The sequence below is a fragment of the Pristis pectinata genome, chromosome 17 (genome assembly GCF_009764475.1).
Source record: "Pristis pectinata isolate sPriPec2 chromosome 17, sPriPec2.1.pri, whole genome shotgun sequence".
Lineage (NCBI taxonomy): Eukaryota > Metazoa > Chordata > Chondrichthyes > Rhinopristiformes > Pristidae > Pristis > Pristis pectinata.
Window position 1 is genome coordinate 9,341,915 of NC_067421.1, and position 72,089 is coordinate 9,414,003.

A 72,089-nucleotide genomic window follows, 5' to 3' on the forward strand; every position below is an offset into this window, starting at 1 on the left:
GCTGGTGCTGGTGTATCCAGGTGCTGCTGGATTAGTCCAGGCAAGTAACAGTAGTGCATTTTACAGACCGTACACACCATACACCAATGGTGGAGTGAATGAATAGTAACAAACAATCTGCTGAAGGTACCCAGTGAGTCAAGCAGCATCTGTGGAAGGAAAGGAATTCTCAATGTTTCAGGTCAAAGCCCTGCATCAGGACATCTGGAATGAATGAATATTTAGCCTGGAAGAAATCAAGCAGTTGTCTTGGCTTGGATAGTGTTGACCTTCTTCAGTGTTGTCAGAACTGCACTCATTCAATCGAGTGTAAAGTATGCCACAAAATTCTTGACCGGTGCCTCGTGGATGGTGGAAGCCACTCACCACAAGAATATTGCCTCACACTTACTTTAGTAGCCACAGTAGTGTATACTTCAGTTGGGTTTCTGGTCAGTAGTAACCCCTGGGATATTGGTAGTGGGGACTGGCAATGGAAATGCCAATAAAGGGCAAGGTAGTAAACGTAAATAGAACAAAGGCTAAAAATACCCGATAAGTCAGGCAACATCTGTGGGGAAACGTAACGGACGTTTCAAATCAATTACCTTCCCATAAGAACGTATAAAAGAAATTGGTTGCAGTGACGTCCACTTCCAACCGCCTTATCCCACTGAATCCAAACGCCTCGCTGATGCTGCACCTCTCGGGGGAGGGGAGGGGGCTGACGTTTTTTTTGGCGCCGCAGACCACGTGCCCCTCACCCCCCCCCCCCCGCCGGTGTGCCACGTGTGTGTGCGCGCGCTGTTGTTATTGTTTGCATCCAGAGATTGCCGAGCGCGCGGATAGGGCGCGCGGCCGCGTGAGGAACGGGTCGAGTCGCCGCGGGCGCGCGCGCCAAGTGCGCGCGTGTTTGTTCTCTCAGGGAGGGTCGCGCGACGCTGCCGTTTCTTTATGAATTAAAAAAAAATCGCCCGCTGGTGGCTAACGGCCGCGCGAGGTGGCGCGGCGCGCTCCCACCCTCCCTCCCCACGTGCTCTCGCTCCCGCTTCAAACACAAACCGTCCGTGCCGCTCGTTTCCCATTGGCCGCGCGGGGACGCAAAACCGTGCGCGAGGCAGAATAATAACAGACACCGAGAGGGAGCCGAGCCGAGCCGGGCCTGGTCGGCCGCGGGCTGAGGAACAAAACCCAAGCCGGGATTCGGGGGGAGGGTTTGAGGAACAGGTCCGGATCCCGAGCCGACCCGGGGTGAGGATCACATCACGTCCCGTTCAATCCGAACCGGGGCAAGTGCTGAGCCGGGACGAGGAACCAAACAGGAGCCCGGTCGGGGGACGGTCTGAGAAGCCGAGCCGGGACACCGATCCCGGGGCGGGCGCAGGAGGATCTGCTGGAGCGAGTAGAGGGAGCGGGAAAGGGATTCGGCCCGCTCGACTTAAATTTTGTCCCGGACCGTACGGTTAGGGAGCCCGCGACCACAGTGCCAAACACCACGGAAGAGAAACTGGCTCAAACCGCCCTTCCTCGCCGCCCAGACAAACGGCAAAGCTGGGAAGAGGCGGGCTGAGCCCGGGGGGCGGGGGACACCGAGTGGGGGGCCCCGAGCAGAGAGCAACGGCCGGGGGCATTGCACCGGGAAGTGAGCGGGCGAGGGAAGCCGAGCTGTCCAGAGTCCCAGCCAGCCAGCCCACAGCCGGCACAAACTGTGAGTCCACGGTAAGGACACGACTGCACTGGGACAAGTGGAGAGGGACGAGGGATCTGCACTGGCGTCCAGTCCTTGCCCTTCACAGCGGGAGTTGTGATCAGAGGGGGAGGCGATTGTTCCTCCCGCTTAGTACTGCGGGGACATACTGGTAAATCCTGTCAACAGTCATCTGCAGGAACAGCTGGGCTCCCAGCACCTACTACATTTATTTAAGTAGTAAATCTAAAGATTTAATTAGGCTTTAAAAGTTAACGTTGGCCAGTTGGGAATAACCCGTAACCCAGATTTACTTGTATCGGTGGAAGTGTGCATCCTGGGAGAGTTGTGTTGCAACTGTTTTGAAACCACTGTACGGTACGTGCCGCGATGCGGGATACCAATATAATGCGTTGCTGCTGCACGTACTCTTGCACACGTCAAAAAACCTTGCGTTTGTAAACAAGTCAGGTTGATTAAACTTTTTTTTCAGAGAAAAAAATCAATTTCGTTACCATCTGTCCCGAGGCAGTAAATATATTGAAGGCATTTTTTGTAGTTATCGCAGATTATGAGTGAAACTTTAAAAAAATGATTTCTCGGTATATTTCAACGACGTCTTTTGGCCTATTTAAGATTGTTTTTAAAATGCAATCCATGTGTAAACCTCCTTGGCGAGACTTGCTGTCACAAGTAAATACGGCATTATGTAATTAGTTTATTATATTATGGGTTAGTTGCCGTATTTACAATAGGATGTATTAGCTTGGGATGTACTTCCCTTTTCGAGAAATATCATAGCGAGGTACTATGACGGGCTGGGTTTCATTTATGGACGTATACAAGCCGTATATAGGGAAAATGTTGCCTTTGATTGTTTAATTACACCTTTTGGTATGTACAAATAAAAGTGTACCTTGGCATTCTGAGTAGAATACTGTTGACTGTATGTAGATCGCACTGATGGTAAATTAGCAAGAACAAAATAGACATAATTCTAGTTGCAGAGGCTGTAATGTAATTTTCGATCAGTGGTGAATGTCGAGTATGTTAGATGAGGGTGCTTTGTATATACCGGAGGTAAATTAGATTCGATTTTATTTCCTGGGTGTTCAAATGTGCAGGCTGTCTGTCGCGAACTTGCGTGATAATGGGTCCGCAGTTCGTTGCGGAAGGTATGTTGCATGCATTTTTTGAAATCTGTAATATTTTTCTTCCATTTCCATGGCCCTCCCCCCATTCCCCCGTTTTCAGCTGTTTATACGGAAGTGATGTCCCAGTCTTGGGAACAGCTGTGGCGGTGATTGATTTCGTGTTTTCTGCGCTTATTGGTCCCTCTGCTTTAATTGACGTGGGAAGTTCCGTGTCACCTCATGGTAATTGGTTTCTGGTCAACTCTGTAGAGAAAACATTTAAAGGCTGGTTGAGTGTGCTCAAGGCACTTAGCGACCATGGTATTTGATGATTTGCAGCCCAGGTTCCGCGAAGAACTCCATGAATGCTTTAATGCTGCTTTGCAGAGCAAACGGCTCTGCTTTCACTAGCTGTCGATCACTCGGCAGTGTGACGTCATTGGCTTCCTGGTTGGATAATTCGGATTTGGAGGAGGCTGCGTAAGAGTCATTACCAGCCAGCTTGAGGCGTCTGTCTGTGTATCGTTTTATATTTGCATTTTCATGCAAACATTTATGGTTAGAGGAAGACTTGCAAGTTATTTATTCGAGGCAGGCAGCTGCATCTTAATTGGGGATGTGCCTGGGGAACCAAACTAATTGTTTTGACAGGAATCGTCATCGTTGCCATCTGGCTCTCTGCACTCTGGACGTTGTTGCTGCTTTTTTTTTCAAAAAATATATTTTATTCATGAAGCTCTCAACTAATACAATGCATTCATATGTCACCATTAACAGCATAAATAAAACTTTGATAGTAAATGGAATGATATCCAGTTTTCTTTCACACACATTCCTTGTGTAAAAAGTCCAAATAGTTTTTTATGGATTGCAGTGTGCAATGGCAAGAGGGCCTTGAACCAAGGTCTTTCCTTATAGAACCTTTCGTTAGACCCTCATCCAGCTTTGTCCCTCAGCACCAGTCCTAGATCTTGGAATGTGTGGAGAGTTGTGGACAGCTCCTTGCACTGGAAGATCAGCAAGTTTCAGGCAGACCAAAGTAATGTCCTTCACTGAATTATGTTTACTCAGGTGATTATTTATTTTACTTTGGCGACTGTTAGTGGAATGTCAAGTTTATTGAAGATCCCTTTGTTTACAATCTATTTGGTACTTGTGATGATAGTGAATTCCTGCCCCTGTTCACAAGAGTGTCCTGAAAAACTCCAATCTGTTTGATTCTGAAGTAACATTGAATTAGTCTGCATTTACCAGTTAGTGTATCATTTCAAAAGCCAAGTCGAATGTTGTTGATGGTAATATTTTTTAACCTTGGTTCAAGAGGTAGTGTGGTGCTTTATGATAACTTATAATAGGAATATTGGGTTTTAATTTTTGTTGAAAGATGACCAATAAATGATCCCTACTTAGGATGACAGACTATTCCACTTTAATTGTTGTTTGGCAACATGGTTTCTTCATCTGCCGTTATCAAAAAGTGAAAGTCACAAAACTTAAATATTGCACAAGCTAGTATAATACCTTCAAACTCTAACTGGCAGTAACTATAAAACACTTAAAGAAATGGCAGATTTTTTTTTACTATTTTTCTAGTTGAAGACTGAGTAGCAGATTATACACCCAGTGGCATTTTTCTGTTGGAAATGTATGTGTTCTGGAATCTATGGTAGTTGCAATGATTTCTTTTTAAATTCACCTCTTGTGGTGATTTAAGGATGATTATATATTTTGAGTGGTTTTATTTTGCTTGGAATAAAATGATTAGAGGAGGATATTTTATTGTGCTGGTTACTTTCCCAAATGTTTCAAGACTTGTGGGCATTTGGGTTGAAAATTACAAAATTGGTTAAGAAGGGTTGGGGGGTGGGGGAAGCAAGTGTATGATTCTCTTGTTGGTTAACATCAACTATGAATTTTAAGTAACAAACCATGTCCCAAGAAGATTCACAGAAGTATCAAACAAAATATAATACCAAATTAGATTAAGAGATACTAAAAGAGATGTCAAAGAGATAATCTGAAGATTTTTGTTTAAGATAATTTTGAGGATCAGGGCAATTTTGGACTTTAGAACCTTGTCGCCTGAATTCTTGGCTGCTATTGTTGGACACTTGTGAAGACTGGAGGATGGATGAGCCATGGAGAAATGTGAGAACATGGATGAGAATTTTTGCTGGAAGTCTGGGGGTATTGTGGGAATCAGATTTGGTGTGTTAGATTAGGGACAGCTCTGTTTTGGAGAATTTCAAAGCTTATGGAATGGAAGGCATTGGAATAGTCAAATGGTGATGTGGTCAAGAATGTCAGAAGGTGAGCTGAAGGAGGGTGGATTTGGGTGGTGGTACTAAGATAAAATTGGGTTGTGTTGGTATGGATATCTGATTAGAAGCTTGTCTCCAGTCAGTTATGGCACAGAAATGTCAAACATAATTCAGTCTCTGATAGTTGATAGAGCAAGAGGGATGTAGTTTTTGATGGGGAAACAAAGGATGGACTCTGATGTTCTCCAGTGTGTAGGTGGAGGAAATTCCTGCTCACTCAAATACTGTTAACACTGTGCCAATTTAAACAGTGAAAAGGTTGAAGGGTGTGGTAGAACTGAGTGTGATTGGTGTACTTGTGGAAACCAACACTTTTTTGGAATTGTGCTGTGGAGGGGTAGTGTGCACAAGGAGTAGGGGGTCAATGATAGGTCCTGGTGGACACCGACAATGATGCTGTGGTAGCAGGAAGATAACCTAATAAAATGATTTTTCTGGATGTGACTAGGTAAGAATGGAACCCCCACAAGTGCAGTTGGACCCAACTGGATGGGAGTGGAGTGGTGATGGTGTGGCCAAGTATAGCTGACAGACTAAGAAGGGTGAGGTGAGATAGTTGAACATAGTCACATAGAATAACATTTATGACAATGACGTTGATTGTTAGGATGTTACCAGAATCTACCATTGGACCGAATGAGCATTTGAATGAGTTTCAGCTGATCAAAGAGCATGGATTAGTGAAGAGCAGGTCACGTCTGACTAATCTAATCTAGTTCAATTTGATGTATAAATCAGTATGAATAGATGTTATCCATGTGACATTCTCAATCATCTGGTAAAACCCTACACAAGGTTAACCCCAATTGCTTACCTTTTGACTTTTGTCCTCAATGGATCCAAGGGAAAGTAGTTGATGAAATGTGACAAGTGGAGCAAAAGGATTACCTGCACACTATTGATCCAAATCATTAACATTTTTAGGATGAACCAGTAATGTGTGTTGATACAGGAGATTGGATACTTCACGTAACAATCTAAATAACATATCCAAAAAAAAGTTAGTTAATATTGTAAAGCTGAGTGTGGCAGAGCAATTTGGATGTATACACATTACTGAAAATGCAGTGGTTAAAAATGGGAACTCTGGCATCAATGAAGTATTTCTAAAGTGATATGTTAGTTGGACAGAACATGGTACCACTATCCCTTGTTTAGGTTACTGCATTCAGTTTTGGATACCCAGTAAGAATGTTTTAATCTTGAAGTAGGCATAGATCAGACTGCCCAAAATTATAATTGTTTCTAATGGTTTGAATTACAAAGCATGTATGACATAATTTTCAGATTTTACCTTGAGTTTAAAAGTTAAGTGGCCACGTAAGTGTTTTGAAATGACAGTAATTCTGGTGAGGAAAATCCAGAACAAAATCATGTCATCTTAAAATTGGTGCCAAATCATTTTGGAGTGAAATTGATTGGGAAATACTTTTCTCGCATGGGTTAGTGGAAATGTGGAATTCACTGCCCTAAAAGGCTGTAGTTGCAGCATTAATTGAAATTATCAAGGGAGAAAGGTAATGAGATATGAAACAAATTGATTTTTAGGATAAAGGTCAGCCACTATCTAATTGTATGGATGAAAGACTAGAGGGCTGAATGGCCAACTCCTGTTCCCACTGCACGTGGGACACAGAGTGCTGAGTGAACCCCTGGCTGACATCAGGGAGTCAATTGGTATTATTGATTAACCAGTACCTGCCAACACTAGCATGTTGGTTTTTACTGAAGTTTTTAAAATTTGCTCACTTTGTCCATATTCACAAGGGTATAAAGACCAGTGGATAAATATAATCAAAGATTTAGTGTTACATTTATCTATTTATTTTCATTAATTATTTTTTTTTTATAAACCTACTTCTGGAGCTGTGGCTGAGGGAATGAAAATCCAGATGGCCTATCTGATTTTTGAACTTGATTTTGGTTGGGGCTGGAGGCTGATTTAATGATGCTTTGCAGCTAGGAATGTAAAATAAAAAAAACTGCAAATACTGAAAACCCAAGGTAAAATGTTGGCAAATTGCTTGGACTCCATTCTGCATATTAATTGATATTTAAGAATAGAAAGGTGCAAACAAGCTAAGAAACTTAACTGTAACAAACTAGAATTATATTTAAAAACAAAATCTGACATGGCTTTTGCCAAAGAGAAGAATGACCCAGATCTGGTCTTTATACTTGAAGACTCATGTAATCAAATCTCATGTGAATTTCCAGAGCTAGTTAATCACCACTTGATTTTTATTATTCAAAATTCCCAAGATATTTTTAAAAAGAAAGAGACCAACAATATAGTCGGAAATAATTTTCTGAGCTACATTCTTATCACCTGCCCTTAACTACTTGCTTCTAGTTAGCAACTTGAACTCATTGGATAGTATTCATTTTGGAAGACAAATGTACTTTCATCCATTAGTGGTGATGAATGTCTCAATAAATTGCAGTGGTGAAAACTTCTTTTGGCTTTTGGAGAGAATAACTAAGTGCAAATAATATTTTAGCAATCCTTGTAACTGATAAGACCAATTCTGATGAAGACTAAGCCACTTGCCACTCTTGCTGTATCAAAAAGAGGAGCATCTTGATAGGATGGAATCATCCAGTTGCCTGGTAATAGTAACAAGCATTCAGTATCCTGTAACATGGGTCTGATGCAGAGTACAATATTTCTTTCATTGTCTGTTTTGCTTTGCTTGTATCACTTTTTTTTACTAAGATTGCCTGTTGTAGGACAGCTGCATGCTATGCATTTTTGCCTATTTTTTGTGGACCTTGGGAGTTTTTGTTAGCCCTTTACATTAGGTGTTGAAACAAACCCAAGAGCTGGAGCTGTTTTTTTTAATGTTTTGGGTCTATAGTTTCTTCCCCCATTAAAGGTTTCAGTACCATAGATTTGCTGTTTTGTGTCCAGGTTCCCATTTTAGCAACTGGAGATAATTAAGTGGGGATAGTGTAAAATTTGAGTAGTCTATATATTCATGTATGTAACTTGTATGATTGTAAATCATTGCTTGTGGACAAGAGTGCACGTTACACTTATTCTCCCATTTATGTGTCTACCCTTTGAGACATCTAGATATTTCTTAAACTCTAAACTGCATTATGTGAATTTGGGGGGGAAAAAGGTAGTTGAATAGAAAGTATAAACATTTACATATGAGTCCCTATCCTATCACTGACCCCTTTTCATTCTCTCCTCCTGCTTTCTCTGCAACTTGTCTATCTTTACCCAGTTTTGATGAAAACTCGTTGGCCTGGGTGGGGGGGGGGGGGGGGGTACTTTTCTGTCTGCAGATGCTGCGTCATCTGATTATTTGTGATATTTCGTTTTCATCTGTGTACAGTTAATTTCCCAAGGATCTTTCCAGGTGTTGTATTTTTTTTAATAATAGGCCAGTGAAAGATGCCAGGTCCCAACCTGTTGGGTTGTGTGTAGGAAATAAGCTAAACCCTGTGGTTGGCCACAGGGTTTATGGTAGCTGGCTTTGCATTTGGGTGCTTCTCTAAGCTATTTTAATTGCCTTTATCACTGTTGGAAGACTAACTCAATGTGAAAGACTATTTTTGACTACTTTCAGAAGGGGTAGCTTACTCTTTACCCATGGTGCTTGCACTTACCACAAGTACATTTGAAGTTTGAGAAGCAAATGAATGCAGGTGCTGGAAATATGAAATAAAAACAAAACTTGTTTTAATACTCAACAGATCAGACAAAATCTATGCAGAAAGAGTGTAGAGTAGAGGACTTTTCTGTTTTAATTACGTATGAAGCACAGAGTCCAGTTCTGCCTGATACTGATTTTAATCTGTCAACTCAGCAACCTACTACATTTCAAGTGCCCCAGGTAAAAATTATAAAGTTTCAATAAAATTAGAAATGCTGGAGAAGGAATTTGAGTAATTAGGTTTACCAGAATTTGAATAGCTGCACTTGTTGAATGTGTCACAATTTGACTGTGCACTATTCATGTTTTATGGTCTTCACTTACTAGTGATGTACTAGAGAGTGTATTGGGTATATGAAGTGAAATGGGTAAATTATTCACTGGATCAAATGCTGACATGCAGAATCTTGTCGCATTGCATTTCCTTCCTGCTGTCCCTGTAAGCCCATCTGCATCTTCCTTAAATATTTGTTTTTGTATATGCAGGCCATGCTCAATCACATAGTTCAGTTCCTTCCTAGTCAATAGTATTTAGAGTAAATATTACCAAATGACAGTCAAAATTCTCGTTTCTACTTGTCCCCTACCACACTAAACTTTTCTTTAGTTTCAGGTACATGAATATCAACTGTGATGATCCCATGTGCCATAGCTGAGTTCCACACAGCGTAGACCAGAGATTAAACCTCTATCCACTAAGAATCAGAGGCTGGAATCTCATCACACAGCAGATTTTAAGCTATGGGCAAGAGCTATATGTCAAGAAGGAATGTGAAAACATGCACCAGTTTGTGGTGCAAACCACAACTCCAGTTGAAGGTTAAAATAAATGGCCACTGGCTGAACAGTCATGGAATCGTACAACACGGAAACAGACCATTTGGTCTACCAAGTCTGTTCTGACCAATAAATGCCCATTTATAGTAATCCCATTTTCCCCACAATTCCATCAAATTTCTTCCCTCCACCCCCCCCCCCCCCCCCACCATTCTACCAGTTTAGCAGTTAGAATTGTATAGTTATTGGTTATGCTTTGGAATAAATTGTGTGTGCGTCGGGGGGGGGGGGGGGGAAGGCTGCCTTTTAAGCTAGATTATTTTGTCACTTAGAGTTATGGATGGAGAGAGGAATACGTGCAGTAGTTGTCTGTCATTTCTGCAGCCCAGCTTTTCCATATTCTGCAAGGGCCACTACTTCTGATGTTGGTGTTTCCAGAGCTTGTGTGGTACATTGTAGAGCTAGAGGACATCTCTGGAGTTGATCTGCAATTTGCTTCTCATGGATGTTGAAAGTATTGAAAGATATGACCTGATTTTGTTTATGTGAGTTAGTTTTAAATACTTGGCTGTGTTAACTGCCTGAAGCAACCTTCCTCCCCCCCCCCCCCCCTCTTTGATCACTTATCCCAATACCCCCTTAGTGACAAATTTTGTTTTGTAATTTTCCTGTTAAATGCCTTGGTTTATTTTACTGAAGTGCTGTGGATTATTCTACTGTTATACAGCATGTATAAATAAAATTGTTCTGTTTACAACCGACTGCATTTATACATTGCCTGTAGAGAAATGTCCCACGACATTACATGAAGTATTAGTTAACAAAAATGATAGTGGGTTGCAGAAACAATTGTTTATGAAAAATGGTTTATTTTTAATGTAAATGCTTTATGATGCAGTTAAAGAGTAGTGAATGTTTTTTATTTGTTTCAACATGGGTGCTGATTGCAAAACTGCATTTATGCCCACAGCTAGTTGCATGGATAAGATGGTGGTGAGCTTTCTTGAGTAATTGTTTTACTACTTAGTGGGGCTGCTTTGGAGAGCAGAAAGAATTGATCATCTGAGAGCATCAGGGAGGTTTTTTTTTGGCACTTCTTATTTTCCTTTAGTGGTTCTTGGTTTTTCAGTCAGTTTCAGGTTATTTGATTTTTGGTATAATGGGGGAAGCAAGTGTCTGCGTGCTGTATTCCAGTAGGAAATGGTAAGGTAAATACTGAGGAGTGATGTTTCAATAATGAGTGTAAGCTAGTCTTGTCACGTTCAACCATTTGGGGTGGGATTGCAGGTCATACCAAAGCAGGTCCCTTTTTATTGAAGGACATTAGTGAAACAGTTCTGAACTCTTGTGACAGTTCAGTAGCTTTTGTGGTTATTTCTTTGGTGTTGATCTAAAGGGTATACATAAAGTTTACAAAAATAAGCCATTTGACCCAATTTGTTTTATGCTGCACCAGGTTCCTCCTATGCTATTTCATCCAGCCCTGTCTTTTCATCGTCTTTTTATCCTCACGTGTACTTTATTTGGTCTCCCCTTAAAAGCATCTATACCATTTGCATCAAGTATAAAAAGTGAGTTCCATGTATTTTTTAAAGAAATAGGCAAGAATTTTAACAGTTGACTATAGGTATAGAACGAATTGTGAAGAAATGAGTCGTGTCATACTATAGATTTTGCTGGGCAAAAAGAGCAATTTGTATTATTCTGGAACAGTGATGATTTGTGTCTGGGTTGTGCTCAAACTGCAATGTAGTGGATTAACTCTTTGTGGCAAGGGCTTGTAGGGGTACAGTGTAGTAGTATCAATGCTTCCCCCTTTTCCCATTTCTGTCTAGCACCTGCTGCAACCACCACCTTTACTTGGTTAAAGGAACATATCATTTTATGATCACCATTCTCCTGCATGATAAGCAATTTTGTGGCATCATGTACTGTTTCTTTAAAATAAGTAAGTGGGAATGAGTTCTCTTTGGTCAAGTTTTCTTAAAGCCCCATATCTCAGACTCTGAGCTTTGTACTTCTGTGTGATTATGATAAGTAAACCATATGTGACTGTAACCATGTTCTCAGTTACCAGTTAGTACAAAACAAAATTACAATCATTGTTAATTCTCCATATGACCCAATAAACAGATGATACTGTAACCAGCTTCTGGGCTACAGAATTGATGCAGATTTTTAGTCATAGTCATACAGCGCGGAAACAGGCCCTTTGGCCCAACTGGTCCATGCCGACAAAAGTTCCCATCTAAGCCAGTCCCATTTGCCCATGTTTGGCCCATATCCCTCTAAACCTTTCCTATCCATGTACCTGTTGAAGTACCTTTTTTAAATGTCATTAATGTACCTGCCTCAACCATTTCCTCTGACAGCTCACTCCATGTAGTGACCACTCTGGGTGGAAAAAGTTGCCCCTCAGGTTCCTATTAAATCTTCCCCTCCCACCTTAAACCTATGCCCTCTACTTCTTTATTTTCCCCAATCCTGAGAAAAAGACTGTATGTCCACCCTATCTATGCCCCTCATAATTTTATACCTCTATAAGATCACCTCTCATTCTCCTACGCTCCAGTGAAGAAAATCCCACCCTCTCAACCTTCCTCCATAACTCAGTCCCTTGAGTCCCTGCAACATCCTTGTAAATCTCCTCTGCGCTCTTTCCAGCTTATTGGCATCTTTCCTATAGGAGGGTGACCAAAACTGAATGCAATATTCCAAATGTAGCCTCACCAATGTTTTGTACAACTGCAACATAACATCCCAATTTCTATACTCAGTGCCTTGACTGATCAAGGCCAGTGTGCCAAAAGCCACTTCACCACCCTGTCTACCTGCAACGCCACCTTCAGGGAACCTTGTGCTTGTACTCCTAGGTTCCTCTGTTCTACAACACTCCCCAAGGCCCTACCATTCACTGAAAGTCCTATGCTTATTTGTCTTTCCAAAATGCAACACCTCACACTTATCTGAATTAAACTCCACTTTTTGATTTATTTTTGATAGAATATTGTGCTTTGCTTTGCTACTTAAATTGGTGGAATGAGGATGTCACTAGGAATGATGAATTGTAGGTCCTGACTTTTTTAAAAAATTTCCTTTTTGTGTTGCACCACGAATCATTTTGCACTTTTCTACTCCTCTAATTCTGGCTAAGTGCTTTGACAAATGCCAAGAGTGTAACCTTGGAATCCAGGCAGCAGATAAAGATGTAGAAACTGCAGTAAATTAGGATTGAATCTGGCATGACATAAGCAAAATCCAAATTTAACTTTTTGTTCTAATCAGCAGCATAACATTTTGTATAACAGATTCAGCAGTATAAAGTCCATTGGAGCTGATCCACGATGTGTCTGAATCCAGTGTCTCCAATTGCAAAGCATCCTTTTCTTGATTCGCTTGAGCTTAATTTTATTTCAAGACCACTTATTCTTAACTTTCCTGATTGGGAAGTGCACTTTAGTACTGTAATAAAGCATTTTTGAGAATAGTCAGGGCTTCATGACTGGCCACTTTCTATTTATCCCCAGCCTTGACCTGTATCATGATTCTTCCAGCCTCCTTTTCTCTTTGGCATCCTCCTTTCAACTTGCAGTGGATGAGAGGACTCATCCTGGGTTACATGTGTTGTGTTTTCACAAATCCTAATAGACTTATTTTTTTGATAGATAAGGGAATATACTAACTCGATAACAAGATATAGATTTTCAAGAGGTTTTCTGGAGGGTTGTTATTTAAAAAAAACACTTTGGAGAATGGATCTTTGATTTGGGCAAGTAGCAAAACAAAGTAAGGGTTGATGAGCATTCTCCAGATTGGAAGTGATGTACCCTGGTGATTGTTGCTCTCTGTGTGTGTGTGTGTGTGTGTGTGTGTGTGTGTGTGTGTGTGTAACACTGGAAATTTTTAGTTGATGGAAAAGTAGGGTGTTTGGCAAACAACAAGAGGAGTTGGAAGCCTCAGAGAGGACCTAATACGTTTGGTCAAATGCAGAGAGGTGTGAGCTATCATATTGGAAGGAATTAGCAGCATGTAGCTAAAGGGTGTGATTGCTGAAAGAGACCTGGAATTATGATTATACAGTTGCTGAACAGGCCATGTGGTGGATTTTTACTCCATAGTAAGAATGACTAAAAACTATTCTACAGCATTGATTCACCAAAATAATTTGGTGATGGGAAACTATTGTTTTGGGGTGAGAAAATGCTAGGATAAAGTACTGCAAGCTGAGAACTGTTTTAAAGACTTCTAAAATGGAAAATTTATTAAAATGAAGCTGAGGAAGATAGAATGTAATGTCAAATTTGGTTGTTTCAGTAAAGAGTTGGCAGGAACATTGTGCTGAATAGTAGCATGCAAAGCTGTAAATTTCTATGAAAGCAATGGGTGTTGGCAGGAAGCAGAAAAGATTAGTGTACTGAAACACTGGGAAGGAAGAGAAAGAAAGCACTTGCAATTGTATAATTTATCGCACCTCAGGGTACCTCAAAGTACTTTGCAACCAATGAATTGCTTTTGAAGTGTGGTAACTTGTGTGGGTAAACACTACAGCCAATTCTACCATAGCAAGCTTCCACAATCAGCAAATGATTAAGTGGAGCTGGAGCTAATTCACTGTTGGGATTTTAGAGCCTGAATTAAAAGTACATAGTAAAAGCACTCGAAGGGGTGAGCGGTCAGAGCTGTGATTAATACTGTGGAAATTTGCAAGTTTGATTTGAAGTTTAGCATAAGTGGGAGAACACCAGATCATGCTCATTATGGATTTTGCTATCTTAATATTAATTCCTTCTCTCTAAATCTGTCTGGTTTCCATTCTTGTGCATTTTTTTATTTTATTTCAAGTATTCTGTTTTTGATGGAATCAAAAAAAAACTGCACAATAGAAACATTTGGCAAATCAGGGTATATCTGTTGAAAGAGAAATAGTTTAATGTTTCAGGTTGAAGACCCTTTGTCAGAACCAGGGAAGGGGAAAAACAAGTTAATTTTAAATTGTAAAGAAGCTGGGGGAGGAATGGATAGGATGAAGGAAATATCTCCCTGGGGTGATGCCAGGATTACCGTGGGGATAAGTTGTGGATGTTTCCCCAGTCAATTGTTTAGTAGGGGTACTTGGAGAGCAAGAATATAAAGAAATGAGTGTATAAAGTTGTGAAATACAGGGTTGTAGTTCATAGCCAGTAAGTAGGGTTGTATTAATGGAGAGAGGAAAGACTAAGCTAATATAGATGGATGACTTGCTGCAGAAATGGCCTATTCTGATATAGAAAAGGACAGTTATCTGAAGTTGTAGAATTTGACATCAAGTCTGGAGACTGCAACATGCCCAAAATAAGTGGTGCTTTTTTCTCTTACCACCACCACCCCCCCCCCCCCCCCCCCCCAAGAGGGAGAATGTGAAATATAAAGTAATCACAATTTGGGAGGATAGTGTGTAGTAATACTGTTTCTTTTTTAAATTGGTGCTTAAATTATTTAAGATGAATCAAAATGCATAAGCTGCCATTTGGTTAATGTTTCTTAATTCCATCTACCTGCTTTGGTTCCAAGCCAATTAATACCCTTATCTGATTAAACTATCACCCTACTGCACTGAACCTGTAGCTATTCAGCAGTGTAATTTCCAAATTTACTCAGTGAACATTTACTGGTGTCTTCATTGCCTTTTACTAATGTGACGTTTTTGGATTTCCCATTGTAGGTTCTGACAGTTTCCCTCGTGGTGTCTGTGTGGAGAAGGCCACACACACTCCAGTTCAACGACGGCTTTTGCTTGCATTTTCCAGTGTTTCTTCTGTCAGAGAGTGCACCAGGCCTGTAACTCTTCGACTGCCAGCCCTGAGCTCAGCAGCGAAGAACATCCGTTGGAAATGGTGAAGATGACGAAATCGAAAACCTTCCAGGCTTATTTGCCAAACTGCCACCGGACATACAGTTGCATTCACTGTCGAGCTCATCTCGCGAATCATGATGAGTTAATTTCCAAGGTAAGTAGCAGCAGCAGGGGGAGGCTCAGGTGGTAAATTGTTGTTTAATGGGGACTTTTTTCTACACTAAGCTGTAGGCCAGCATTAAAGGGTTGTGCTTGCCTCCAGTCTCGCCATCAGTCCATGCAGAGCAAGCTGATTGCAATCTAGCAAACTTGCAAAGAATATTTAAATGTATTTAGCAGGAACTGAAATCACCAGAGTTCTTAAATTATGATGACTATTGATGGAATGGACAAGAAGAAATCATTTTACTGGCAGGAGAGCAAGTTGCCACAGATGTAAACTGAGCCAAAGGTGAGTTAAGAGAACTATTATTTTCTTTAAGCAGAAGGATGGTGTAATCTAGAATGCATGTCTGAAAGTGCAATAAATGCAGGAGTAGTTGCACAAGTTGAATAGCTAGATCTAGCACAGGCATAACACTATACTTAATAACATAAGAAATTCATGGAGAAGTAGGCCTTTTAAGCCTGCTCTGCCATTTATTAAGATTGTGGTTGATCTACCTTAGCAGCATATTAATGTTCAGAAAACTATTAATCTGTTTTGAATGAACAAGGCAACTGACCCTTCACAGCTGTCTGGGGTAGAGAATTCCAAGTTTCTCCTCCTCTGACCTTAAACGCCCTGCCCCTTATTCCAAATCTGTACACCCTATTCCTATTCTTGGCTAGGGGAAATGTCCTTCCTGTATCTAGCCTGAAAAGCTTTTAAAGAATTTTGTGCGTTTCAATGAGATCTTCTCTCGTTCTTCTAAACTCTAGAGAAAAGAGTCCCAGTCTACTCAATCTCTCCTCCTATGACAAACCTGCCATCCCTGGAACCATTCTAGTGAATCTTCGCTGCACTCTCTATGGCAAGTACATTCCTTTTATAGGTAAGGAGATCAAAATCGTACAAAGGGACCCAAGTATTGTCTCACCAAGGCCCTGTACAATTGCAATAAGACTTCCCTACACTTGTATTCAAATCCTCTTATAGTAATGGTTAATATACCATTTTGCTCTTTTAATTGCTTGCTGCACCTCAATGTGGCCTTTGGCAACTTGTGTACAAGTGCACCTGTCTCCTTTTGACCACCAATCCTACCCAACCTCTTGTCATTTAAAGGGCTACACAATGGTGGAGCTAATGAAACTGCAACATTACAGCTCCAGTGACCCAGGTTCAACCCTGACCTCTGGTACTGTTTGTGTGGAGTTTGCAACTTCTCCCAGTGACCCTGAGAGTTTCCTCCTCTATCCCAAAGATGTGTGGTTTGGTGGGTTAATTGGCCATTGTAAATTGCTCCTAGAATGATAAAATCTGGGGAGAATAAAAATGCTAGGGTAGGAAACTGGTGGTCAGCATGGATTTATGGGTGGAAAGGCCTGTTTCCATGCCTGATCTCTCTATGGCTCTAATGTGAGACTTGGCCTCTATGGCTCTAGTAGTTGGATAACTTGGTTGTGGTGGTTAAGATGATCACTTGGCAGGCTGTGGTGGTATGTGCTTGGATAATGCACCTGAATTTCAGTAAACCTTCACGTACACCTTCTCAACAGGACTTATGGTTAATGTTAGAAGGCTAAAGAATTCCAGAAACATTGGAGCTTTGTTGTCAATTGTTTGCTGCTGGTTGTCTTTTGTTTTTTTTCTTCTTCCATTCTGTCTCTTTTGAGGCTCCTACTTACCAATGTATTCCACTCTGCTGATATGCTGCAAAAGCCATGATTGCCCACTCTGGAATTTGAATGTTGCGCAATCGGTATAGTGGGTGGCTGGACAAGTACTAGTAAACTAACATTTACAGGACGTGAGATTGGGCTAATCGACCCATGAAGCAGATCGGCTGTTGTATTACAGCTTCACTTGAAAGTGGGAGGGATTGTCGTGGAGAGGGAATGAGAATTGTTGGCATAGGGAAGTTGGGCTTAATGGTACTAGGAAGGAATAACTTTCTTTTGCCTTTTGGCTGCAGCCTTTCCTATAGCACTACTTTGTTCATGTGGTGCTGTTAATTTTAAAGCATAGTGGTTAATACAAATAACTGCTTCTATGTTATCCTAATGCTAGACAGCAGCAAGTTTAACTTTGAATATGCTTGGGGGACTGAAGGAAGAAGAGCACTAAAAACCCTTCATTCCCATGCCTTGCCTTCAACACCCAAAAGCTGAGGGTGGGCAATCCGATTAGAAGCCATCTAATGTTTAATCTGTATATTTTATATGGGCTGATGTGTTCCACCTTGGTGTCCATTAAATGCTATTCTTGTATCTGGTGAGGTTCAGTAAATAACTTCAGGTCCTAGCAATCAAACAGCGTTTCTATTCTGTTTTACTTTTGGTACTGACAGGTCATCTGACCAATGATTTCAAGTGGCTTAGATTGATACAGTATCAAAATCTAATTCTTAACATGGGATTGTTCTGACAGGTGAACTTTGAAGTTCTGTCATGTAACTCCTCTGTTTTAGTTTTGAGTATTAATAATGTTGAGGAATTGACTGGGCATTTGATTCTCCTGGCAAGGAGAAAGGCAACATTGGCAATTTATGTAGCTGACAAGTTAGCCTGGTTCTATTTCCTTTGTGTTGAGTTCATGGGAGCCTACAGAATATTGTCCATTTCTGAAGCTACTTTGGAGTAACTGAGACACCTGGAGTATTGGGCTGATTGAACTTCGGTCCCTGGGAGAGAAGCTGGTTATTGAGACATGGCCTTTGTCCTTTTGTAGGCTAAATTATCTGCAGCTGTCCGTGGCATGTTCAGATTGCCATACCAATTGAGAACTCTGAATTAATAAGTGTCAACATATGCTCTTGTACCTGTTCATATCTTTGATTACAATGCCCAATTCCTGTAACTAAATGTGCATGTTTCTGAGATTCTTGATGTGTATTCTATATCTGAATAAATTCCAACCCAACTTGCTCTGCCTGCCATTGTCTGCCATCCTCATTCCTCAGGTGGAGGGTGTAACTGAGGTCTCAGATTGATCTCTGGAACTTTTTATAGTAGGGCCAGATTTTTGTGTATTATATATATATTTTTTATTCCCTTGTTCCCAAATAACTAGCATGGAACTGTTGTCTTTACAGTGACATGCACACTATTCTAGTTAATTTTTCTGTTATTTGGAAGTAGTGTTAAAGCAGTATATTCAGACAAGAAGCTCCTATATCCCTGGTTGATGGGCTGATGAGAATGGTGTGTTGTCAAAGCTCCTGACTGTCTCCCCACACTGTTGGGAGAGGTGTGGGTTTCCAATTGGTAATGGAAAAATTATGTAATCTGGAATCAGTTGGAATTTTTTTCCAAATGTCCTTACTGATTTTTGTTCCTGGCTGATGCCTACCTTACTCTCAATTTCGTTTGTTGAAAACCTGGCAAAACACATTAGAGAATATAATCCCGAGAGTTGAATGTCCAGTAATCGTGCAGTTGATCACGCTTGTACAGGCACTGTAGAATTGTAAAGTCATGCAGTACCAAACAGGCCCTTCAACCTACTGTGTTCATGCCAGCCATCAAGTACCTATCTATACTAATCCCATTTTCCAGCATTCAGCACATTACCTTCTATGCTGTTGCATTTCAAGTGCTCATCTAAATACTAATGCAGTATTGTGAGAGTACCTGTGTCCACCACCCCATCAGGCAGTGAGTTTCAACTTTCAACTATTGTGGGTAGGAAAAACTCTCTTCCTCACATTCCCTCTAACTCTTACACCCCTTGCACCTATATCCTCTGGTTATAGACACCTCTGGTCAGGGGTAAAGCTTCTCACTCTCCACCCTACTGAATTTTATCCACATGCAACATCCGAGTGAATCTCCTTTGCTCCCTTCTAGTTCAATCGCATCCTTCCTTTATTGGGGCAACCAGAACTGCACACACTAGTCCAGCTGTAACCTCTAATGTTTTCTATAGCTGTGTCATAATCTTCCTGCTCTTGCATTCCATGCCCTGGCAGGTATTCCATATGCTTTGCACTTTACCTACCTTTGCTGCTGTCTTTAGGGTTCTTGGACATGTACACTAAGGTCATAGTCAGACAGCACGGAAATAGGCCCTTTGACCCAACTGGTCCATGCCAACCACAGCATCCTCCCTGCTAATCCCAGTTGCCTGTGTTTGGCCCATAACCCTCCAAGCCCCTCCCCTCCATGTACCTATCCAAATGCCTCTTAAATTGCAATTTTACCCACTTCAACCACTTCCTCTAGCAGCTCATTCCAGTTACTCACTACCCTCTGTGTAAAGAAGTTACCTCACCTCATCGGGTCTCTTTTACATCTCTTCCACTCCCCACCACCCCCCCACCCCATCTTGTATCTGTGCCCTCTAGTTTTGGACTCCCCAATCCTGGGGAAAAGACTATGACTGTCCCACCTTATCCATACCCCTCATATTTTATAAGCTTCTGAGGTCACCCCTCATTCTCCAACGCTCCAAGGAATAAAGATCCAGTGCAGCCAACCTCTCCCTATAACTCAGGCCCTCTAGTCCTGATAGCATCCTTTTAAATCTCTTCTGCACCCTCTCCAGCTTGATAATGTCTTTCCTATAACAGGCTGACCAAAACTGTGCACAATACTCCAAGTGCAACCTCACTAAGGATTTGTATAACTGCAACATTATGTCCCTATTCCTAAACTCAATGCCCTGACTGATAAAGGCCAATGTGCACCCTGTCTACTTGTGTGGCCACTTTCAGCGAACTGTGTCCTTGTACTCCCAAGTCCCTCTGTTCCATAATACTTGTTGGTGCACTGCCATTCATCGTACAAGTCCTACCCTGGTTTGAATGTCCAAAATACATCACCTCACACTTGTACAAGTTGAAATCCATTTGTTATTCATCAGTCCATGTCCCTAACTGATCAAGATCTCTTTGCAATTTATTGTAACCTGCTTCATTATCAGCAAGATCCCATAATTTAGTATCATCAGCAAACTTGCTAATCATGCCATGTACATTCATATCTAAATCATTTATATACATAATGAATAACAGGGGTCCCAACACTGAACACTGGCTCCCCCCCCCCCCCCCCCCAGTCACAGGCCTCCAGTCGGAGAATTGACCTTCAACCATCATCCTCTACTTCCTATCACAAGCCACTTCTGAATCTACCTCACTAACTCCCCCTGAATCCCATGCAACCTAACCTTCCAGATCAATGTGCATGTGGGACCTTATCAAAGGTTTATAGACTATATAGACAACATCTACCTCGCTACCTTCATCTATCCCCTTAGTTACCTCTTCGAGAAACTCCAAAAGGTTTGTCAGATGTAACCTACACACACAACCATGCTGACTATTCCTGATCAGGGCCTTGACTATCCAAGTGATGGTAGATCTTGTCCCTCAGAATTCCCTCCAATAACTGAAGTCAGGGTCACCTAGCCTGTCCTTGCTACCCTTGAACAATGGAACAACATTAGCCAGCCTCCAGTCTTCCGGAACTTCAATGGCTAACGACAAAACACATATGTCTGCAAGGGCCTCTGCAATTTCTTCCCTGGCCTCTCATGAGGTCTGGGGATACACTTGGCCAGGCCCTGGGGATTTGCCTAGTTTAATGTGTTTCAAGGCTGCAAGTACTTCTCTCGCAATAAGCATACGATCCATGACTTCTACTTATTACCCTCTTCTTTGGCATCCATGATATTCTCCTCAGTATACAGAGCAGAAATAGACATTAAAAAATCTCGGCCATCTCCTGCAGCTCCACACACGGGTGGCCCTGAGTCTTTAAGAGGACTTAGTATCTCCCTAGTCATCCTTTTACTGTTGAAGAACCTCCTTGAGATTATCTTTAACCCTGTGTGCCAAATCTATCTCATACCCTCTTTTTGCCCTCCTGGTCTTAAACCTTTTATTTGTCGAGGGATTCATTCATACCCAGCTGCCTAGATGCTATGTATGCTTCCTTTTTCCTGACCAGAGCTTCAATATCTCTCATCAGTCTGGGTTTCTTGAACTTTGTATGTCTACTTTTCACCCTAATAGGAACATGCTGCCCCTGGACTCTTGATTTGATCCTTTTAAAAGCCTCCCACTTGCCAACTGTTCTTTTGCCTTCAAATAGAGTCATCCAGTAGACCCCAACTAGATCCTGCCTAATCTAAAGTTGTCTGATTAGCTAAGTGTGTGACAACTCAGCCAACAAAAGGAAGGTAGGGTAAATTGGAGCGGCCAGTGTAGGAGTGGGAAGCTGAGGCTTTGGCTCAAGGGGCTTTGAGGAGGCACAGGTGAGTAGTAGGTAAGAACAAAGTTTTTACTGGAGTTAAATAAAAATACACCAAATTACAACTAATTAAATAAAGTAGGGATGCAGGACCAGGCGATGTGTTGTACCTGCATGATGTGGGAGCTGGTGGACCCCATTGTGGTTCCTGGTGACCACATCTGCAGCAAGTGTTGGTTGCTTGAGGAACTCGGGCTCAAATTTGATGACCTGGAATCTGAGCGTCAAACACTGCGACACATCAGGGAGGAGGAGAGTTACCTGGATGCTGTGTTTCAGGAGACAGTCACACCCATTAGATTAGCTGCTTCAAATTTGGCCTGTGGTCAAGGACAAATGGGTGTGACTGTGAGTTGAGACGGGGGATCCAAGAGGTAATGCTGGAGGAGCCTCCGTCTCTGAGCTTGTCCAACAGGTCTGAGATTCTTGCTCCCTGTGCGGATGAGAGTGGGGGCTGTAGGAAGGATGAGCAACCTAATCGTGGTTCAGGGAGCCATTCAAGAGGGGGAAGAGTAGAGAAATGTAGTTGTAATTGCAGATAGTATAGTCAAGGGAATAGACACAATTCTCTGTTGTAATGATAGAGAGTCCCGAAGGCTGTGTTACCTACCGGGTGTCTGGGTTCAGAACATCTCTGACCTGGAACTTGGAGTGGGAGGGGAAAGATCCAGTTGTCATGGTCCACGTGGAATCTGATGACATAAGTAGAATAAGGAAAGGGGTTCTGCTGAGGGAATTTGAGCAGCTAGGGAGTAAATTAAAAAGCAGAACCAAAAAGGTGGTAACTTCTGCATTGCTACCTGAGCCATGTGCAAATTGGCACAGGTTCAATGTGTGGCTCAAAGATTGGCGTGGGAGAAGTGAGTCTGAATTCATGGGACATTGGCACCAGTATTGTGGAAGGAAGGAGCTGTTCTGATGGGCTCCACCTGAACCATGCTAGTATCAGAGTCCTGGCAAATAGCATAACTAGGGCTATGGATAGGGCTTTAAACTAAATAGTAGGGGGTGGGTTCAACAGATGGAAGCAGTATGGATAAAGGAAAAGGGAAGGAGAGTGCAGGAGAGATTACTGAAGTCTCCAGAATAATAATAAAAAAAGAATAAGACAGGAAGTTTAGAAAAGGATAAGAATTTAAATTCAGGCAACATGGAGACAAATTTAAGAAGGGGGGTGGTGAATACAGGACTGAAGGTGTTATAGTTGAATGCATGCAGTATATGAAACAAGGTAGATGAGCTTATAGTGTGGTTAGAAACTAGCAGGTATGACATTGTGGTCATCAGAGACGTGGTTGAAAGAAGATCACAGCTGGGAGCTAAGTATTCAAGGATACACATCCTATTGAAAAGATGGGCAGAGGGGGTGGGGTGGCTCTATTGGCTTTTAAAAAAAGAATCAAATCCTTAGAAGTGACATAGGATCAGAAGATGTAGAATCCTCGTGGGTAGAGTTAAGAAACTGCAAGGGTAAAAACTCCCTGATGGGAGTTGTATACAGGCCTCCAAATAGTAGCCAAGATGTGGGGTACAAATTACAACAGGAGATAGAAAGGGCATGTAAGAGAGGCAATGTTACAGTGGTCATGGGGGATTTCATTATGCAGGTAGGCTGGGAAAATCAGGTTCACACTGGATCCCAAGAGAAGAAATTTGTAGAATGCTTACGAGATGGCTTTTTAGAGCAGCTAGTGGTCGAGCCCACTAGGGAAAAGGCAGTTCTGGATTTGGTGTTGTGCAATGAACCAGAATTGATTAGGGAGTTTGAGGGAAAGGAACCCTTAGGAGGCAGTGATCATAATGTGACCAAATTCACCCTGCAGTTTGTGTGAGAGAGGAGCTAAAATAAGATGTATCGGTATTATAGTTGAGTAAAAGTAACTACAGAGGCATGAGAGAGGAGCTGGCCAAAGTTGATTGGAAGGGGTCCCTAGCAGGATGACAGTAGAGCAGCAACCCCTGGAGTTTCTGGGAGTAATTCAAAAGATGCAGGATCAGTTCATCCCAAAGAAGAGGCATTCTAAAGGGAGGATGAGGCAACTGTGTCTGACGAGGAAAGTCAAAGACAGCATAAAAACAAATGAGAGGCCATACGATATTGCAAAAATTAGCAGGAAGCTTGAGGATTGGGAAACTTTTTTAAAAAAAAAACAACAGAAGGCAACTAAAAAAGCAATGAATGGAGAAAAGATGAAATATGAATGTAAGCTAGCCAATAACATGAAAGAGGATACCAAAAGTTTTTACAGATTGTATGAAGAGTAAAAGAGGCAAGAGTGGACATTGGACCACTGGAAAATGACACTGGAGAGGTAGTAATGGGGAACAAAGAAATGGCAGATTAACTGAATAAGTATTTTGCGTCAGTCTTCACTGTGGAAGACACCAGCAACGTGCCAGAAATTCAAGAGAGTTGGGGGCAGAAGTGAGTATGGTCGCTATTATTAAGGAGAAGGTGCTTGGGAAGTTGAAAGCTGTGAAGTCACCTGGACTGGATGGACTACACCCCAGGGTTCTGAAATCTGAAGGGATTGTGGAGGCATTGGTAGTTATCTTTCAAGGATCACTAGAGTCAGGAATGGTTCCAGAGGACTGGGGGAAAAATTGCAAATGTCACTCTAATTTTTTAAGAAGGGAAGGAGGCAAAAGACAGGAAATTGTAGGCCAGTTAGCCTGACTTCAGTGGTTGGTAAGATGTTGGGGTCCATTATTAAGGATGAGGTTTTGGGGTACTTGGAAGGACATGACAAAATAGGCTGAAGTCAGCATGGTTTCCTGAAGAGGAGATCTTGCCTGACAAATCTGTTGGAATTCTTTGTGGCAGTAACAGGCAGGATAGACAAAGGAGAGTTGGTGGATGTTGTTTACTTGGATTTTCAGAAGGTCCTTGGCAAGGTGCTGCATATGAGGCTGCTAGACGAAATAGGAGCCTCTGCTATTACAGGAAAGGCACTAGCATGGATAGAAGATTAGCTGAATGGTAGAAGGCAGTCTTTTCTGGTTGGCTGCCGGTGACTAGTGGTATTCCTCAGGGGTCAGTGTTGGGTCTGCTACTTTTCTTGTTATATGTTATTGATCTAGATGATGGAATTGATGACTTTGGCCAAGTTTGTGGATGATACAAAGATAGATGGAGGGGCGGGTGGTGTTGAGGAAGCAGGGAGTTTGCAGAAGGACTTGGACAGTTTGGGAGAATGGGCAAAGAAGTGGCAGATGGAATACAGCATAGGGAAGTGTATGGTCATGCACTTTGGTAGAAGGAATAAAGGCATAGTCTATTTTCTAAACTGGGAGAGGTCAGAAATCAGAGGTGCAAAGGGACTTGTCCTAGTGCAGGATTCCCTAAAGGTTAACTTGTAGGTAGAGTCAGTAGTAATGAAGGCATTTCAAGAGGACTAGAATATAAAAGCAAGGATGTAATGCTGAGGCTTTAGAAGATGTTGGTCAGACCACATTTGGAGTATTGTGAGCAGTTTTGGCCCCCATATCTAAGAAAGCATATGCTGGCATTGGAGAGGGTCCAGATGAGGTGTACGAGAATGATCCCAGGGTGAAAGGGTTAATGTATGAGCAGCTTTTGATGGCTCTGGGCCTGTACTTGCTGGAGTTTAGAAGGATGGGCGGGGGGGTGGGGGGGAAGAACCTCATTTGAAACCTACTGAATATTGAAAGGCCTGGATAGAGTGGATGTGGAGAGGATGTTCCCAGTAGTGGGAGAGTCTAGGACCAGAGGGCACAGAATAAAAGGACATCCCTTTGGAATAGAGATGAGGATGAATTTCTTTAGCCAGAGTGGTGAATCTGTGAAATTCATTGCCATAGGTGGCTGTGGAGGCCAAGTCATTAGGTATATTTAAAGCGGAGGTTATGTTCTTGATTAGTAAAGGCGTCAAAGGTTACAAGGAAAAGGCAGGAGAATGGGGTTGAGGGGGAAGAATAAATCTGCCATGATTAAATGGCACAGCAGATTTGATGGGCTGAATGGCCTGATATCTGCTCCCATGTCTTATGGTCTAATGCCCTCAAAGTTAGCCCTGCTCCAGTTCAGGACTTTAACCTATGGACCTGTTCTATCCTTCCCTGTGACTATTTTAAAACTAATAGAATTGTGGTTACTGGGCCCAAAATGCTCCCTAACTGCCACTTCAGTTACTTTGCCCACCTCATTCCCTAAAAGGAGGTCCAGTATTGCTCCTTCCTGTGTAGGTTCCTCATATATTCTCATGTCTTCGATCCAGTATTTAAAATAACACTATACTGTGTCCATTTTTTAAAATAAACTCTCCATCTCCCCTTGCTTGCAATTGCCCTGCATTAGTATGGTTAGAAATGCTACACCATGTCTGTGGATTTCAGTGTAGCGTTAGTCATCTGACATTTGATCCTGGAACCTGCATTGCAGCATGTTTTTTTGGCATGGAAGCTAGCCTGTCAATTCAAATTGAGTTGTATTTTTAAGTAATCTGCTTCTCATGGATTTGGGTGGTTGGTCACACAGATCCAGAAATTTTTCCCTGCCATCAATTAGATATTTTGGTGATCTTAAGGTCCTGAGTTTTTAATGATTTTTACAGCTCTCCTCATTGTGGAAAACATTTTACTGGGCATTCATTTGGCCTTGGCTTCAGATTAAGAAGCATGTAATCTGTGTGTTTAATTGTGTGTCTAGATCTAGAGATTTGAAAATTTCAGGTTGTTAATATGTGAAAGGAAGTTTATTAATCCTCTGGATGTAATTCACTTTCATTTTAAGGTGCTGTGTATTTCCAATAATGACTGTTTATAACCTGAAACTATAATTAATTGCAGGACTGTGAATTTGTCCCAAAGACGTTGAAGTCTGAAGAGTAGTTGATGGAGACTGAGCTTTTCTGGGCTGCTGAGCTGTGCACAAATCATATTAATGACTTGAATGCAAAGATAGTGTAACATCCATGTTTGCTGATGGTTCAAAGCTAAGTAAGGAAATAAGCTATGAGAAGAACCTAAGAGTTAGCAGGGAGATCTACAGGTCAAGTGATTTGAGCAAAAAGGTGGCAGGTGGTATATAATGTGGGAGGGGTGGAAATGAGGCTTTTCACCAGTAGACTATTTTGAACATCAGTGATTCAGTGGTAAGAAACTCGTAAATACTAGAAAACAGTAATCTGATGTGCTGGTACTTGAAATATAGAAAGCAAGAAATTTTTAATGTTTTTGGCCTTTATTGCAAAAAGTTTGGGATACAAGAATAAGAAAGTCATGTTGTGGTTGTACATTTGAGGCCACACCCAAGTATCATTTGCACTTTTCATCTCTGGACCCAAGGATATACTTGGAGCTGTTGCATGCATTCACAAGATTGATTACTGGAATGAGTTCAGGGTATTGCCCTATAAAGAAACCTTGACTGGTAAGAGTAGATTATATTTGGCAGAGTTTATGACAATGTGACCTTCTCTGAGATGTGCATGATAACTGAGTGATTTGGCAGACTAGTTTCTGAGGAGCTGATTCCTCAAGCTGAAGGATCTAGAACTTAAGGACCGCATTTTTCCCCAAAAGGGGAGAGAGTTTGTTTTCTCACGGTTGAAAATCTTTGAGATGCACGACAACTGAACATCCACAATTCTATGGGATGTGCATTTAAGGCCAAACAATTTTGTTTTGGGATTGTTTGCTTTACAAGAAAAAAGGAGAATTTGGTGGAAAAGTAGACTCAAAGGACAGGATAGATGATAATCTTAATGAATGGTAGATCAGGCTTGAGAGGCTGCATGGTTTACTGCTGTTTCTACTTCTTGCATTGTTCCAATAAGTGGACCAGGACTTTGAAAACTGGAGAAAAGTGTTTACAAAACCCAAGAACATGCGAGTGAATGACAGGAGGTTCTCGTCTTGCAACCAAGTCTTTATGTGCATGTTTTTAAATATCTTCCATTACAAATTATTTCTCAAAGGTATTGTAGTGTAAAACTTGCATTCCTAGGAGTGTGAAAATGATGCTATGTTAACTTCATACAGGGTGAATTTTGGATTGGAATCGCTGGTTCTTTTTGTTCAAAACATGTTAATTGTTACCTCTTTTTCTTTCTCAGTCATTCCAGGGCAGCCAGGGACGTGCGTACCTGTTCAACTCTGTGTAAGTATGTGCTCACAATCTGAGGTGCTCTTGTCTCCTTGTGGCTATTGGTCTTAAGAACCTGTGCTTATGATCCTGCTTCCATGATTTTTTTTTTAAAAAGGTGGGGGTGAAGGGATAGTTTTGGTGCTGGGTGTTGAGTTATAAGACGGGTATCAGCAAGTAATGAGTATCAATAACACAGGTCATAAGATAACACTTGCATTATATCCTTTGCTTGGTCAAGTGTGCATTAGTTTGAAAATGTGAGATATTGGGATAATCTCTTACAGTTGCATGATAATCAGAACAATTGAAATCTTCATATTGGATGTCAGTTTGCTGCTTTTGAATTCTTTGAATTTGTTGGCTATGAGTGTGTTGCATATGTAATGGACAGATACTTCTGCTATCCTATGGAGTTGTTGAGTAAGACATTGCAACTGAATTGGGGTCCCTGCTGGATTAATGACTGATGCTATAATGGGGGAAGGGGCATGTCCCCATATGGGGTACAGACGTGCTGGGTATCAAACAAGAGAAGGATTTCATCTGGGCCAAGAGATTGCTTCATACGTAATAGGAGAATGTTAGTATTGTAGGATATGAGTGATGATTCTTTCCTACTAATCGTAAAAATGAACTGGGTGTGGGAGGACTGTTGTAGCAGGGTATAGATGTTTGAGATAAATGATAACCTTGGCTCAAAAAGCCTATAAACCCTTTGTGATTGTTGTTTTCAATTTGTGTTTGTTTTCTTTTTGCAAGCATGAGCAGTGGGTTTAAGGCACCCAGTGGAATGTTGAAATTGTAAGATAATACTGTGTACTACAGCTGCGTATTTGGTGGGGGTGGTGCGTGTCTGTACACTGTGATAACTGTTTTAAAGCTTACTGTGATTCCAAAAAGCAGTTTCCACATTCTCAATGTAACAGCCCTCTTGAAATTTCCTTATCTCCTCACTCCAACTTTTCTCTTCTTCCTGTGTATTTGCTGCCCTCAACTATGCTAGTGAAATCTGCTTTGTTTGGGTGACAGTCAGCAGGCTATCTGGCAAGTGTTAAGTTGTTCTTGGCATAAATTCACACACCACCCTGCCCACCTTTTTTTTTCAAAAAAAAATTCTGAAAATATACCTTCATAACAAAGGATGTACGAAGGTAGATGTGTTATGATCTTCTCTCCACCTCATTTCCAAAACCTTTTCAAGGCCTTTTAATGTTCATTGCATTGCAGGGAACCAAACTTGGACATTAAATGTGGCCTCACTTCTATGAAGGCAGATGGTGCCAGCAAAGAGTCATACAGCATGGAAACAGGCCCTTCAGCCCAACTCTTCCCAGGTGCCCATCAAGCTAGTCCTATTTGCCCGTTTGGCCAATATCCCTCTAAACCCCTCCTATCCATGTACTTGCCCAAATGTCTTTTGGATGTTGTTGTTGTTGAATGATAAAACCAAGGCCATTCACCCAAGAGAACTGGAGTGTCTTGCCTTGTCCTCTCTTCACCTGACTTCTCCTTTGCTTTCACAGTAGCCTTGGGCCATGTACCTTCAATGTCTTGTATATCATAATACAGTTCCATTGTCTCAAATCTTCAGCAGGTCATAGCTGTATTATATATTCAGAGTTGCCTCTATCCAATGCATCATAAAACACTTATTTATTTTAAATTTTATTTACAGCTTGGTAACAGGCCCTTCCAGCCCAACGAGTCTGCGCCGCCCATTTTAAACCCCCAAATTAACCTAACCGTACGTCTTTAGAATGTGGGAGGAAACCCACGCAGACACGGGAGAACGCACAAGCTCCTTACAGGCAGCAGGAATCGAATCCCGATTGCTGGCGCTGTAATAGCATTGCGCTTACCACTTGTTCTTCATCACAGCTTGCTGAAATATTGTAATTTTTCTTTTGCATCTATTGGTACTTTAGCTCTACATTGTGGCATTTGCAACAGGTTTCCCTGACTCCAAACAGGTTGTTTATAATATTAGGAAAAAGCACTGGCCAACCAACAACCACTAAGACTCAGTTTGGAGTAATTGATGTCCATGACCATTGATAGCTCTACCTTCTTTTCACAAATACATCTAGTTTATAACCTAACTCAATCTCTGTCAATCCAACTGAAATCTGCTTTCCTTAGTAGTCAACCATACACCAAAACTTTCTAAGGGATTTTGGCAGTGTTGACTGGACTTCCAACGTCCATCTGATTATTATCACATTGAAATAAACATGGTGAGGTAAAATCTTCTTTTCCAGAAACCATGTTGAGATTGCTGGAGATCCTTCTTTCAGCATTAATGTAGAGTGTGAAGCACTTCTCTATTGCACAATTCTAGAAACTTGCCTGGAGATCACAGCTTCCAATTTGCTGTTCTTGTTAAACATTGGTGCTGCAAGGCATTCTCCCTGGTCCTAGGAAAATGTCCAATATCCCTCAAACAAGCAGCTTGCACCTGGCTTTTTATTTCTTTAAGTAATCTTTGTTGAAATATTGTAGGGGCCAGTGGCCTGATCTCTTAAGGGCATCATTCTAGCAATGGCCAAAACCACGAGCACTCTTTTTCCATATTTAATTTTAGTATGGACCCTGTGTATTACTTATAACCCAGCTTCAGCAGTGAACTCTGTTACATTGTAGCCAATTTAAAACCTCTGTTTTGTAATCCCACACTGTGCTGGAGAGTAACCCAGCACTGTTGTTAATGACTTTTTGACATTTAATGTGGGGATAAAGCATCTTTCTTCTTCCCTTGTGTATTCTGTTTTGCTACTGTTCCAGTGACTCTTATTGCCCTCTTGTGTCTGTTTATCTCTGAACTTTGTTGCATTTAATAAACCTCCTACTTATTAAAGCAGAATTTAAAAGATTTTTTGTGTGTAGATGATCCATGGACTAGCTAAACTCTGATTTGCCATGTGCTATTTTAACCCTTGAATAACTCCTTTTGTAAGATGAGAGATTCTGTAGATGCTGGAATCTGGAGCAACACAAAGTACTGGAGGAACTCAGCGGGTTGGGCAGTATATGTGGAGGGAAATAAACAGTCGACATTTCGGGTCAAGACCCTTCACCAGGACTGGAAAGGAAGAGGGCAGAAGCCAGAATAGAAAAGGTGGTGGGGTGGGGGTGTGGTGAGGAGCGCAGGTGATGGGTGAGTCCAGGTGAGGGGAAGGTAGGTAGGTGGGGAAGGGGTTTGAAAGGGAGTTGTATAAGAAGCCGAGAGGTGATGGGTTGAAGAGGCAAAGGGCTGAAGGAGGAGGAATCCGGTAGGAGAGGGCAGTAGACCATGGGAAGAAAAGGGAAGGGGGGGTGGGGTGAATAGATGGGCAGGTCATGAGGGTGGGGGAAGAGGAAAGAGAAGGGGTGAGGGGTCCACAGGAATGAGGGAAGCCAAGGGGAGTGGAGGGTAGGTTACCAGAAATTGGGGAAATCGATGTTGAGGTCTCGGGTTGGAGATTACAAAGGCAGAATGAGGTGTTGTTCCTCCAACCTGCATCTGGCCTCATTGGAACAGTAGAGGAGGCTGTGGATAGACATGTCAACATGGGAGTGGGATGTGGAATTGAAGTGGCTGGCCACCAGGAGAACCTGGCTTTTGCTGCAGACGAAGCGATCAGCCATTCAGCATCTGGCCTCCCTGATGCAGAGGAGGCTGCGCTGGATGCAATAAATGACGCCCTCAGATTCACTGAAGTGCTGTCTCACTTGGAAGGACAGTCTAGGGCCCTGAATGGTGGTGAGGGAGGAGGTGCAGGGTCAGGTGAAGTACTTTGTACAGTTGCAGGAATAAGTGCTGGGAGGGTCATCAGTGGGGAGGGATGAGTGGACAAGGGAGTCACGGAGAGAGTGGGAGGGAGGGATGAGAGAGTTGTCTGGATGTGGTGTGAATGATGTGTTGGATGTGGAGGTGCATGGGGTGGTAAGTGAGGACAAAGGGAATCCTATCCCTGTTATGTCGGGAGTGGGGGGAATGGGATGAGGGCAAATGTGTGAGAAATGGAGGAGATGCAGGTAAGGGCTGCATTGGTGGTGGAAGGGAAACCCTGTTTACTGGGGGGGTGGGAGGAGAAAGACGACATCTCAGATGTCCTGGAATGCAAAGCCTCTTCACATGAACAGAAGCAGTGGAGACAGGAATTAAGAGGATAGCATCCTTGCAAGTGACTGGGTGAGAAGAGGTGTAGTCAAGGTAACTGTGGGAATCAGTGGGTTTGTAGATGTCTGTGATTAATCTGTCTCTGGAGATGGAGACAGAGATCCAGAAAGGGGAGAGGGGTGTCGAGATGGATCAAGTGAATTTGAGGGCAGGGTGGAAGTTGGTGGCAAAGTTGATGAAATTGACGAGCTCAACACTGGTGCAGGAAGCAGCCCCAATGCAGTCGTCAATGTAGGGGAGAAAGTTGGGGACTGTACTGGGGTAGGCTTGGAACATGGACTGTTCCACATAGCCAACGAAAAGGCAGGCATAGCTGGGGCCCATGCGAGTGCCCATGGCTCCACCTTTTGGTTTGGAGAAAGGGGGAGGAGCCGAAAGACATGTTGAGGGTGAATACCAGTTCTGCCAGACAGGAGGTTGGCAGTGGGGGGGGAGCTGGTTGGGTCTGTTGTCGAGAAAGAAGCGGAGAACCTTAAGGCCTTCCTGGTGGTGGATGGAAGTGCACAGGGACTCGACATCCAAAGTGAAAATGAGGCAGTTGGGGTCAGGTAACTGAAAGTTGTTGAAGTGGAGGGTATGTGAAGTGTCACAGACATAGGTGGGAAGGGACTGGACCAAGGGGGACATTCCCTCCATAGATGCTGCCTGACCTGCTGAGTTCCTCCAGTGTTTTGTGAACATAGAACAGTACAGCATGGGAACAGGCCCTTTGGCCCACAATGTTGTGCTGAACCAATTACATAAAATGCCCAACTAAACTAATCCCTTCTGCCTACACAATGTCCATATCCTACCATTTTTCCTCTCATTCATGTGCCTATCTAAGGGCTTTTTGAACGCCCGTAGTGTATTTGCCTCCACCACCACCCCAGGCAGTGCATTCCAGGCACCCACCCCTCTGTGCTTTTTAACAAAAAACTTGCACTGCACATCTCCTTTTGAACTTACCAACACCACCCCCACCACCCCCCAAATCACCTTAAATGCATGCTCTCTGGTATTAGACATTTCAACCCTGGGAAAAAGATACTGGCTATACTTCCCATAATCTTATATCTATCATATCTCCCCTCAGCCTCTGCTGCACCAAAGAGAACAACCCAAGTTTGTCCAACCTATCCTCATTGCACGTGCCCTCTAATCCAAGCGGCATCTTGGTAAACCTCTTCTGCACCTTCTCCAAAGCCTCGACATCCTTCCTATAATGGGGCGACCAGAACTGAATGCTTTTGTGTGTGTAACTCCTTTTGTAAGATTGGTTTTTAATATTTTTTGATAGCACGTCTAGGGAAAATTGATCATCTAGCTGAGGTAGCTCAACAAAAATATTGTACCCTTGCATTGGGGGATGAGGTACATTTAAAGCTACAGTCAAGTCTTGGTGTGGCTTTCAGTGCTAGTCCAATTATTCAGCAATTTCTGAGGTAGACACCAGCTTCTTGGAGATGCATTTTGTATTTGTTTTCTGCGAAGTCATATGACCTTTGGCTGGTGCACCATTCTTAACCTGTGGTGAATGCAGGAGATGAGAGCTCAATTTATGGTAACTGAATGTGAGCACTGTGAGACAGCCTTGTTGGAATTAAGGAAGTAAAATACATGGGTAATTTGAAAGATTGAAGCACTTAAAATATGCAGTGTAGATTCCCCTTTATCTTTACCTATCAATTTATTCCTTTTCTTTCTTACTAGTATACTTAAATGTATATAATTGCCTGGAGCACTCCTTGTGCTAATGTGTCCTGCATTCTAACCACCATGATTGATGCTGTTAATTTTTTTTTATCTAGAACCTAGTCCATATTCATTGTTCAAAAAAAAAATTGAGTTCTCAAACCCAGACTTTGTCCAGTTATGGATGGTTTCTCTGCTTTTCTACATTGTCACTGAGAAATCCTTTGCTATCCCAGTGTTACCCATTTTTATGCTCTGGTAATTCATATTAAAAATTATTTTTGTCTGTTCCTCTGCCTTTTATGTCCCATTGTACTTGGCTATGATGACGACAACAGCTTGCATTTATGTAGTATCTTTAACAAAGTAAATGCTTAATGCCATTTCACAGAACATCAAAAAATTCAACACCAAGCTACATAAGGAATAAAGGAGATAATTGGGGAAGATAACTCAAAGCTTTAATTAGAAAAACGGGTATTGAAGAGTGCCTTAAGGAAGGAAAGAGATGAAAAAATTTATGGAAGAAATTCTAGAGTTTAAAGCTGCACCTCCTAAAGGTATGCCTGTTAAAGATGCCCAAGAGATTAGAATTGAAGGACTGCAGATGTTTTGGAGGATAGTTTGGTCAGGGGTAATTACAAGGCATCTGAAAAGATTTTAAGAGCAAGAATAAGAATTTTAAAATAGTGGCCATGTTTATCAATGCCCAATGTAGGATGGAGGTACAGGCATGAATCAGCCTAGCTGCCTGCCATAACTGTAAGTGACCTTGAAGTTTATATAGTGGGGGATTCAAGAATAGTGTTGGGATAATTAAGCTTACAAATAACAAAAGGCATGGATGAGGGTTCTGGCAGCTCATGAGCTGAGGCCAGTGCAGAGTCAGGTAATTTTAATTGAGGTGAGGATAGGTGGTCTTTGAGAATGGTGTAGATAAGTGGTCAAAATCTAAAGTTTGGCTCAAATATAGCAGTTGGGTTGTGAAGAATTCAGTCCTACCTCACTGTTGCCCACATGCTTGCATTTGGTGGTAAGGGAATGAAATCTGCATTAGGAACTTTGGTTTTCCAAAAGATTGTTAATGAAAATTTATGCCCATAACAGCACTGGATCTTTTTGTAAGCAGTCTGATGATTTGGAGATAGTGAGAGGGTAAAGAGTTTATGGTGAGAAGAAACTGGGGATCATTGTTGTACATATGATTTCTTTTTTCTTTTGAATGATGATGTTGTATGCATTTGGGAAATGGGTTGGAGGCCAAGGTCAGATCCAGGAGTTGTTTCAGAGATGGTGCTTTTAGATAACCTGCAGCACCCTGTCTTCATTTCCTCTATCCATGATTGGATGGATAAAAATGGAACCAGTGGAGTACATTTGCAATCGGCTGGTTGACAGAGTTGTTGGAAAAAGCTAGTGTGATCAGTTATATCTTAGTCTGCAGATAGGATGAGAAGGAGAAAGTTTAGCAATGTCACAAGCACCAGTTTTCTTGCTTTGGTATGAGCAAAAACCTGATCAGAGTTTGGAACAGAGTTCCAGGAAAGATGGATGTGCTTTGGGAAGTGATGGGTGTTCAAGGACTTTATAGAAGGGCAAATGAGAACTGTACAATGGTTACAGTACAGAAGGCCATTACGCCTGTGGCTATATGCAAGTGCAATTCAGCTAGTCCTACTCTCCCCATAGCATGACAAATTATTTCTTTTCATACATTTATCCAGCTACCTTCTGAATGCTACAATTGAATCTACCTCCATTACTACTCCAGCAAAGTATTCCAGACCCTAATCACTCACTGTCGGGAATGCAAAATTGTATTTCATGTTACTTTTAGTTCTTTTGCTCATCACATTCACTCTAGATCCCCTTCAAAAGGAACAGTTTCTATCTAGTTTGCTTTCACTCGCTGTGTTAAATACCTATATCAGATCCCCTCTCAATCCCTACCTGTTCCAAGGGTACAAATTCAGCCTCTCCATTCTTTACACATAATTAAACCTTATCCCTGTAATTATTCTGGTAAATCTTTTCTCCACTCCCTAATGCTTTCATGTCCTGTCTAAGGTGAGTTGACCAGAACTGTCACAGTATTCATTTTGTGGCAGAACCACTAATTTATAACATTTCAAAGTCAAGTTTATTGTCATATGAAAAAAACTAGATGCTGGAAGAACTCAGCAGACCAGGCAGCATCTGTGGAGAAAAACACAATGTTTCGAGTCAGGACTCTTCTTCAGGACTGAAGATAGGAAAAGGGGAAGTTCAATATATGGGGGGGGGGGGGAACAGAGTGGTGATAGGTGGACAAAAGGGGGGGAGGTGGGGTGGGCACAAGGTGGTGAAAGGTAGATGCAGGTAAGAGTTCGTCCAGCATCTTAATCTAGATTCCAGCATCTGCAGTCCTTTGTTTCTCTTTATTGTCATATGCACAGTTGCAATGAAAAACTTACTTGCATCAGTATCACAGGCACATAGCATTAGATACACAAGAAAAATTATACAAGAGAGCACAATTAGAACAAAAAGTCCATTGTAGTGTAAAGTGGTCATATTGTTGCTGTACGGAGGTATTGATTGGGCTTGTGCAGGTCAGTTCAAGAACTGAATGGTTCATGGTGACTTCTTTGCTTATGTACTCTGAATCCATTAATAAAGCCCAGGATCCTATATGCTTTCTCAAGACCGCTTTCTCAACCTGCCCTGCCACTTGTATGTGCATAGCTCATTCGCCCCCAGATCTTTGTTTCTGTATCCCTTTTAGAAATGTGTCCTTCAGTTTATATTGCCTCTTCTCAGTCTTCCTATCAAAATGTAATGCTTAACATTTCTCAACATTAAATTTCATCTGCCACCTATCTGCCATCTCACCAACCTATCTAAATCCTTGCAGTTCACGTTGTCTCCAGCTTGTGTTACTTGCACATTTCAAAATTGTATCCATTGCATTCAAGTCTAAGCTCATAGTATAAATTAAGAAAAGTAATGATTCTCTCAGTTATTGATTACTTAACAAGTAAGTGTTTTGTGGAAGCCTGGGGGCTATGAGATTTTGGAAGAAGGAAGAGTTTTGAGGAAGGTGATTGAAGGTGCAGTTAATATAAGGTTTTTCAAACCGGATGAAGTTTTGATCAGAAAATGAGCTCTAGGAATGGAGTTATCATTGGACCACACTAGTGGTGGTGGGGATGATGATAAATATTCCAAGCTGGGATGTGAGACTACCATCACATGTTTGCTCTCTGATCCACTAGCTTCTGCTTCTAGCCAAATGGGATCATTTGTAAATGCTTCTTGTTTTGCTACTACTGTGTACACTGCATTTTATTTGTGCAAATATGCATAAGACACTGTTTCTGGATCCCATAATTTTCAGATTACACATGACTTGTGACTGCTTTAGCTGCTCCTGCCTTGTTATCCTATTGTTTCAGTGACTGGATGTCGTGCTCAATAAATGGCTGAATTTCTAATGTTTGAGCCCTTTGTGATTGATTTTTGATTAAGCACTATGGAAAATCGTACTTTGTAATGTAACCTTTGATTGGCCACTCCAATGCATATGATATGATCATGCATGGAACATTTAATCTGTGTGAGTGATGTTAATCCATGTGGAAGGCCCAGTTGATAGCTGCTTGTGAAGTTGAATCACAGATGTATAATTAATACCCAATGTACATGGGAGAGAGAGCATACCTAATTATCAAGGGCATGCCTTGCACCTGTGCAATTTAAAGGGATTATCAAAAACTTGAAGGTTGGTTAAAGAGCTGTTCAGGGCAGTGTTTCATCCATAGGGCAGGAGATTGCAGTTACAAGTTGCATGATGAATTGGCTGAACAGTGAGTCAAGGTTGAGGCTCATTGTCTCGTGGCCCAATTGACCCTTGCTGAAGGAATGCATCCAAAGATGTGGGTGACTTGCTGGTGGTGCCTGAAGAAAAAAGGATGGGGGACTCTGGCTGGGAGAGGTTATTTCCCCCAAAGTGGTGGAGCTGGGAGCACACGTGCTTTCGCCCTGAGAGAGAACAATAGATTTGTACTCCATGGACTACTGACCCCTCTCTGGGATGGGGGCATCAGCCAGCCAGGCAATCTGATGAAGCACAAGCTGCTGGAGGGCTGTCACCACAAAATCCCCAGCACCAGCAGAGTCCAGAGCAGTAGTTTAAGCAGTCTGAGTTTCCATTATTGCACTCGTGTCTAATGGATTCTGCTTTTGTTGCAATGGAAGCTGTGACCTCTGCCATCATAGTTTGTGAATGGCTGCATGATTGGACTTTGGGGTCTGTGCTGTTTATTTGGAACTGGATTCCATGATGTTTTGTTGGCTTTGGGGCAGGCTTGACAACATCCCAAGCATGTCCATCAACAACCTTTTGTATGTTGCTCCATTCTAGCTCTTAACTGATAGAGCTCTGATTACGATGAGCAGAACTAGCAAATAACCTTGTTCTTTGGAGCACGAACATACAAGTTCTCCAAGCATAACACTCATTTGCGTGTCTGGTGACTCACTGTGTCCAATTAAGGCCTCTAAACTATACACAAGGTGCCAGATCTGAGTAGGTGGATAGAATTGAGTGATTCTTCTAGCTCTACTGCCAGAGCCCACAAACTAGAATTTCTTGACTGAAATGAGGAAGATGCAAGAGTGCAGTCATTGAGAGGAGTGGCAGGTAAGAAGAGAGATCATTGAGTCATCTGGGTGCTATGATGGAGATAAGATTATGGGATGGAGGATTGATAGAAGTCTACTGTTGCCATCAATGATGTCCACTCCACCACAGACCACAAACTCTATGGCAGCCTAACCCATGATATCTTGGGCCCTTCCTCCAAATGTAGGACCATGGTAGGGTTCCTGTCCAGGCTGTTACTGTAGACTTTGTGTGCAACCTTGTCTTACAAGAAAGTGGGACTAATGTGATAATTTATGCATATGATATGCTGAATATGATTAGCTTTTAAGCCTGTTGTGGTGTGAGTGTGGAGATAAAGTGTGCATGTTTCTGCATGTGTTGGAATATAGAATTTTGTTGCAGCTTCTTCTGCTCTTAACTACAGCTGAGATGAGTAATCTCACAGCACTAGGCTAAAGTCCTCTGGCATCACCATAGGCAATTGTTTAGAACATAGAACAATTACAGCACAATTCAGGCCTTTTGGCCCACAAAGCTGTGCCGAACATGTCCCTACCCTAGAAATTACTAGGCTTACCCATAGCCCTCTATTTTACTCAGCTCCATAAACCTATCTAACAGTCTCTTGAAAGACCCTATCGTATCAGCCTCCACCACCATTTCCGGCAGCCCATTCCACACACTCACCACTCTGAGTAAAAAAAAACTTACCCCTAACATCTCTATATCTACTCCCAGCACCTTAAACCTATGTCCTCTTGTGGCCACCAATTCAGCCCTGGGGAAAAGCCTCTGACTATCTACCCTATCAATACCTCTCATCTTATACACCTCTATCAGGTCCATTTTTCTTGCCATTTCCTTGCATTTGTTTTATTCCTGCCTTTGGTTTGGTGGGGTGGCATGCACAGTTGCTTCCTGTATTTCTTGGCATGTAATATGTTTCCATTGTGGCGACTCACCGTCTAGTCGGGCGAACCGGCTCGGCAGTCGGGTCACGCGGCGTTGGAGCGACAAGGCCCAAGATGGCGGCGGGCCTCGTCTTTCCGAGCGACGGGGAGAACCCGTGCGCGGGAAAGTCCTGATGACGTAGGACTTGCGTCATCACCGGTTGTTTTGGGCGGGAACATTCTCCCTTAAAGGGCCCGCGCAAGGCGGGAAAATAAACCAGTTCTTGTTTGGCAATCCTCCGAGTAGAGTCTTGCTTTATTCCGCGGTAGCAACCGCTACACCATCATGATTTGAGGGGCTATATTGGGAGGTCCTGCTCTCTAGCAGCACAATGACTTGGATTCAGAGGCCACCCTACCCTTGTGTGCAAGAATAATATCAATCAGCATTGGCTGGCTCAACATTCGTGTGAGATCCTGAAATTGCTGTCACCCAGCACATGCTAAAGGGAGAATTGCACAATTTTGCATTTCTAAAGCACTTGTGTATGCCCAAATTGTGTACCATGCAATGCCATTTAAAAATGGCCATATAAATTTCTAGTCTGAAACTGCTGCCATTTTACTGGAAAATGAGTTTTATTACTTTCACTGTAGCCATTGCCTTGCTCTTTCACCCATTACTCCTTGCTCAGAATTTTGTTTTGTCTACACGGACTCTTGTCTAGTTTTTTTTTGTTGTCGTGTTGGGTTTCCATTGAGTTTTACTATCAATGCACTGTTATACCATTCCATAATTAAATGTCCTTCTGTTTTCTGCTAGTAAAGTTCATCTTTTGTTTTGTTTTAAATCCTAAACATTCTCATCCCATTACCCCCACAGATCTCAATTACACTTTCTTGTTTCTTTCCTATTCCTGGTATAGTTTCTGCAGTGGATAGAGCTGAACTAACAATGAAGAAATTATAGGGGCTACTTGAGGACTATGTTACAGGCCTAGGCCATTTAGCCCCTTAAGCATGTTAAAGCTTTGACTTGCAATCATTTCTTTCTGCCCCTTCAGTGTCCCTATATTATGAGTGTTCCACCAGCAGTGGATATCAGACAGCAGAAACTTCCTCTGCATATTGAGAAGATGGAAGCAGTTGTCTTTTGTTGCAAATTCTATTCCATTGCCTCTTGCAGGAATGAAACTGTCTGAAACTGGACAAGATCGTTTGCAAACTTGGGGGGGGGGGGGCAGGGGGTGGTCATTGAATCAGAAACATTTGGGTCTTTTGAAGTGCCTACTTACCACAGTGAAGGGCATTATAAGAGGGAATTGTTTTTGTTACAACTTCATAACTGCTAGGCAAAATCATTCATTCAGTGGGGGTGGGTGGGGGGAAAAGAATGCAAGCAAGAGCCCACTTATGAAATTGATGTGACTGTTATGGGTAAACTGGAAAATCTCTGCATTCAAAAGCTGTTGCTTTGAACATAAAATTCTGGAATTCATAGATTTGTGTGTTGCTTATAAGGAGTCTAAACCATGCTGTGGACATTTGACTGGATGTCCATGTGCTGGGATACCATTTAGTATCAGTTATTAAACTTGGTTCTTTCTTCTCTTTCTAATTAAAGAAAGCACTTGTCAAGGCTACTTTGAAGAAGCTACCCTGATTAGTGAGAACATTACTAGTGGTGTAGCTCCCCTTAGTTGCATTTAATTGCTGATTCTGGACTTGGATGCTAATTTTACTTCTAAAATTTACCCTTTTTGCCTCAGATTTTATACCTTTTGAAACTGGTCTGGGAGAGCCTTGATTTTTAAATGGTCATTCTCCTCATGGGGGGGGGGGGGGCGTGGGGAGGTTGGCTTTGGTAGGGGGGGAGGGGTGGGGGTCATAAAAAAACAAGTGATTACAGACCCATTAGTTTGGTGGGCAAATTATTGGAATTCATTTTAAGGGATGGTATAAGCCTTCAGACAATAAACTTTGATCTTTTCCATAACTGTTTCAAATCGTAACTGAATTATCATAACTACTACAAAAGATTTGCTTCTATTGGTAATTCCTCCACTTGCACAAATGATTCAGAATTGCAATTTTCCTGCTACTGCTGCCACCACCTAACTACCCCAGCCAAACTCTCGTTCTGCTTGCTGTATGCCGCCAGAAAAAATGCCTTGAATGCAGTTCAGGAATTCCAGTTGATACAAGGGTAACTGAAGTCTCCCACTATTGCTGCCCCCTAGTGTGTTTCCACTTATTAGAAATTTGCTTGCAATTTTTCTCCTTTTCTATCTCCCTCAGATTGTTTGGAAGTTTATAATACTGTTACAGTGTAATTGCCCCTCAGCCTTATTTGATGATCCTAACATACCACCCCTTCTCATAGATGTAATTTCTTTAACCAGTTTTGCCATCCATTTTTATTTTTAAACCCCCTCAAATTAATCAGGAACAGTCAGCATGGATTTAAGGGAAAGTCTTATCTAAGAATTCCTTTGCTTCCTCTTCAAAGAGGGTTGATGAAAGTGCTGTGTTTGATGTAATCTGTGGGGATATCAGCAGGGTTTCTAACAAGGTTCCACATGGTAGGCTGGCCCATAGAACCTACGGGAGCTTGGTAGATTGGATCCAACATTGGCTGTGATAGGAAGCAAAGGATAATGATTAGGTGTTTTTTGTGACTGGAAGGTTGTTACGTTTGTGATTCCACAATTTGTTTCTTGGCTTTTATAACATAGATGTTTTATGACTAAGGTGTAGAGGGATGATGAAGATTATAGATAATTGGCCATGTGGTTTACAAGGAGGAGGAAAGTGTTAGGCTGTAGGAAAATATAGATGGTCTGGTTAGCTGGGCAGACAAATAGCAGATGAAATTTAATCCAGAGGAGTGATATAATGCATTTGGGACAGTGCAATATAACAAGGGAATATAGAGTAAATGGAGACAGTGAGTATCGCTTAAGACTGAGTGGAGCTTAAATATGGTGAGGACAGAGATAAAATGGTGATCTGTTTTGCTAACAAGTTAAATGTCAAGTGATGAGGATTTAATGTAATTGGTAGATGGCTTACAGGGGAGATGAAGAAACTTTTCATCCAGATGGTGGTAGGGGTCTGGAACTAGATGTCAGAAAGGGTGGAGGAGGTGGAAACCTTCATCCATATTTAAACAGTATTGGGATGTGTAATTGAAGAGATGCTACTAGAAGATGTGTTTTGGATTGGTAGCCTTTTTTGACCTGTATAAATGTAACCCAAATGGCTTCCTGTATCTTAAATTTTCAATGATTGCTCCAGTATTTCTCTCCATCGTGCCTGGCCTGTGAATTTCTTGCATTTTCTGTTTCTTTTTAAGACTTTCACTTTACATAAACTACTTTTGCCTAGAAATTGTACCTTTTTTGTATGCTTAAATTATTTGTTTAGTGCTAATGTCAAATTGGTTTCCCCTGCAAATAAAATCCAATCTAAAATGGCATTAAAGTAGTTAGTATGCAGAACTGAGCATAAAAAAAAGGACTTGCACAATTCCTGATGGGCTTGAGTCAATCCAGCACAGCTCCCAAAACTTCACAGCAAGCAGAAGGGTACGAGCCCCTGAAGGCATACTCCTGAGTCAACCACACATCAGCAACAGTCATTATGTTTATTATGGAGATGGACTACAGGGGAGAAAGAGCTCCCACATTTGCTCAAAAGGGACATAAGTCCTGATCAATAAGATTTCCCTGCCCCCCCCCCCCCCACACCACCCATGCCAACATGCCATGCTTATTCCTGTGTACTGTTGGTGTGAGGACACCTGTCAGGCCAATTACAGGAAAGAGTCAGTAAGAGGTGGCTACTTGGTCTCCTTCAGGAGTGAAAACTCCTGTGCTCTGAAGCAAGGCGGAAAGAATTTTCATGTCTTCACAAGGTGTCTGCAGATCACTCTGGCACTGTTTTTTATGCATAGATAGGTGAGGTTGTGGATGCTGAACAGAAACAACTCTTGCCTTTCTCCTGCTGCCTTACTCTCTGCTGCTTGAGACACTGCCTTTTTGTCCTTGCCTCCAGGTCTCCTTGCTGCTGTTCCACTGACCCTGGCTGTTGCCTTTGGTTTACAAGATTGGCACTTAAACAATGAAGTTTCCATATCAGCAGGTGTGAATCAAAATCTCATTTTTGGAGACAACCATAAGTTTCCACTACTATCTGCAGCAATGTTTTAAGTGTTACCCTGCTGCATTTGGGGAGTATACTGCTGTGGGCAGCCACTGTGGTCCATCCATAGGCAGTCCTGGCCAATGAACATGTCTGGCAGAGTATAGTGTCAGTGCAGCAATTGAACTACTGGACTTGTAATCTGGTGGGCTGAGCCAACAATTCGGATCTGAATTAAAATTCTACCATGGCAGCTGTGGCATAGACATGTGGGGTTAAGTGTTTTGTGGGCTTTGCAAAATGTGTCTCTGGTGTGAGTACTATTGAGGCTAGAGCACGCGATGAAAAGCAACAAACTGAAAGCTGTGATCTTTTCCTCTGCAGGGTGAATGTGGGCTGTGGCCCTGCTGAAGAGAGGGTGCTGCTGACGGGATTGCACGCTGTGGCAGACATCTACTGTGAGAACTGCAAAACAACTCTGGGATGGAAATATGTATGTGTCTCCATTTTGCTCCCATTGTATTTTGTGGTCTTGCTCATTCTGGAGCTGGAAGTGAATGAGTGGGAGGGGAAATCCTCTTCCTCAGTTGGTAGCAGTTATTATCAGGACATGAGATTGATAGGTTTTTTTGGATGTTAATGGGGTGGAAATGTGGTTAGTGCAGGAAAATGGTGCGGAGGTAAAAATTCAGCAGGTAAAACAATGGCAGAAGAGACATGAGAAGTCAAATGGCCAACTCCTCCTTCCATTTCTGATGTCCTTTATAGGACTTAAGGTGGGGAAAAAAATTATATAGTCTCCAGTTGACTTTTTCCTATCCTTGGCTTTTGTGAATTTAACATTTAGATATTCCCCTCCATTAGGAGAGACTTGCATGAGGAGCACAGACTTGGAGGTAGGAGAAGGGCATATGACATTGACTCGAATAAAACTATTGCATCCAGGTGAGGAATTTCTTGTTCACGGCCTGATGCCCTGCTCACTCTCACTTAGAGAGAAATGAGAAAGGCTCTTGATTGAAGTTAGCAATGCAACCTGCAGCAACATACACACTCTTTTACAGGATTTGTTTTAAACAGAGCACTGTTGGTGACTTCAGAGTATTATGTTTCCATTTTACTAAAATGATTGGTATTCAGTTTAATGACCATCTTGGTGGTTAATGTGTTTTTCATTTTTGTAGTTCAGTGCTTGATTTTTAACCTCCACCCCACTGATACTATTTTCCCCCCTCCCCTTTTTCTTCGCAGGAACACGCCTTTGAGAGCAGTCAGAAGTACAAAGAAGGAAAGTTCATTATTGAACTGGCCCACATGATTAAAGACAATGGGTGGGAGTGACCAGTGAGCTACAGACCCCTGCTGCTCTATTTTAAGACTGTATGAGGCTGATCTAATGGACAGAAAATGCTCTGCTATAAGACAGCTCTGAGAACATTTGCTGACATTTTTTTTAAAAAAAAACCTTACAGCTGAACCATTGATGTTGCCTTCTTGTTGGCCCTTTGCTTTTTTTAATCTTTGTCTAGGTTTGGTGTTCTCTTGTGTGAAACACTGTAAAACAACTATAGATGAATTTTTTTTCAAAGCTCTTTACAGTTTGAGTGAGAAGAAAAATGGAAACTTTTTTTGGAGCGTTTAGCTTTACAGATGACTGTTCTGAACTTGGCTGTTCTCACTTCCCTTCCTTTTAAACTCCCCACTGTATGTCTCTTCTATTGCTGTTCATGCTCTGATACAAAACTGGGTTAGCTGACCAGCATGGAGATCATTGCGAAGGGAGTTTGTATATGTACAAACATCTACATCTAAATGTAGCATTTTTATTTTTTAATGAGTTGTTTTGGGACAGGGAAGTAATGGTTGCAGTATTGTGATACTGAGGTACAGTTGAATCCCATAGACTGCAATTGGTTCTTCTGTTACTCCCAGGCTGTTTCTAGATGGCCAGTCGGCATAAATCTAGCATTCAGCACCTGTAACATTAATGGGAGCTGTGGTTTGGGGTGGGTGATAAGGGGATAGAGGGGACCCACTAAAATTGTACAAAATTAAAGGACACATATGGCTGGTTCCATGTAGCAGTATACTAATGCACTGGACAAAATTGGGCGCATAAGTAGGTTTTCTGGGCATAACATCCTCTCAAACATAGAGCTGGGCTCCTGGTCTGCGGACTGTTTAAAATTTAACAGACGCATGAAATTCCCTTGCCTGGAATATGCATGCACTCCAGAACTTTGCTTTTCCTCTTTGTTTTAAACAAGTTATTTTCTTCCTCATTTCTCCTGTTCTGATCTCTGCTTCCTGTTTTCTTTTCACAAATGGTCATTCCCAGTTCTTGGAGTATGGACAGTTTCTGGGTGCAATGGTTTGCTGGTTAAATCATTTTTTGTCGTATGGGTGCACCTGCTACATATAATGGTGCACTCTGCTGCTAGAAATTTCATATGCAGTGTTAACAGGAAGGTCCAGCAGATTGTGTTTGTTTTTTTTTTAAATATTGTGTTCCAATCGCCACTTATAGCCAACTTTTTTTTTGCCTGCTCACTCGCTGTCAGAATTCTCATTCCCTGGTGCCGTGCATTGAGTTGAAATTCTTTGGGGATGGGTCCTGATCAGATAAGCACCACTGAAGAAGGAACGTTTTTGGGGAAAAAGAAGTCGGGGGCCAGTCTGGTTACTGAGCCGATTTTTTTTCAAGAGGGTCGCACTACAGAAATTAAATACTTGAAGCAGACTACAGATCGAGGATCTTGTTGAACCAGTTTCCCTATATATTAAAAAAAAACATTTTTGTACATTTAGAAAAAAGAAGAAACATATTTAAGGTTTTATACATATTTTTACTGGGTAAGTTGATTTGCTTCCCCTACCTGAGCACTTTTGTTCTCTGTAATTCTGGTGTTTTGTTGCAATAACATTTAACTTTGCAATCTGATTTTTAGTGTTTTTTTTCAGGTTTTGTGATTTGCTTTTCATTTTTAGCATTTTCTTAAAAAAATAAAAGATGGAGAGGGTTGGGGATGGGGAAGGGCATCTCTTCTTGGACCAATGGAGTAGGCTCTTGAGCTGGCTAATCCCAGGGTGCTTGTCTGTTGGTTTAACCTCCGAAGACTGGTAACATTTTTAATTTATTTTAACTTTTCTTTTCAAGTTTTAAAAAAAAATTCTTTTGAGTTTTTTTTGGTTTTGTTGGGGCTTTAGAGTTGTTAATATCCATCCAGTAGTAAGTGAGCTTTGCTCTGAAGAGCAGAGGGCAGTAGCTATTGAGTGTTAAGTCTGGAGCATTCTTTTCTACAAGGGTGATTGATTAATATTACAAGTTCTAAAGCATGTTATATATTGGTAAAGTAAATGTTTTTGGTGCCTGAATTCTTTTGTATTTTTTTTAATAAACCTTCTGAATGCTTTATTACCTCTCTTCACCCCCAACCCTCCATAGCTATTGGGACTATACATTGCTTTGCTGATCTGTCTTGAAACTACATCAACTTTGTGCAGCAACTCACTGTATTGTACTGGAGTTAAAATAAAAGACTTTCACCAGGACACAACCTGTCTGTTAATGATGGTTGAAGAGCTACTTGTGAAATTGAGGCACAGTTAGGGTATGAGGTATGCAGGTAGAGCCTTAGTGTTGTTGCCATAACTGTGCTGAACCAAATGGAGACGTGGTTAAGGAACACGAAAGATTTTATTTGCTGTTTGATTTGTGGAGAAAAGGTAGGTGATTCCCACATTGTTCATCACTGAATTTGCCTGCTTCCAAATTTTTCCAGCAGACTTGGCTGTATGTGACAAAAGAATGTGAGAATGGGAATGCATGTATGAATTGCAACAATTAAATGTTGCTACATTTGAGTCTGGGTGAAAATAAAACTATTGCTTTGAGATGGAACTTCACTTTTAAAACCTTCCAAGTGCTTGGTTTAATGAATTGGTTTGAAGTGAACTTTTGTTATTGAATAGTTACACACTAATGGGTCACCAATAGCAATAAAACTATGACCAACTGATGTTTAGCATAATGTTGATGGATGTAGGAATATTATGCAAGACATTTGAAGGAAAGGCTCTCCTCAAATTGTGACCAGAGTTCTTTTAACATCTGGTGCAGGCAGACCATTGACACTACAACATTTGCTTTTATCTAAAGTGTCAGGTCTTCGAGTGAGATTTGAAAATAACTTTTTTGTTCTCTGAGGCAAGATTGGTGCCAACAATCAGGTTAAAACAAAAAAAAAGAGTAGTCACAGCCAGGAATGCTTGAATTGTTATACACGAAATACAAATCCTGTACTTTCTCTTCACAGCCTTTTTGTTTTTAGTGTTTCAGTTCTGTTGCATGTACTCTAAGCTTGACTCTGGATCCCTCAGCTGATGAATTGGTGCTTCTCCATGTTGAATAACACTTGAAAGAAGTACTGTGGGGCACATCTTAGCATCTGCACTGTCTGAATCTTGAAGGCCCTACCTCCCAGCATGAATTTACAGCAGGTGGTAGGAAAACCAGAATGAGGAATAAACTGACTTCCTGTTCCTCAACAAATCTACCTGTTTTTCTGTTTGTGGTCACTGTACAATTCTTGTGGCAGCAAAGACCTGCAGTCACAGGATGTTGTATTACAGGCCACAACCATTTGTGCTAGGCCACAACCATTTGTGCTAAGTGGGATGGATTTGGAAGAGATCTGGCAGCAGAAGTTGTGAGGTGCAGTGGGCCATCAGCAGCACAAGCTTCTGTTGCCTCAATCTATAACCTCGTAACCTGGCATTTCTCTCAGTACCATTACTATCAAACCAGTTGCCCAAACTGAGTTTAGAAGGATGCTCACCATCAGATCAGATTTTCAGTCCCTCCACATTAGGTAGCCAATAGGATGTGGCTGCAAGCTCATTCCTATTCAAACAATGGCAGAGTCGAGCATCTCAGTGACGAAGATGAGGCTGAATGATTGATCCATCTATACTTTCTCCTGGGGTCCCCACCATTGCAGAAGCAAGTATCATCCCATTTTGATTCACTCCATGCCAATACAGCAAAGGCATGGGAATAGACAACATTCTGAGTATATTGCTCAAGAGTTGTATTGCAGAACCTACCATCTCTTGAGCCAAGCTCTTCCAGGGTATAATTTTGGCATCTAACTGACAATGTGGAAGATAAAGGTGTGCCTTGTCCATAAATAGATTAGATTTGTCCTGCTTTATCATCTCATCAGTTAACCTTTGATCTTCAGGAGCATGATGGAAGGTGTTAGTGGTGCTTTTGAATGACAATTTCCCTGCCAATGACTTGCTCAGTGCTCATTTTGGGTTTTGCCGGACCACTTGGCTCCAAGACTGATTTACATCCTTTAACTGTGTTCTTGAATAGCTGAATTCCAAAGGTGCTATAAGTAACTGCCTTTAACCTCTGAGTATTTGAGTGTGGCATTAAAGTCTTGGTAAAACTGAAGTTGGTGGAAATTGAGGGGAAAACCCAGTTGGAAGGAGTTGTATCTCCCACAAGTGATTTGCTGGAGATCAATCTTCCCAGTGGTAGGAAGGCCCAAGGCGTTGTGTTCTAGAGCCAAACTTCAGTTGTATCATTAGTGATCTTCCTTCTATGAAAAGGTTGGAAGGGGAGCTAGGGACTGTTCGAGGGTGGCAAAATTAATTTGGATGAAAGGGTGAATGTCCTGCAGGGATCATCCACTGAGTCAGTGTGGGTGGAAGTCAGAAATGGGGGGGGAGTGATCACTCTATTGGGAGTATTGTACAGACCCCCCCCCCCCCCATAGCAGCAGGGACACTTAAGAGCAGATCAGGAGGCAGATTTTGAAGAGGTGCAAAAATAACAGGGTTGTTTTCATGGGTGATTTCAACTTCCCTAATATTGATTGGCACCTCCTTAGTGTAAAGGGGATAGATGGGGCAGAGTTTGTTAGGTGTGTCCAGGAAGGATTCCTGACACAGTATATGGACAGATCAACTAAAGGAGAGGCCAGACAGGACCTGGTACTGGACAATGAGCCTGATCAGGTTTCAGATCTCTCAGTGGGAGAGCATTTTGGAGATGGGAGACCATAACCCTTGACCTTTACCATAGCCTTGGAGAAGGATAGGAGCAGGCAATATGGGAAAGTATTTAATTGGAGGGGGAATTGTGATGCTATTAGGCAGGAACTTGGGAGCATAAGTTGGGAACAGATGTTCTTGGAAATGCACAACAAATGTGGAGTGTTTAGGAAATGCACAGGGTTCTGGATAGGTTTGTCCCATTTGAGGCAGGTTAAGGATGGTAGAGTGAAGGAACCATGGTTGACAAAAGATGTAGACTAGTAAAGAGTAAGAAAGATGCTTACACAAGGTTTAGAAAGCAAGGATCAGACAGGGCTCTGGAGAGTTGCAAGGTAGCCAAGAGCAAGCTTAAGAATGGACTTAGAGCTAGAAGGGGGCATGAGAAGACCTTGAGAGAGTTTAAGGAAAATGCCAAGGCATTCTACACATGTGAAGAGAAGGAGAATGTCTAGAGTGAGGGTAGGACCGATCAGGGATAAGAGGAAACGTGCCTGGAGTTGGAAGAGGTAGGGGAGGTACTTAATGAATACTTTGCTTCAATATTCACCAGTGAGAGAGACCTTGATGTTTGAGGATGGCATACAACAAGCTGATACGCTAGGGCACTTTGATGTGAGGAAAGAGGATGTGCTGGAACTTTTGAAAAACATTAGGATAGATAAGTCACAAAGGCTGGATGGGATATATCCAACAATATTATGGGAAGCAAGGGAAGAGATTGCTGTGCCTTTGATCCTTGTGTCCTCACTGGCCACAGGAGTAGTGCCAGATGGTTGGAGCGTTTCAAATGTTGTTCCCTTGTTCAAGAAAGGGAGTAGAGACAGCCCTTGGAATTACAGGCCAGTGAGTCTTCAGTGGTGGGCAAATAACTGGAAGATTCTTAGAGACAGGATTTATGTGCATTTGAAGTATAGGCTGATTAGGGACAGTCAGCATAGCTTTGTGAGGGGCAGGTTATGCCTCACAAGCCTGATTGAATTCTTTGAGGATGTGACAAAGCACACTGAAAGTAGGATGTGGTGTACATGGATTTTAGTAAGGCATTTGATAAGGTTCCTCATGAAAGGCTCATTCAAAGTCAGGAGGTATGGGATCCACTTGGCTGTGTGGATTCAGCATTGGCTTGTCCATGGAAGACAGAGGGTGGTTGTAGATGGAGCATATTCTGACTGGAGGTCGGTGACTAGTGGTGTTCCGCAGAGATCTGCCTGCTGTAGGTTACAACAGGACATTGATAGGACGCAGAGCTGGGCTGAGAAGTGGCAGATGGAGTTCAACCTGGAAAAGTGAAGTGATACACTTTGGAAGATTGAATTTGAAGTCAGAATACAAAGTTAATGGGAGGACTCTTAGCAGTGTGGAGGAACAGGGATCTTGGGATCCATGTCCATAGATCCCTCAAGGTTGCCGCACAAGTCGATACAGTTGTTAAGAAGGCATGTGGTGTGTTGGCCTTCATTAGTCGGGGTAATTGAGTTCAAGAGCCATGAGGTAATGTTGCAGCTCTAAAGCTATGGCTAGACCACACTTAGAGGATTGTGTTTAGTTCTGGTCACCTCATTATTAGGAAGGATGTGGAAGCTTTAGAGAGGGCACAGAGGCGATTTACCAGGATGCTGCCTGGATTAGAGAGCACGTCTTATGAGGATAGGTTGAGTGAGCTAGGGCTTTTCTCTTTGGGACAAAAGAGGATGAGAGGTGACTTGATAGAGGTGTAGAAAATAAGAGGCATAGATTGCGTGGACAGTCAGACTTTTTTTACCCAGGGCAAAAATGGCTAATACAAGTGGGCATAATTTTAAGGTGATTGGAGGAAGGTATCGGAGGGATGTCAGAGGTAAGTTTTTTTTTTAGAGAGTGGTGGGTGCATGGAATGCACTGCTAGCAGAGGTGGTGGAGGCAGATACATTAGGGACATTTGAGAGACTTGGATATAGATAAGCACATGAATGACTGAAAAATGGAGGGCTATGTGGGAAGGAAGGCTTAGCTGGATCGATCTTGGAGCAGGATAAAATGTCGGTGTAGTATGAAAGGCCAGGGGTCAGATGACAGTGACAACACTACTGACCCCCATGGTTGGATGATAGCATTGCCCATCGGGTCAGAAGCTACACCACTGTCAGTCAAAGGTCCAGCTCTGCCCCACCCATTAAAGACCACACTTAAGGATTGGCTTGTAACCCACCTTTGTTCTTGACCCTGAATCATTGGCTTGTTTGAATTACCTGAGCTGGCTCCACCCAACTGCAGCCCTATTAAAAGACGATACAAGTGGGCAGCTCACTCTCTTTTCCGATTTGCTGCCAGGGTCAAGACCACAGGTGAGAGGGTGCACTTCCACAGGGATCTAGGAGCGTCCTAAGTAGATTCCCAGTTGCATAGAGCCATTCATTCAGATTCAGGGGGTTCAGACAATGTATTTGTTCATTCCCTGACCATTTGTACTAGTTCATTGTGTGCGTGTGCACTTCACCCCTGTTGCAACTTCCCCCACGTTTCGCGATCACCCTAGTGCAAGTGTGCATTTGTTCCTTCACATTCTGTCCCTGCATCGGTCTTTGTAAATAAAATCCTCCTTTTAAAGTACAAAGACTGTTAAGATACCTCTATCATTTAAGATCCCAAAAGAACCTTTCTCATAAGTCAGCATAACATCGTGGGCCGATAGGGCCTGTGCTGTAATGTTCTATGTATCTCAATCTGATGCAAGTAACATGAGAAAATGTTCCCTCTCTAAAGCTTCCACATCCTTCCTATAATGAGGTGACCAGAACTAAACACAATCCTCCAAGTATGGTCTAACCATAGCTTTATAGAGTTGCAACATTACCTTGCGGCTCTTGAACTCAGTACCCTGACTAATGAAGGCCAACACACCATACACCTTAACAAATTATTCAAAGCAAGCCTGCACTTTATGTAGTGAATAATTGAGATATAGGAGACTCCAAAGGCCAGTGCAATCAGTGATTCATATCATCTTAAAATCTGCAGAACACGAGCAAAGTGATGAATTTTATCCATGCAGGTAGCCAGATGTTGCCTTGCAGGCATGCTGCAGCATAATTGAAACAAACTCCATTTGATGTGCAGTTGTATGTGTCTGAACATAGAACTGACTGATGTAGGGACTCTGGCAGAATGCTTTCAAACAGACAGCACATTATTGCAACCGAAAGAATAGTCTGCAAAGACTGATCAAAAGCCAGTGCATGTAACTGGCTCATTTGGCATTAGGGCTTCTGTCATTTGCCAAATCTAAAGTAAACTAGTGCTGGCATTGTGGCTTGAGTACTGATTTCTTTCTTTGTTTATTTTATGCTTATTTATAAAATATATCCAAGACCAGGGTAACAATGCAGTAAAAGAACTGGGCAGAAAATTGGACTAGTTTTTACAATAGACTTCCAGATTAATCTGAAGATGAGAGGCAGCCTGTGAACTTTTCTATTTGGCCATTGAAGTTCAAGCAGTTTTACTTTGTTTTACCTTATTTTTTGCTTGCCCATCTTTAAATGAGATTTTAAAGATATCCTCTTGAGTGGACATCAGATCCCATGGCACTGTTTCTGAGAACAGCAGAACAGTTCTTTGTGCCCCTTCCAAAATTTATCCCTAAGTCAACACAACAGGTTATTTGTCCAATATGTTTTTTTTTAAGGACCTTGCTATGCACAAGTTAGTTGGGATAATTCCCTACATTGCGGCCAGTGCAGTGTTGAAATTTACTTAGGACATCTTGAGATTGTGAAAGGTGCTATCTAAGAGTAGAGGTAAAATACTTAAGATGTTAGAAATCTGAAATAAAGATAAATGGAAGAAATACTCCAGCTGTGGAGAGAAAAACAAAGATGATGTTTCAGGTCATTAAACCAAATAAAGTCTTACTTGCTTCCTGTTATTGACTTCTTTGGGCTTTGGATTTTTTTCCATGACATAATTGCCTCATTAGCAACCAAATCTTTTAAATTAGGACCTCAGGTTATTGACAATTATTGCAATTTAAATCAGTGGGTACTTGGATTAAATTTTGTAACCCAGATTTTCCCAAACTGATGTAGATTGATTGTAAAATTGATTAAAGCTGGTGTTAAAAGAATGGCCATGAAAAGAAGCAGGCAGAAATAGTCTGTTCTGAGTTAATTAAGGGGCTCACAGATCTGGGCAAAACCAGCTTGAACACTTCTAATTCACTGATTGCACAGGTAGCAGCTCTGTCTAGCAATTATGGTGTGTTGGTGGAAGAGCCTCCCTTGGAGGTGCTGAAGTTCCAGGAACTGACTGGGGGGGAAAAGTCAGGGTAGCACCTGTAGCTACACTGAGTTGTCAAGTCCATTTTTGAATGGACTACAAGTGCTAGACTGAAAGTTTTTCCACCAGTTCTTTATTTTTCTTTAGTTGAATTGCCTAATGTTGACATTAGAAGAGAAACATAACAAATATGACTATCATGAGATTCGGTGCCTGTTGTGAATGTCAGCTGCAGCCAAGCAGTTTCATTTTTAAAAACACTGAAACTGGTTTCAATTCCTGTTGCTGTAGTGAGCTTGTCTATTTAATAAACTAGCTTCTCTGAATTACTTGGAATTTCAGTAAGTTCCTTCAACCATACAACTGAAAGTCACCCTCACTTGTTTGTTGAAGTGGTAGAGAATTATCATTTCAGGTTAACTTGGTAGCCTGGCCCTCTATATCAGGCTTTTCACAATCTTGGTACAGTATAGCACAATACTTTTTACAAATAATGAAGCTTGTTTCTGAAGTATAGTCACTGTTGTAATCTTGAAAATATGGCAGCCAATTTGCACAAGCAAAGGCTCCCCAACAGCATTCTGATTATGAATATGGGTCCAGATAGCAGAGCCTATCTACAAAATTTCTCGTGTCCTCCTAAGAAGTTTTTGGACCTTGTTTATCACCTCATCACTTGGTGCTGCATTGGGTTTTGCACTGAAATATTGGAGTAGAATTCTGTGCCCTCATTCTTCTGATTGAACTGAGTGTCTACTGCTGAGCTACAACCAGCCAACTAAAATTCTGCTCAGTGATGTGCATTTCTCATTTTTCTAATTTCAGAATAAATGTGCTCATCAAATATGCTGGCAACAGCCTGCCAGTCTGTAAGCATCTGAGATTGCTGTTTTAAAGATCTCAACAAAATCCTTGAGAAACAAAGGACTGCCCAGATGCTGGAATCTAGATGAAAAACATGATTCTGAAAATCCTTCAGCAGTTTGGATGAAGTGGCGCTATTGAAAGAAAATGAAGAGTAGCCAAGTACTCTCCTTTTTAGAGCAAATGCACAGGCTTCAATGATCATGAGAAATATCTCCTTTAGAAAATGAAGTTTACCTTGGCTTTCACACAATTAATAAATTTGCAGATGGCATGAAAATTGGTGGCATTGTAGATGGTGAGGATGGTTATAGACTACGAGTTGATATTGATCATTTGGTAAGGTGGGCAGAGCAAATGGCAGATGGACTTTAATTTTAACAAGTACAAGGTGATGTACCTTTTTGGAGGACCAATAAGGGTAGGACATGCAATGAGTGGTGGGGCCCTCTTATTGAGGAACTGAAGGTGGTAACGTGGGTAGATAAGGTGGTGAAAAAAGCATGTGAGATGCTGACCTTCATTAGCTGGTGCCTAGAATCCAAGAGCAGAGATGTTGTGGTACAACTTCATAAAACACGAGTATTGTGTACAGTTCTGGGTGCCATGTTATAGGAAGGATGTGATTACATTGGAGGAGATGCGATGCAGATCTACCAAAATGTTGCCTGGGATGGAATATTTCAGTTACAAGGAAAGACTGGATAGGCTGAGTTTGTTTTCTTTTTGAGGGGTGGGGTGGGGGCTAATAGGGGACCTGATAGAGGTGTACAAAATTACAAAGAGCATAAATAATTGGGGAACTTCTTCCCATGGCAGGGGTACCTGAAACTAGAGGGCATAGTTTTGGTTTAGATGGAATCTCAGGCAGAACTTTTTCACCAGTTGCTAAGGCATAGAAGGCTATGGACCATGTGCTGGTAAATTGGATTAGCATAGATGAGTACTTAATGGCCTCCTATGCTGTGTACTCTATGGCAGGAGATGCTTTCAATAGGAACAGAGGTTGTATGTTTTCCTAACTAGTTTGAAGGTTGCATGGAATTTGCAGGAAATGAACTAGTAGCTTCATCAGTGTTCAATGGGGGGGGAAAACTAGAATTCTGCCCTGAATTCATGATTAAGCTGAAACTGTTACTGAATTTCCTATATTTCTGCTTATGGAAAGTCCCAGAGAAAAGGTTTAACTAAACATGCAATTCACTGGCCTGCTTTACAAATCATGTCAGGAGTTCTTAGTGAATCCAATTTTTGATTTTGTTGATGATGGGATCCAATTTAAACTTATGTGGAGAACTGACAAAACAAATGCAGGTCATGATTTCACCTTTTAAATATATTATGTTCTTTAAAGCTAATTGCTGTACATTCTTGAATGGTGAGAATTGCAGGGCAGTCAATAGAGAAGAATCCTGCATTTGTTTAACAAGTCAGTTAAGCTGAAAGCTGCAAGAACAAACTATTATGTTTGTTCTTATGAGGTGTGACATTGGCTATTTGAAATTTTAAGTGAGTTTAATTGGCCTTCAAATTTTAAATGAGTTTAATTGGCCTTCATTAACTAGCAGTTTTTAAAAAAAACCTGTCCTTTGTTTCAGGCTCACCAAATCACCAACACATTGAGATGAAGCTGAGTTGCAATCTGACATATTGGCCTAATTTCAAGTTGGCATCTTGCAATTTAATTGGCCCTGGCAGGAATGTGTTGACCACTGACCTTCTGGGTCAAGTTTCCTGCATGGAGTTTTATTTTAAACTGTGATAGCAATATAAAACCATAAGAGCAGAATTAGTCTGTTCAGCCCATCAAGTCTGCTCTGCCACTCAATCGTGACTGATTTTTTTTCAACTCCATTCTCCCACCTTCTCCCTGTAATCCTTAACCCCAGTCAAGAACCTATCAATCTCTGCCTTAAATACACCCAATGACTTGGCCTCCACAGCCCTCTGTGGTAATGAATTCCATAGATTCACCACCCCCTGGCTGAAGAAATTCCTCCTCATCTCATTTTTAAAGTGACATCCCTTTTAATAGGAGTGATGTATACTACTATCATAGTTACATTCAGTCCATGGTATACAGAATCCATGTGTGTTGCCCATTATTTTCTCCTTGTTACTCAGTGACCATTAAGTTTCAGTTCAAGCCATTTGCAAGTACATAGAAAGATGTGACAGTGGAGCTTTTAAGTATTTGAATACTTGATATGTTTACAGAACTTGGATGCCTGTCATTGGAACATAATAGGAAGTGGGCCATATTTTGGTCTGCTCTGCTATAGATGTCTTATTTCCTTTTTGGCCTTCCTGATTTGTTTTTCCCCATAACCTCTTTCCTCTTCACTCAAAATCTATCTACCTTTAGTCTTGTAACTTAATGGCTCAGTATTCACAGTTCTCTGGGCAGAGCATTCCGAAGATTCACAACTCTTGAGGAAAGACTCTCCCATTAAGGGAAACATCCTCACAGCACCTAATCTGTCAAACCCTCTCAGTATCTTGCATGTTTTAGTAAGATTGCCTTTCATTCTTCTGTATTGGAGAATGTGGGCCCATTTGTCTGCTCAATCTTTATTCATAATACCATTCCCTCGTCCCAGGAATTGATCAAATGAACTCTGTTGTCTAAAAGGCTTGTTTGTCTTCTCTTAAACAATGAGAATTATGTTGTACTTGAGGTTTTTTTTAAATCCTGTATATTTGTAGCAAGACCCTTGTATTTATTCTCCATTTCCCTTTTGCAATAATGTTCAACATTCTATTTGTGATCTTAATTACCTGATGTACCAGCATGCCAGCTTGTTTCTCGTGTGAGGACCTATTTCTGGACATCATTTAATAGTCTTACTCATTTAGTTCTTGTAGGAGTATTATTTAAATGGTGTATGATCTAATAGCTATTGCAGAGATGTGAATGTGGGGTAACCAGGACTCTGCTCAATGTTCCAGATTATAACTATGTTCCAAAAGAATGGGCCAAAAGGGAAAGGAAGCAGGTTGTGTTGTTAATTGAGGAAGGTATCGAAGCAGTGAGTCGTGATGTAGAGGCAATGGAGAGTAAGGTAGAATTGGTTTGGGTTGAAATCGTAAATAGCGCAGGAAAGAAGACACAAGTAGGATTCTTCTATAGGCCCCCAAAATGTAACCTCTTGATAGGGCAGAGTACAAATGGGGAAATATCTAGGGCATGATTGAAGGAGTATGCAATGTCTTGAGTGCTTTTAATCTATTTATGGGATGAACCAAACTGGAAAGGGTTTTGTAGAAGAGTCCCGGAATTGCTTCCTAGAATAGTATGTTACAGAACCTACTCAGGAACAGGCTACTTTTGATTTGTAGTGAGAAAGGATTAATATGAGATCTTGTGGTTAAAGATCCCCAAGGAGGTATTGACCACAATAAGATAAAAATTCCCGATACAGTTTGAGCATGAGCACCACTGGATCAAAATCACCATCTTTGAGGGCAATTATAATCATATGAAGGTGGAGTTTTAAGGTGGACTGGGAAAATAAGCTAAGAGACAAGTCAGTAGATGATTAGTGGTATACATTCAAACAGCTGTTCTGTAACGCTCAGCAGGAATTTATTCCAATTAGAAAGATGGATTCCATGAGAGAGAGACAATCTGTGGTTAACAAAAAGTAGAGGATAATTATAAATTGAAAAGTAGGGCATACAAAGTGGCAAGGGTTGGTGGTAGGCCAAAGGACTGGGAAGTTTTAGGATCCAGCAGTGAAAGACTAAAAAGTAATAAGGGAGAAAATCTGAGGGAGAACTTGCATGTGATGTGAAAACAAACAGTTTCTTTGGAAAAATAAGTGGGAAGAAGCTGGCTGAGGTAATGTGGGATCTCTAGAGAACAAGTCAAAGGCAAAGTTGAGTTTATTGTTATGTGCAGAAGTACACATATGCACGAGTGCAATGACTATCTTACTTGCAGCAGCATTACAAGCACATGGCACCAGAAATCCAGCATTCACAAGAAAAACACAGCTTACCATAAAACATAACTTACCAACTTGCTTTAGAAGAAAGAACACAATTGAAACAAAAACCAAAGTCCATTGTAGTGCAATGTGGTCACAGTGTTGCTATACTGAGGTAGTAATTAGATTTGGGCAGGTTGGTTCAAGGACCAAATGGTTGAAGGGAAGTAGCTGTTTTTGAACCTGGTGGTGTGGGACTTGAGGCTTCTGTACCTCCTGCCCAATGTGAGCTGAGAGAAGATGGCATAGCCCGGATGGCGAGGATCTCTAATAGATGTTGCTGCCTTGAGGCAGTGCCTCATGTAGACTACCGATAGTGGGGAGGGATGTGCCTATGATGTATTGGGCTGAACCTATTACTGTCTGCACCACCTTGCATTCCTGCACATTCAAATTGACGTACCGGACCATGATGCAACCAGTCAGGATATTTTCAACACTAGATCTGTAGAAGTTGGTTAGTGTTCAGTGACATGCCAAACTTCCTGTAACCTCTAAGAAAGCAAAGATGCTGGCATGCCGCCTTTGTGATTGCATCTATGTACTGGGCCTGTTACAGGTAATCTGATATGTTAATGGCCAGGAATTTTAAAGCTGCTGACTCTCTGCATTGTTGGTTCCCCCAATGTAGATTGACGCACATTCACCCTGCCCTTCTTGAAGTCCACAATCAGCTTTTTAATTTTACTGATGAGTGAGAGGTGGTTGTAGCACCACTCGACCAGATGTCCTATCTCGCTCCTTTATGCTGACTCTTCACCAACTGTGATTGATCCAACAACAGTGGTATCGTCGGAAAATTTGTATATGGCATTGTGGTGTGTATAGGGAGTAGAGCAGGGGGCTAAGCACACTGTCTTGAGGTGCAGCTCTGTTGATTTTCAGTGAGTAGGGGAGATGTTACCAATCCTTGCTGATTGAAGTCTGCCAATGAGGAAATCGAGGATCCAGTTGTAGAGGGAGGTACAGAGGCCCAGGTCTTTAAGTTTTATGATGAGTTTGGATAGGATGATTGTGTTGAACACAGCTGTAGTTGATGAACAGCAGTCTGACGTATGTGTTCCATTGTTCAAAGATGGTCCTGAGCCTTGTGAAGAGCCGATGAAATAGCATCTGCTGTTGACCTGTTGTGGCAGTAGGTAAATTGAAATGGATCCAGGTCATCAATAAGGCTGGTGAATTAATAACAGGAAACAAAAATAGGTAGATATGTTAAATCTTTTTGTTTTTTTTTGCATCAGTCTTCTCTGTGGAGGACACTGCAAATGTCCCCAAGATAATAGATAGGCTAATTCAAGTAATAGGGAGCAACTTGTTAGAAATCCCAATAACAAGGGATAAAGTATTAGTGAAACTAGGGCTAAAGGTGGACAGGTTGCTGGGATCTGATGGCCTGTATTCAAAAGTTTTAAAGGAAGTGGCTGCAGAATTCTGGGAGGGTGCCAAAAGATTGGGAGAACTGCCAGTGTGGCTCCCTCCTTCAAAAAAGGAGGAAGACAAAGTAGGGAGCTATAGTTCAGTTAATTTAACAGCTATTGTTGGCCAGATGCTGGAGTCAATAATCAAAGAGGAAATAACTAATCACTTAGGAAAGCTGAATGTAATCAAACCTGGTCAGCATGGTTTTATGAAAGGTAAATCAGGTGTGACAAATTTGCTTAAAGCCTTTGAGAGGGAGAGTTGATAAATGGGAGCTGGTAGATGCAGTACATTTAGATCTTCAAAAGGCATTTGACAAGGTTCCACATAAGAGGCTGGTGCATAAGTTAAGAGCCCAAGCAATGGAGAATGTGCGAGAGCATGGATTAAAAACTGGTTGTCACAGAAAACAAAGAATTGGAATAAATGTGTCCTTTTTGGGCTGGAGGGATGTAACTAGTGGTGTTCTTGACCCTCAGTTGTTTACTAATTACATTAATGATCTGGCGGAGGGAATGAAATGCAGGGTTTCCAGGTTTGCCAATGATGTGAAAATAGGTGGAAGGGCATGTTGTGTTGAGGACATTGTGGTTACGCAGCAGGGTCTAGATCGTGTAATTGGGCGGAAACCTGGCAAATGGATTTTAATGTGGGGAAGTGCAAGGTCATGCATTTCGGTAAGAGAAATCGGAAGGTAATTATCTAAATGGAGAGAGGCTGCAAATGAGTGGAGTTCGTAGAGATCCAGGTGTTCTCGGAAATGAATAGCAAAATGTTGGCCGGTAGATCTAAACAAGTAGTTAAGCAGGCAAATGACACGTTGGCCAATATTGCAAAAGAGGTTTGAGTCTAAGAATAAGAAGGCTTTGTTAGTTATACAGGTGAGGTCATGCCTGAAATACGGTGCACAGTTTTGGTCTCCTTTCCTAAAAATTGATATAGTAGCATGGAGACAGCCCAAAGGAGATTTACCAGGCTAATTCATGGGATGTTGTCCTACTCAAGAGATTAAATAGTTTGGGTCTGTATTCCTTGGCATTTAGAAGAATGAGAATTGATCTTACTCAAACATAAGGTCCTAAGGGGGCTTGTTAGGGCAGACGCAGAGATGTTTCCACTAGTGGGAGAGTTGTGAACAAGGGTACATAGCTACAAAATAAGGAGCTGGTCATTTAAAAGTGAGGTGTGTAGAAATTTCTTAGCGGGTAATGAATCTCTGGAATTCTCTCGCCCTGAAGGCGATCAAGGCCATTTCATTAGGTGTACTTAAAATGGAGATGAGTAAATATTTGAAAGATTGAGGGTTGTGGGGAACTGGCACAGAAGATGAGTTGAGGCCAGCATTGTATCAGTCACGTCATTGAATGGCAGGACAGGCTTGAGGGGCCTGGTGACCTATTCCTTCTATTTTTGTGTGTGTTTGTTCTATTTTCTTTTTCTACCAAGGGGATAGCTGCATTTTTCTCCATACCTGATGCATTTTTGCCTACTCAATTTGTGTATATTCCTTTGCAGACACTGTATTCCTACTTGCAGCTGACTTTACCACATACCTTTTGGATGCATTGTTCATGACCCCTTCCTCTTGGTCATAAATATAGGTCGTATGGAGTGGAAAACCCAGCATTGATTCCTGTGATGACCTGCTGGTAATAACTTGCCAACTTGCAAATGACAACTTATCACTACCTCTTTCTGCTGTTGACCAGTCTTGGATAACTGTCTTCACTGTCCACTATCCCATCAATTTTGGTGTCATCTGCAAACTTGCTAACCATGCCAACTACATTCTCATCCAAATCTTTATTAAAAATGACAAACATCAGTGGACCCAGCACTGATTCCTGCAGCACACCACTGGTCATGAGCTTCCAATTTGGAAAAACAACCCTCCACCACCACCCTCTGACTCCTTCCACCAAGCCTATTTTGTAGGACCAGGCCTTTATCAAAAGTAGAAGACCTATTTCCATGTTAAAGTACCAGGACCACTACTGGGAAACATGGAAGATTCCACCAGGATAGTCATTCTTCATGGCGAATTGTTTTTTTTTCTAGCTTCCAGAGTTACCAACCACAATCACTATTCTCCTGTTCACTAGCTTTAGATCAGTTGGGAACTGTCACTTTAAGAGCTCCCAGCTGAGTGCAGTGGTTAGCAGTGTGCAGGAACTGTCACATGTGTTACCTGTAATGCATGTTTGGATACTTCTCACGCATAACTGTCATGGGGCCCCCGTATTTGTAAATCATTAGCTGCAGCATGTAGTTGAAGACCTAAGGTGGGAGATGTAGTAGGAGGATGATCCATGAATGATCAACTTTCTTATGTACCTTCTAGTGCACAATGTGTTTGACAGTGAGAGGGCTGGCATTGACATTCTTTATTTTAAAAAAAAAATAATTTTCTGCTTTTGTAAGCCCGTGAAACCTATTTCTGCTCCCACTGTTCTTTCAAGTAAGGAAAGTTAGAATGGCACTGTTTGCCCAATACAAATTATTTTCATACTAAATGGCCAGAGTTTTGGGGAATCTGGTTGGATTTCAGGGGTTGGAAGTTGATCAGCTGCAGGCTCGATGATGAAAGCTTGTGCAGAGTGGGCTGAGGCAGTGGGAAAGATTAGCTGGCAGTGGGAAAAGTGGAACTGGTAGTGTGTCCAATAAGTAATACTTTCAATTGGGGCAGAATGGGATAATGCACTTTATTTTGGACGTACGCGGAGTGCTCTGAACTTTCATGAAGGAGTGGCCTGTTTGCTACTTTATGGATGATTGCAAGAGTTGAAAGATGTAACTTCACTGGAAACTAATGGAAAACCCAGATGGTGGCTGCAAATTGGAGCTCTGATATTGGAGTCTTTGGTCTTTGCTCGGAGTAGAAGACATTCATGCTCATAGCAGCAGGAATTGACTGGATGTAGGTCGTGAGAACAGTATTGTGGACTGGATGGTAGGTAACTAAAAAGTGTGGTACAAGTCCTGACATTACTAAGAAGTGTGGATATTTGGGAGAATCAAAAACAAATCAGAATGTTGTGGGGTGAGGTATGGTAGCAGATCAGTGATTTGGCTACTGTGTATTACAGTTATATTTTGCTCAGAACAGTGCATTAAATTTAGTGGGAGAAAATGGAGATAATCATAAGTAATGAATTTAAAGTACATTAATAAAACTAAAATCAAATAATTGATAGCAGAGACACAAGATTGGAGATTGAGGGCCGAGTTTGTATGAATGAGTAATAGAAGGAGGTTTGAGATCTTGAATTTGGGGAAACTGCAAAAGAAATTTTAAATTGGGACCTTGAAGTGAGTAATGCTTGGATTTTTCTCAGTGACATGTACTAGCGAGCAACAAATATGAATGTGTGGCTGGAGAGATGGTTTAGGAGGGAGGGGTTTAGATTCCTGAGGAATTGGGACTGATTCTGGGAGAAATTAGATGTATACAAGTTGGAGACTGTGTGTTAGTTTTCCTTGAACAGAGGTCTAACTTGTTCCCCTCCATTGATATACTCCTCCATCTGGCTGAACTTGTCCTTGCATTGAACAACTTCTCCTTCACTCCAGGGGCAGGCACAGTAGTGTAGCGGTTAGTGTAACACTTTACAGTGCCAGTGACCTGGGTTCAATTTTGGCTGCTTTCTGTAAGGAGTTTATACGTTCTCCCCGTGTCTGTGTGGGTTTCCTCCCACATTCCAAAGACGTACAGGTTAGGAAGTTGTGGGCATGATATGTTGGCGCCAGAAGCGTGGCGACACTTGCGGGCTGCCCCCCCAGAACATTCTACGCAAAAGATGCATTTCACTGTTTTTTGATGTACATGTGACTAAAAGTTATCTTTTTGTCCAGATCAAAGGTGTAGCTATGGGCACTTGCATGTACCCAAGCTATGCCTGTCTTTATGCGAGATATCTGATACACTTTGTTTCAGTCCTACTTGGGACCCACTCCCCCACACACTTTTTCTGGTACATTGACAATTGCATTAGTGCTGCTTCCTGCACTCATGCAGACCTCAAATTTCCTTACTTCTGCTGCCAACTACCACCCTGCTCTCATCTTGATGTGGTCCATCTCTGGCTCTTCCTTTCCCTTCCGGATCTCTGCATCTCCCTATAAGGAGATAAGCTAGCCACTTTTATTCGCTACAAGCTCTCAGACTCTTACAGTTACCTTTTTTTTATCATGTATCCTCCCACCCTACCTCCTGTAAGGATTTCATTCCATTCTCCCAGTTACTCTGGCTCTGTTGCATTTGCTTCAATGATGAGACGTTTTTCATGGGTGAAATGTCTTCCTCCTTTCTGAAATGTGGCTTCCCCATAGTTTACGGAGCCCTTGACCACATCTCATCAACTTCCTGCACCTCTGCTCTCACTACTTCTCCTGGATAGAGCAAGAACAGAGTTCCCCTAGTCCCCTTTCCACTCCACCGAACTCAGCATTCAACTGATCATCCCTTGGAATTTCTGTCAGTTCCAACAAGATCCCACCGCCAGACACTCATTCCGCTCTCTTTTCAGCATTTCAAAGGGATTGCTCCCCAGTCCACTCTTCCATCCCCACCAACCGCCCCCAGGAGTTGCAGCACCAGTCTTTTCACCTCTTCCTTTCCCACCATCTAGGGACCCAAATAATCTTTCCATGTGAAGGAATAGTTCACTTGCACTTCCAATCTAGTGTACTGCAGTTGATGTTCACAATGGTGGCCTCCTCTACCAAAGAAACCAAATATATGTTGGATGATTGTCTTAGTACAGCGTCTGTGCTCAGTCTGCAGGAGTGACCCTGAGCTTCTGGTTACCAGCCACTTTAATTCTCCATCCCACTCCCACTCTGATCTATCTATCAGTGACCTTCTAAATTGTTACAATTGAGGCCCAACAGAAGCCTGAGGAACAACACCTCATCATCTTCTGTTGTAACCTTCTGGATTCATTAGTGAATTCTCCAACTTTAGATAACTGTCTTTCTGTTTATATCAGAATTGGCCACTTCTTGGCTCAACTTTTCTCTTTGTGTAATCTGGCCTGCTGGGCAATTCCTTCAGTTTTGTTATTAGTAAATGTTACACAGACAAAGAAGCTTAATCTGCTTATTAGCTGCTTAATTGTGATACTTGGTCATCCAATCTCACCCTCAGATATTCATATTGTTGCACCCCACCACCACCACCTCCCCCCTCCTCCCACCACCCACCCCCCAAAACCCCACCACAACCTCTGCTACCTAAAGCTACCTTTCTTTTCCAGTTTTGGTGAAGACTCCAGGACCTGAAACACTAATTGTTTCTCTTTCCACAGATGCTGCATGACCTGATGAGTATTTTCCTGCATTTTCTGGTTTTAATTTCAGATTTCTAGCATCTGCAGTTTTTTATTTTCATTTATTTTTGCATCTCATTGGGTTCTCTTGAAAAGTTGTTGACCTGCAATGTTAACTCTCAAGATTGTGCCACATATGCACCTTAATGAGGTCGGGACCAATATCATGGAGTAAATACACAATGCCAGAAATATTTAGGAGGTCAGGTGGCATGGTAAAGAAACAACATTAATGTTTCATGTTGATTATTCCTAACTTTTCTCAATTCTGATGAAGGCCAAATGTGTTTAGTCGCCAAGAAGGGGGAGAGGTGAACACCAAGGGTGACTGAATGACAACTGGTGGTGCCAGATGAGAGGCTTACACACAGATCATCCATCTGCAAGGAGATGCAACTAGAAGTTGAATGCAAGAGAGAAAAATGAAAGAGAACGTGCAAAAAAAATGCTGGAATCATGCATTACAAAAAAAAAAGAAAAGCAGAAATCTGAAATAAAAAATGCTGGAGATATTCGGTAGGCCAGGTAGGATCTATTTCAGGTTCATGACCTTGCAAGCTACATTAAATTTTGGATAACCAGTTTTATTGATCTTGAGAACAAGAGAGGTGCAGCAGCAAGCTATCTGGCCCTTAGTCTGCTCTACCATTCAGATCATAGTTGATCTACTTCAATGACATTTTCCAGAAGCAGCCCCCATGTCCCTTGATTTTGTTAACGTCCAGAAACTTGTCCATCTTTGCTTTGAATAGTTGCAAAATTGGTCGACAAGATCCAGACAAGTCCCACTTCGTGATATGTGGAACTGGTTCTAAGGAGCCTTGATGCCAATCTTTGTCTATTTCTCACCTAGAGATTTCGCATGAGTCACTAATGTTGTGAGCAACATCTGGAAAAACAACAGGTCCCTTATGATCTCGTTCAGCTTCATTTTATTCCGAACTTTGCAATATTAAATGGACCTCTTTCTATCATTACCCTTCAAAAATCATGGATGCATGTAGAAATATTAATCAATGTGGAGCTGTTTTGCTGCCTTACTTCACTCAGTTGTTAACACTGAAGGATGCCTACTCTTGGTTTCTTCATGCAGAAGCCTTCATTCCATTTGGAAAGAATTTCATGAAGCTGGCATCCAAGAACATTGTAGCACCCTGTCTAGCTGACTTTGTGTCCATGACTTTTCTTAAATCTATGAAGGCCACATGCAGCAGCTTTTCTTGTAGTTGCCTTACAAAGGAGGCCATGAATATGTAGGCCTCTCTGCATGGGACCTACGTAGATTCTGGATAGATTCCCTTGACTAATGTTTAAAATTACTATTTACAGCCATTTTTTTCCCTTTTCAACATTATGTAGCTTGTGTTAACTTTGGCTATTCTTTGTCCCTTTTTTAAGTTTTGTTTTTGTGTGTTCTGTGCTCTTTTCAAAATGCTAGATCCCTTTTAAGTGATGAGTTATGATCAGGGTTGCAACAGTTGGCTTGAAAGAGTAGGACCAGCAGGCAGGTGGCAACAGGGTCAATGTATTTTTGTACAGGGCGCTGCTTGCTTCACATGGGAAGATGGTGCTGCCCAGAAACAGCAAGAAATAAACTACCTGATTAGGTGTGGAACTGTTATAATTTTTTTTTGGAATTGTTAAAGTCACTGATGCAGGCTGAAAAAATAGTGAAAACTTGTAGTGAAATCATGCAGGCTAAAAGTTGGATGTACATGGTCTGCTGGCCTGCTATCACGACCAATGGTCCTTGAGAACAAACTGTCTGTTGTAAAGACAATGACTTTAAACTGTAGTATGCACACCTTGTTGATTTCTGGATCTCATCAGAATGATGTTCATTTTTGGCACAATGTAAATGTTCAAGGTCAACTGCATTGAATTGAGTATAAACTCTAGACCAACTACATTAAGACTGCTGTAGTGATGGAGAGGTTGTTGGTTAGATGATGCATTCAACTAAGGAGCTGCCTGGTCTCTTGGGTTGATGTAAAGGTGACAATGTCATTTGGATGAGGCAAATTCCACTCTGGCTAATATAATTATCCTTTTAATTAACATTGCTAAACTAAATGGATCCCTGCTTTGCTAGAATTACCAATGATGCCATTATACTGGGTATCCAACATATACATGGATATTTGATTGAAAATTTTTTTAAAATTGCGAATCTGAAATGCTCAGCAGGTCAGCAGCACCTCTGGTAAGGGAAAGATTTAATGTTTCAGATTGAAGACCCTTGGTCGAAACTGGCTGGGAAAGAGAAGATTAGCTTAAGTTGCAGAGAGGATTGTGGGGTGAATGGACAGACCAAAGGAAATATTTAATGGAGGGTGAGGCCAGAGCTGCTGTTGTGATCAGATGATGGCACTGCCATTGGATTGATAGGTTAATGAGGGAAATTAGAGAAAGTGAACAAAGGAACACAAAAGCTGTGACTGTAGGAAATGCACAGCAGATCAGGCAGACTAGCGAGAGAAAAGCTGACTCATACAGTTCTGATACAAAAAGAGTGAGTTACCAAAATTGTTAAATGCAATATCAAATCTGGAAGGCTGCAGTGTGCCCAGGGACATGAGGTTCTGTTCTTCAAGCTTGTATTGAACAATGGAGGAGGACACAGGGACTTGAATCAAGGTGAGAGTTGGATGGAAAATTAAAGTGGAAGGTCGGGGTCGCCTCTGCAGACTGAATGCAGGTGTTCCACAAAGTGGTCACCCAATCTGCATTCAGTTTGCCCAATGAAGAACCGATCAAATCATGAGCACCAAATGAAGTGCACTAGATTGGGGGGGGAAAAAATGCAAATGAATCGCTGCTTCACTTGAAAGGACTTCTTGAGTCCCTGGGTGGAGGGAAGGAAAGGGGCAACCTGATGGGTATTGCATCTTCTATGGTTGCTTGAGAAAGTTCTATGAGAAGGAGAATGATTGGTGGAGATGGAACAGTCAACTAGGGATTCATGAAGGAATAGACTCTTCAGTATGCTGTGATGAGAAATTGTCTGTTATAGAATCTCATTGAAGATGATGGAAATTGTGAAGGATAATCCATTGAATGTATAGGCTGGTTGGATGGGAAATGAGGACCAGGGGAACTCTATCTCTGGTCAGTCTAGGGACATGAGTGCAGTGATGTGGGTTCTGTCCAGTATGGTAGAGGCCAACCATGGTTGAGGAAGATATCTCGGAAACCTCTGTGTGGAAAGTCTTGCTTTTGGAATAGATAGGATAGGGATGAAGAAACTGAGAGAATGGAAATGGAGTCCTTGAAGGAGGGCAGGGCAGGAGAAAGTATAGTTTGAGATATCTGTGGGCTTGTAAGGAATGGTTATCGCTAATCTACCCCATGAAATGGAGAGACCCAGAAAGGGGAAGGAAAAGGCAGAGGATGGGCTATGTGAAGTAAAAGTGGGCTGGAAATTGACAACAAAATGAATGAAATTGAGTTTTTTTGAGTGCAGGAAGCACTGATGCAGTTATCAGCATACTGGAGAAGGAGTTGAGGGAGGGGGGCTGGAATACAGCTTTGGTGTTTACCCATGTATGCAGCTTTGATCTGGAGAAAGTGAGTGGAGTGGAGGATGTGTGATTGAGTTCAGTCAGGCTGTGTGTCAAAGTCAAGTTTATTGTCATGTGCACAAGTATATGTATGCACAGGTGCAATGGAAAACTTGCAGCAGCATCACGGGCACATAGCATTAGAGAGACAACATGCACAAGAAAAACATAAATTAAACAAATTATGCAAAGAAACACAATTACAACAAAAAACCAAAGTCCATTGTAATGTGAAGTGGTCATAGTGTTGCTCTACTGAGGTAGTGATTCGTGTTGTGCAGGTTGGTTCAAGAACCAAATGGTTGAAGGGAAGTAGCTTCTCTTGAACCTGGTAGCTTCTGCCCGATGGTAGCTGTGAGAAGATGGCATGGCCCAAATGGCAGGGATCTTGATAGATCTTGAGTTGTGTGTTGGTGGAGAAGGTCTGGTTGGGTCTCTGTTCAAGGAAGAAGTGGAGGATCTTTAGACCATCCTGGTGTGTGCTGGAGGTGTAGTGGGATTGCATGTCCATGTTCAGTTATCCTATCCTGCATTAGTACAGGACAACTAAGTAATGCTACTCTTCCCCCATTTCACAACCTTGCCCCTTCCTCCCCAACTTCCAAAAATAAAATTCACATATGTTCTCGGCATCAGATTGAGAACCAAATATGCATGCATGTGGTGGAGTTGTTTTTTCCCTTGATCATAATGACGAGCTGCTATTGTATACTGAAAGCTGAAGAAAATGTTTCATTACCACACACTGCACTGATTATCTAGAGCACTAAGGGGACTGCTAACACTGTCTCTTAAAATCAATCAGCATCATTCACTTGCTGACGTATTTGCATTCACCTACCAAGCTGAATTGATTCCAGTAACAGTGGAAACCAGCACCTGGCAGAAAACACCAGGCTGAAGCATTTGCAGCTAGCAATCGGATGCACTGGATTATCTCTCTGTCTCCCCCTGGGATTCCCACCTTCACATAATCCATCCTTCAGCCAAAAATTGACTCCCTTTATGTGACACTACAGAAATGGCTGAGGGCACAAGATAGAGCAAAGATTAAAGTACCACTGATTGTAGTTCTGAAGAATTTTGCTCTAGAACCAGCTATCATTCCTCCAACCTGTCCTGGACAGCTACAACACAGTCATCTGCCCAGTTATATGAAAAGATTGCTTGAGTATGGCATGCCAACGAAAGGAAGTACATATGAAATCCAACTCATTACCACCCCATCTGTTTACTATCAACTATAACTAGAAAGATAAAAGGGGTCATTGTCAATGCTACCAAGCAACCACCTGCCCACTGATGCTTAGTTTCAGTCTTGCCAAAACTACCTGACTCCAGACCTAATTACAGGTTTGGTCTAAACACAAAGAGAAGCAGCTGAATTAGAGAGACCAGGCAAGAGTGACTGCCTTTGACGTCAAGTCATCATTTCACCAATTAGAGTCATAGAGGGGGGTAGTTTTTCAGATTGGAGGCCTATGACTGGTGGTGTGCCACAGGGATCAGTGCTGGGTCCACTGTTGTCATGTATATTAACAATTTGGATGAGAATGTAGGTGGCGTGATTAATAAATTTGCAGATGACACCAAAATTAGTGAATAAGGTGGACAGTGAAGAACGTTGTCTAAGGTTACAACAGGGGATGTAGATCAACTGGGAAAGTAGGTCAGGGAGTGGCAGATGGAACTTAACTTGAACAAGTGCAAAGTGATGCATTTTGGGAAGTTAAAGCAGGGCAGGGCACACACAGTGAATGTAGTATAGTGTAGTACAAGTATATTGTTCCCTGAAAGTGGTGACACAGGTAACCAAGAAGGTGCTTGATTTCATTGGATGGGGCATTGAGTACAAGAGTTGGGACATCATGTCACAGCTGTACAAGACTTTGAAACCTCTCTTGGTGTATTGTGTGCGGTTCTGGTTGACCTACTATAGGAAGGATGTGATTAAGCTAAAGACAATACAGAAAAGATTCACGAGGATGTTGCTGGGACTGGAGGGCTTGAGTTATAAGGAGAGACTGGATAGGCTGCAATTGTTTACCTTGGAGCACAGGAGGCTGTGAGGTGACCTTTTAGAGGCTTAAAATCATGAGGGGCATAGATGAGATGGATGTTGCAGCCTTTTCCCAGGGTAGGGGAGTCTAAAACTAGAGGGCACAGTTTTGAGCAGAGAGAAAAGATTTATAGGGGACCTGAGAGGCAAGGTAGGTATGTGGAATGAGTTGCCAGAGGAAGTGTTGAGGTGGGTAAAATTACAGTAATTAAAATCTTTTGGGAAGATACACAGATAGGAAAGGTTTAGAGTGATACAGGCCAAACGCAGGCAAATGGGACCAGTTCAGGAAGAGGGACCAGTTCAGGAAGACACCTTGGTTGTCATGGACGAATTGGGCTGACGGCCTGTTTCTGTGTTGTATAAACTATGACAAGTGTGACTATCTCCAACAAAAGTCTAACCATGGACCTATGATATTCAACCACGTGACTATCATCAGATTTCCCACACTTGCTGTGAATAATGACCTGTGGATCACCAAGAGCCAGAAGCTTCATTGAACCATCTGAATAAATACAGATGCTACAAAGAATGGGCCAGAGGCTTTGTATTCTACAGGGGGCGACTTGGCTTTTTGGTTCCCAAAGCCTTTTCACCATTGGCCAAGTAGGGTGTATAATGGCTGAGTGAACCTCCAATACTCAAAGCTTTACACCATCCTGGACAAAGCAACTGCTTGGCATCCTATTCTCTGCTGCTGCACTGTGATAGCAGTATATGTCTATAATGCAATTTGCCACAGCTTTGCCAGCACCCCTGCCACTTAGCTTGTGCCACCCACGCATCATAAGTTAATAAAATGTCCATTATCCCTTGCTGTGAAAAGTAAGAACAAGCTGATGGCCTTCTTTACTGTTGAGTTTATATTACATTTCTAATACCTTGGGGGTAAAAATAGAAACTAGAAACATTCAAGTGGAAAGAGAAAAACACATTTCAATTTGGTAACTTATTATTTGGTTTGGAAGATGTCCAAGATTTAATGCTCTTTTAGACAATAGAGTTGAGGGAAGGAAGTGAGTTAGCATAGAGAGCAACAGACGTCAGACTATCTATCGCAGCCTTCTGAAGAATGAGCAGGAATAGGTGATGAGGATTCCAGCCATATCAGCATAAAAGTGGATGAAAAGTAAGTCT

The 72,089-nt window shown here is 41.9% G+C and overlaps 1 protein-coding gene across 4 annotated transcripts; it reads left to right on the forward strand.

The window, feature by feature from the left end:
- Positions 1 to 1,085: 1,085 nt before the first annotated feature.
- On the forward strand, positions 1,086 to 46,964 carry ypel1 (yippee-like 1). Of its 4 annotated transcripts, none has more exons than XM_052032327.1 (5): positions 1,086 to 1,687; positions 15,264 to 15,549; positions 27,869 to 27,912; positions 43,796 to 43,904; positions 44,663 to 46,964. In XM_052032327.1, exons 2-5 carry the CDS (start codon positions 15,433 to 15,435, stop codon positions 44,750 to 44,752), a joined length of 360 nt encoding a protein of 119 aa, XP_051888287.1. In that variant the 5' UTR covers positions 1,086 to 1,687; positions 15,264 to 15,432; the 3' UTR covers positions 44,753 to 46,964. The 4 variants fall into 4 exon arrangements, with proteins under 4 accessions (XP_051888287.1, XP_051888285.1, XP_051888286.1 ...); XM_052032325.1 differs by having other exon boundaries at positions 1,086 to 1,698; positions 44,663 to 46,963; XM_052032326.1 differs by having other exon boundaries at positions 1,086 to 1,230; positions 44,663 to 46,963.
- The last annotated feature ends 25,125 nt before the right edge of the window (positions 46,965 to 72,089 follow it).

What these genes read in the sequence shown, in the direction of transcription:
- ypel1 (XM_052032327.1), top strand. Translation starts at nt 15,433, where the DNA reads ATGGTGAAGATGACGAAATCGAAAACCTTCCAGGCTTATTTGCCAAAC. An exon ending in ATGATGAGTTAATTTCCAAG is followed by an intron (nt 15,550 to 27,868) that starts GTAAGTAGCAGC and finishes TTTCTTTCTCAG; the next exon opens with TCATTCCAGGGCAGCCAGGG. An exon ending in GCGTACCTGTTCAACTCTGT is followed by an intron (nt 27,913 to 43,795) that starts GTAAGTATGTGC and finishes TTTCCTCTGCAG; the next exon opens with GGTGAATGTGGGCTGTGGCC.